Consider the following 72,089-nt stretch of genomic DNA (forward strand, 5'->3'; position numbering starts at 1 on the left):
CTGTTGAAGCAGATAGAGGAATTCCCAACTTGAAGATTGATGAAGGAAAAATCTGTGGAGAATGTCAGATTGGAAAACAGACAAGGATGTCACACCAGAAGCTCAGACATGACACCACTACCAAAGTTCTAGAACTCCTTCATATGGATTTGATGGGACCCATGCAAGTAGAAAGCCTTGGTGGGAAGAAGTGTGCATATGTAGTGGTGGATGACTTCTCCAGATACACCTGAATCAATTTTATCAAAGAAAAATCTGATGTTTTTGAAGTCTTCAAGGAGCTTTGTCTAAAACTTCAAAGAGAAAAGGAAAGTCTTGTTGTCAAAATTAGAAGTGAACATGGGAAGGAATTTGAGAATAGCAAATTTGCTGAATTTTGTTCTTCATAAGGAATTCATCATGAGTTCTCATCTCCCATTACTCCCCAGCAAAATGGTGTGGTGGAAAGAAAAAATAGAACCCTTCAAGAATCAGCCAGAGCTATGATTCATGCTAAGAAATTGCCCTACCATTTTTGGGCTGAAGCGATGAACACATCCTGCTATGTTCACAACAGAGTGACACTGAAGAAAGGAACTCATACAACCCTATATGAAGTCTGGAAAGGAAGAAGACCTACAGTCAAATACTTCCATGTATTTGGTAGTAAATGCTATATCTTGACTGATCGTGAACAAATAAGGAAGTTGGATCCCAAAAGTGATGAAGGAATATTTATGGGCTACTCAACAAACAGCAAAGCTTACAGATTCTTTAATTCCAAAACTAATGTGTTAATGGAATCTATTAATGTTGTGGTTGATGACGAACAGACTGATGTCACAGACGATGTCGAGACATCTCTGAATGATTCCCCAACTGACTTCTCTGAGAAAAATGAGGAAAGTGAACCTCCTCAAGTTGAACCTGAAGATGACAAAATCAACAAGGGACCCTCCATCAGAGTTCAGAAGGATCATCCCAAAGATCTCATTATAGGAGATCCAAATAAAGGGGTCACTACTAGAGCAAGAGAAGTGATCTCACATGGCTGCTATGTCTCAAAGATTGAACCTAGGAATGTCAAGGAAGCCTTGACTGATGAGTTCTGGATCAATGCCATGCAGGAGGAGTTAGGTCAATTCAAGAGGAATGAAGTACGGGAACGGGTTCCTAGACCTGAAGGAGTAAATGTCATAGGTACAAAGTGGGTATATAAGAATAAATCTGATGAACAAGGGGTTGTTACTAAAAACAAAGCAAGATTAGTAGCACAAGGATATACTCAAGTTGAAGGAGTGGACTTTGATGAAACATTTGCTCCTGTAGCTCGCCTTGAGTCCATTAGATTATTGCTTGGAGTGGCATGTATTCTGAAATTCAAACTGTTCCAAATGGATGTAAAAAGTGCCTTCTTGAATGGCTACTTAAATGAGGAAGTACATGTTGAACAGCCTAAAGGATTCACAGATCCAAATCTTCCAAAGCATGTGTACAGATTGAAGAAAGCCCTCTATGGGTTGAAGCAAGCTCCCAGGGCTTGGTATGAGAGACTCACAGTGTTCCTCACTAACAATGGATACAGGAAAGGAGGTATTAACAAAACTCTATTTGTGAATAATGAAGGAGGGAAGCTCATGGTGGCACAATTATATGTAGATGACATTGTGTTTGGTGGGATGTCGGATCAGATGGTTAAACCTTTTGTTAGACAAATGCAGTCTGAGTTTGAGATGAGCCTTGTTGGAGAACTGACCTACTTTATGGGGCTACAAGTCAAGCAGATGGAAGATTCGATCTTTCTATCTCAAAGCAAGTATGCCAAGAACATTGTTAAGAAGTTTGGCATGGAGAATGCAAGTCATAAAAGGACACCTGCTCCTACACATGTGAAAATCTCCAAAGATGAAAATGGTGTCAGTGTAGATCAAAGTCTATACAGAAGCATGATAGGTAGTCTGCTATATCTCACAGCAAGCAGACCTGACATTGCATTTGTTGTAAGTGTTTGTGCTAGATATCAAGCTGAACCAAAAGTCAGTCACATAAACCAAGTAAAGAGAATACTGAAATATGTCAATGGCACCAGTGACTATGGGATGTTATATACTCATGGATCTGGATCTATGCTGACTGGGCTGGAAGTGCTGATGATAGGAAAAGCACACCAGGAGGATGTTTCTTCTTGGGGAACAATCTGATATCATGGTTTAGCAAGAAACAAAATTGTGTATCTCTATCCACTACTGAAGCTGAATACATAGCAGCTGGGAGTAGTTGTTCTCAACTGGTTTGGATGAAACAAATGTTGATTGAATACAATGTCACACAAGAAGTCATGACATTGTACTGTGACAACCTGAGTGCTATAAATATTTCCAAAAATCCTATTCAGCACAGCAGGACAAGCACATTGATATTCGTCATCACTTCATTAGAGAACTTGTGGAAGAGAAGATCATAGCACTGGAGCATGTTTCTACTAAAAAGCAATTAGCTGACATATTCACAAAAGCTTTGGATGCTAATCAATTTAAATGTTTAAGAGGGAAATTGGGGATTTGTATTCATGAGAATATATAGCAATCAAAGGAGCTTGTGGTTAATATCCCAGAGGATATTTCTGACAGAAATAGCAAGGATTTTAGCAAGGTGTTTATAAGAAGAAGATGCTACTTCCTCAGACTAAGAAGAAGATGATGAAGAATTTGTTGATTTTTTTCTGTTGAAATGTTTGTTATTTGTGGCAGTCCTTACTGATGCCTTGATGTAATATTTGGGCTCTCAATGAGTTCCATGGATTTCTAATTATCTCAGCTATCACAGTTGTGTATAATTGTGGTTTGTATCTCCTAACATTTATGTTTTAACATTTTATATGTTATAACATCTGTTGTGACATTCCCTGCTAGGCTGATTGACATTTATTTTGTCTAAATGGTCACCTTTGGTCTATTTTGACTAAAAAGGGGGAGAAGTGATATGTGGAGCAGTTAAATATGTGGAGCTATGTGGAGATGTATGTGCTGGTGTAGCTGAACAGATGAACAACTATTATTGAAGGAGATGTGTTTAATGTAAGACAGAATGTTGTTCTGTTTACAGATGTTGGAGGAGATGTCTGATATGGTGCACAGGTGATGTTGAAGCAGATGTCAAAGGGTGACTCTGAGTGTTACAGATGTTGTTATTCAGGTGTTGTTATTGTTAAAGGAGATGTATGTGTTGTACAGACTTAGGGGGAGAAGAAGTACCATTGTGCATTTGTGTGTTTTACTAGTTGTTATTATAGCTAGTAATTTTGTTTGCTTCTGCTGCTGCTTAAACTGCTGTTATGTTGTTTAACTGCTGATGTGTTTTCTCTTGTGAACAAAATGGACAGATATAGGTTTTATCCAAAATTTGCCAAAGGGGGAGTTTGTTGGTTCTAAGTGTTGGCAGCAATTTTGGTAAAACAAAGAGTGTTCAGAAGATGTTGCATGTGATGTCTAACATAAGATATCTATGTAACTGCTGGATATTTAAAATGGAATTATGCATGATTGTTCCAGGATGTCAGACCATAGTCACCCAGGAGTCTTTCCAAAGGTTGAGGAGGTGGAAGTGGAGGAACTTCAGCCATTGGTTCCTTGACTCCTAAGTGATCAGAGGTACTTTTTTCTGTATAATCCACTCTTTGTTCTCTGCGTCTTCGGTGAAGGGTTCTCTCGATCTCTGCGTCAAAAAGAAATTCAGTTGAGGGTTCTCCTCGCATACACAAATTAGTATATTATAAATGACAGAAAAATAATTTTATTACAAAGCAACAAAATTTTAATTGAAATTAAAATTAAACTCTATATTTTGGCATTCCCGGGCAACGGCGCCAAAAACTTGATCGGGAAAATAGCAAGTATACTATTTTGCCTTTTATAGTAATAATGGGGAAACTCCCCGAATGTCGATCTCAAAGACTGCAAGTCAATATTGAGTTTAAGTTATCATTCAATTAAACAAAACATATTAATTTGGTTTTTAGGTGTAAAAATATGATAATAAAGGTAAAGGCAAAGAAGAATGAAAATAAGGGTTTAAAGAGAAAAATGAACAATGCTAGGGAAGGTGTATGATTTATCCCTGTAACAACTCTGAGTCACTGTTGCATTAATAAATATCAATTACTACCAGTTCTTAAGAGTATTTTCTCCCAAGTCCTTGGTGAGAAAACCTTTAATCAATCTACCCTAATTTATATGTCCATAGCCAATTAGGGTGAAGTTAAGCTTTATAATATCAAGAATGCTCTAGTTCATACAGGGTATCCCTAGTCCTAGGTGATATCTACTATAGAGTAACCTTATGAAAACCTTATCAATGGCGGTCCAGCCTAATTGATAACCACAAATCAATCTCGATTGGTCTGAAAGAGAAAGCAATAAACACATCAAAAGGTTACCGTAAAAACAATATTATAATTGCAAATGTAAACTCAAATTCGTTACAATTCAAAATCAGGGACACCCCCCTAGCATTGGGGGGTTTATCTACTCATATTGTTCAAAACAAATTCAAGATAAAAATTACACATTACAAGTAATTGGATGACTTTGATTTTCAATCGCTCTCGCTCATGAAAACCTTCAGCTCTCTGAATGCCTTGATCTCTGTAATACTTGATTGCTTCATAATACTGTGTTTTTCCATATTCCAAGATGATTTTTCCTTTGGCAGAAGGCCCTCTTTTATAGAGAAAATTCCAAGCAGCAGTTGGACATGTCCAAAAATATCTCTGAAAAAGCCCCACGAACAAAAACACGAGAAAACTGAATTTTTGGGCTTGGGCTGACACGGCCCGTGTCAGCTGAAACGGGTGGCCATGTCAGCCTACTGTCCTGGCTGACACGCCCCTGGCATGGGTGACACGGTTGCTTGAGGTGCCTGACACAGCCGGTGTCAGTTGACATGGGTGGCCGTGTCAGGCTACTGTTTTCTTCAACACGTCATCCCTTGTCTGAATCGGCCTGTGTCAACTGACACGGGTGGCCGTGTCAGGCCTCCTGTACTAGGGTTTTCTGCTTCTCTGCTTGTGGGGATCTCGCATTGTCTCGTTCTGAGTCCCCTAGTTCTTTTACCTGGACCTGTCGGACAAAAACACAGTTATCCCACGCATAAAATCACTAAAATATAAGTAAAAATATAACAATGATTAAAAATGCTTAAATATAATGACGGAAGTAAAACTAACTCGAAACGTATCATAAATGCTTGCATAATGTGTCAAAAGCCTCTGTTTAGTGTCAGATTAATAACGAAAACTTAATGCAAATGGTGATTGATCATTCGTTCTGGTAAGTTGTTGGGCTTTATTGTCAGTGAGAAGGGTAACGAAGTTGATCCTGCCAAGGTCAAAGCAATACAGGAAATGCATGCGCCCAAAACTGAGAAGCAAGTCAGAAGTTTTCTCAGTCATTTTAACTATACCTCAAGATTTATATCCCATATGACTGCCCCATGTGCGCCTATTTTCAAGCTTCTTCGGAAAGATCAATCTTGTGATTGGATCGAAGATTGCGAGAAAGCTTTTGATAGTATCAAAGAGTATCTGCTTGAGCTTCCGATTCTGTCTCCACCTGTTGAAGCAAGATCGTTGATCATGTATTTGACTGTGCTTGATGATAGTATGGGTTGTGTTCTTGGTCAGCCAGATGAATCGGGAAAGAAAGAGTATGCAATTTACTACCTCAGTAAGAAGTTTACCGACTGTGAGACTCGGTATTCTATGCTTGAGAAGACATGTTGTGCATTGGCTTGCGCTTCTAAGCGTCTACGCCAGAATATGTTGAATCACACTACTTGGTTGATATCCAAAATGGATCCAATCAAGTACATCTTTGAGAAACCTGCTTTAACTAGAAGAATTGCCTATTGGCAGATGTTATCTGAGTATGATGTTGGTTCTAAGTGTTGGCAGCAATTTTGGTAAAATAAAGAGTGTTCACAAGATGTTGCATGTGATGTCTTAACATAAGATATCTATGTACCTGCTGGATATTTAAAATGGAATTATGCAGGATTGTTCCAGGATGTCAGACCCAACGTCATGACATCCTGTACACAGAACATTCAGGGTGAATGTTATGTGTTATGTGATTGCGCATTTAATGGTAATCTATGTATGATTGAAGATCTGATTTGCAAACGCATTCAATCATTAATTACAACCTGATTTACTTATTTTCCAAAGAGATATAATCAACTGTCATGAGAAGATTTAATTGGAAAATAGTTTTAGGGTTTTCAAGATGTCCAAGCCCAGCTGAATGCTTCTATAAATAGGACATGGAAAAACCTGATTTGATACACAACCAATACAGAGCGAAATACTGAGAGAGAATAAGGGTTTGTGTCTTGTTTGGTCGTGTGACTTTTAAGCCATTCAATTCATCCATAGATGATTGAATTGGTCTGATTTGTGAGTTGTAATTTGTCACTCTAAGCTTTTAAGCATGAGTGTGTGTCTACTTGATTGAAGTTGTTAAGTAAGATCAAGTGTGTGTCTACTTGATTGAAGATCAAGTGTGTGTCTTTAAAGAGTGTCTTCTTTTCATTAGGAATTATTGTTTAAAATCACAGGTGTGATTGAGGGGGAGTGAGTGGGTTCTCATATCTAAGAGTGCTAAGGTAGAAATCACACGGGTAGAGATTAGGTGAAAAAGGCTGTAACTTGTTGAAGTGTACTGAGAGTCTTTGAACTGATTCTATTTAGTGGATTTCCTTCCTGGCTTGGTAGCCCCCAGACGTAGGTGAGTTGCACCGAACTGGGTTAACAATTGCTTGTGTCTTTTGCATTACTATTCTTTATCTTTATCCTGTTTGTATTATTCAGATATTAGTGTCATGACATTACCTCGACATCTTATATCTGATACCAGAATTTCATATGATATTGAATACCAATCTCAAAAAGCAATTAAAGGTAGTGTCTTGGCTGACCATTTGGCTCACCAACCGATTGAAGATTATCAGTCAGTACGGTATGATTTTCCTGATGAAGAGATTGTGTACTTAAAGATGTAAGATTGAGACGAACCATTGCTTGAAGAAGGGCCAAAACCTGGTTCCCGTTGGGGCATGGTACTTGATGGATCTGTTAATTCGTATGGTAATGGCATTGGGGCAGTGACCATTACTCCTCAAGGCACTCATTTTTCGTTTATAGCTAGATTAACCTTCAGGTGTACAAACAATATGGTTGAGTATGAAGCTTGCATTATTGGCTGACAATGCAATCTGACTGTTGCAAGTTTGTGAAAAAATGCCACAAGTGTCAAATTTATGCAGATAAGATTCATGTTCCTCCGACCCTGTTAAACGTCATTTCCTCACTATGACCCTTCTCCATGTGGGGAATTGATATGATCGGTATGATTGAGCCAGAAGCTTTGAACGGACATCGTTTCATTCTGGTGGCTATTGATTACTTCACAAAGTGGGTTGAAGCAGCATCTTATGCAAATGTGACCAAGCAAGTTGTTGTAAGGTTTATTAAGAATCAAATTATATGTCGTTATGGTATACCAAGCAAGATCATTACTGATAATGGATCTAACTTGAACAATAATATGGTGGAAGCTTTTTTCAAGGACTTCAAGATTGCACATCATAATTATTCTCCCTACAGACCAAAGATGAATGGGGTTGTTGAAGCTGCGAATAAGATCATCAAGAAGATCATTCAGAAGATGGTTGTAACATATAAAGATTGGCATGAGATGCTCTCGTTTGCTTTTCATGGGTATCGCACATCCACCCGCACTTCAACAGGGGCAACCCCTTTGAAATTCTGGCATAGTCAGAATTCAGATGTTCTACTCCAAGTCATGACATCTGATCCAACATTGTAACTAATACAGTAAGACAGTTATACAAATTAAAACCCTGTACTCAAGCACGCTTTCACAGTAGTCACAACTTCTGCTACTGTATTACCTTAGAATGAACGAACATTTAGTTTTGTCCTTCTTGTACAGAGACACAACAGAGATCAAACACCATACTTACTTCTGTTGTGTTTGGACAGTTATCAGCATGATATATCAATATTGAATTGCACATCACCTGTTACTGTATTTCAATTTGCTGGCTTAGTACTGATGTATCCTAACCTACAAGTTAAACCAGGTAACCTAATTTCCACACATTAGGGAGTTGACAAATGTGCTAGTTGTTAGTTTCATTAATTGTAGGTTAGTTGTTATTTTCCTGAATTTTAGCTCAGCTGTTGGATTCCTTAAATTAGCCTGAGAAAAATGCTGAACCAGAAAAACTAATTATCCTACAATTTAGTCCAAGCAGTCAGGTGTGAATGTTACAACATTCAGGTTGACATCCAGAACATATTCCTCATGCTGATTCTGTTATGTTCTTGAAACCAGACTGAGCTAACTTTGCTATACTGTAAAAGACTAACCAGTCTCTACTCCAGTATCAGCCTACATTAACAACTGTCAAGACATCATGTTTGACAGTTTCACCATGATCCTTTGGCCAGGTCTATCCTTTTGAGGATCAGACTTACTTAAATACTGAACTGAGATCACCATGCCTAAAGTTCAGTATATGCAGTCAGTGATGAATGTTAAAACATTCTGATTGACATTCACACAAAAGGATATGTAACAGGACTGTTATCATCTTGGTTAACAGACTGCAATACCACCTGAGTTATGGCAGACAGGATTATAGCATGCAGAAGGAAAACAAACACAGAAAATTCTTTACCCAGTTCGGTCCAACATGACCTACATCTGGGGGCTACCGAGCCAGGAAGAAGATCCACTATCAGCAGTATTAATTCAGAGTTAAACTCCCCCGTTTACAACTCTTCACTTAATCCCTACCCAATGCAATCTATACCTAGGAACTCCTAGATAGAAACCTTCAGTTTCCATTCCTATCACTACAAATACAATGTAATGTTCAAACACCTTGAACTTGCTTCACAGCTTCATTCAAGAACATAATCACTCTTGCCTACAGGCTTTGAGTTACAAATACTCTCAGCTTTTACCACTGAGAAACACATGGTAACCTTCCCACAGATTGGGAGGTTTACCTCACACACACCCCTAAATTTTCATTCTATGAGGCTTACAAAAACTAGGTTACAATAAGCTATTTATAACCTAATCACCCAATTGGATTTGGGCCTTCAGAAATCGCAGCAAACTTGTTCTTTGCTGTTATAAATACAGCAGAAAATTTCTGCTACAAACAAGGTCTTCAATCCTAAAATCTCTCCATATATATCTCCTTATTTTGAGCCTATATATGTTCTGATTGAGTCTTTAAGACCTCCACATGGGAGTTAGGATATTCACCAAATATCTTTACTAATCCCAGAATATATACTAAATTACTTTATTCAGTTTTCTACACATGTACGATGTCACAGGCATGATGTCGTGACATCGTACATGACATGTTGGTCCAGATGTTGAACTTCTTCAACCCAACATATTAAAACAACAGAGATGATTACATTATTTGTTTTACAAAATTAATACCAATCCTAAGGTATTAACAATCTCCCCCTTTGGCAAATTTTAGCTAAAACAAATAAACATTGCACTGGACAAAACATCCCAATATGGGTATGCTCTTCATCTCTGTCATTGACTCCACCACCACAAACACCAAAGTTGGTGTACATCAGGAAGTAGAGGTACAAGTATCAGTTGTACCAGAACCCTTCCCCTCAACAGGAGAGCTTCCTGAAGAATATGTAATGCTGAGTACATAGACAATGTAACTCAGATCACAAGGCACAGTTGTCTTCTTAACTCAGATCACAAGACACAAGTGGTATACCCAGTTGGTGGATTTTGTGCCTGACGCCAATTTCTGTTTGCTACCACAACCACAGTTGGCTTGCTTCTGGTAAATTCTTAACCTCAGGACTATATTTCTCTCCCCCTTTTTAGCTAAACATTTGTAAAGGAACCCCTCACAGAACCAGATCCAGGCGCAGTTTGCCCAAACCTTAACATACCCCATGATTCAGAGGGAATGGAGTGTTTCTCCTGTGAGAAGGAGGGGGCTATTACATCCTTTAAATAGTCCAGCTCGTGCTTAGGAATTAACGGTAGGAGTAAATGCTTGGTCAAGATTCATTAATATTTGCTGAGAAACAGTCAGAGAATCACCAACAAAATCTCAGACTATCTTTGAATCCCTTTTATAGCTCTTGACTGTTTCTTTTCGAAAACAGCAGTTCCAGTGCATGGAGACTATTCCATATATGCAGTCAGACACGTTGCACGCGATGTCTTAACATTCCACGCGGCTTTTCCCTGCATTCTGCCAGTATTCAACATTTCCTAAGACCACTTTCATACCTCCAGTAGTGACTTGACATCTGGCACTACTAAAGCCAAAAACACAAACACCAGTAGATGGTTACTCCCCCTGTACCACACAACTATGACCATCAGGCTTATTCTAATTTATCAGAATTAGACACACCACATCCATAATTCCTAATGACTTCAAGATTCAGAAGGAACTAACAGCAATGTCCAGGGCAATGTCATGACATCAGGTCAGACATTCTTCTGCTCACTCAGCCTTGACATACATCACAGCATCCTGATAACTAACAAGGTGCCATACCCAGTTATCTAAGAGCACATAGACCACAAGCTTGATGATTACTTGCAGCACAAGGACAAAACTCCCTTTGTCATGAACAACCAACTCTCCTCTTGAAACTTGGAGATCACACATGAACATATCCAACACCCCAAAGTTGGACTTTCACATACTTCCTGATTCAAAGAGAACCCAGACCACTTGATGAATGGAAAACATAAGACGCATCTTCATGTCTTCAAGAGAACACCCTCTGTTCAACCCTCTTGGCTGAACACATCCACACTCTGTGTCAATCTCTCTTCTGACCAGAACAGGAACCCACTTCACAAACTGTTCTAACATTCGTTAGGACATCCTTCACAACAAAACAAGGAACACCATCTGATAATCTTCAGATATCACTGAGTCACCAGCTTGATCCACAAGAACCCAGACATAAATTGGGACATATACAGGAGATCAACTTCTCATCCCATTACGAGAGATAATCTTCCATAGATAGCTCAGAGCTCCTACCACAAGCTCCAAGAGATGAATAGAAAACACCTCCTTTTGTCTTCAACTTACTACTTTTCTGCTCAAAAGTAATTGTCTCAGACTTTCCTCAAGAATAATCAGCTGCCATATGTGGATTATCTTGATTCTTCGAACTCACTTCTGAGATAGACCAAATGCCACTGGTTGATTACCTCCTTCATGAATCCTCATATGAAAAAGTCAAATGCCATTCTTTGACCTCTCCACGTCTATCAGACCTCTCCCAAAGATACTCTGACCTTCCAAGTGAGACTTGAACTTCAAGCTACATGTTGAACAAAACCTAGATTTTCTAAGACATGAACATGTAACATCCTTTCTATCCAGCAACTCCAAAGAACTGCAACGAGGACGACCTTTTTGAAGTATCCAATCTACAACCCTGTAGACCCTTCTATCTCAAGTTGATGTGCCACTTCACCAACTAAGAATCTGATGTTGAACCAAATGTCACAACATTGTGTTTTGACATCCGGCTGTTGAATTCAGCTCCTTCTTCTGCCACTTGAAGGAACTTCCTCCCTTCACAGAACAAGAGTTCAATGTTCTCATAGACTTGATTGTGGAACCAAGTTTGAGTAAACAACCTCCATCCTGCAGGTCTGCAGTTAAGTCATCCAAGCTCACACCTTGATGAATTCCTGCTTCTTTTCCAAAGACATCAGACACTCTGATGCATGAGTCTTCAGAAGGACCAGTTAGAAACTAACCCTTCAGCTATACCAAGGATTCCACTTCCTAAAGCAAGGTTGTTTCCATGATGTTAAGAGTGCTGCCACTTGTTCTTAACTTCACAGTGTGCATTAGCCAATGCACTTCCTTACTTAGATTAGAGATAAACTGATCCAAGTAACCACCATCAAGACTATGATGTCTTCTTCTTCTTGTACACACCACGGCTGAACATGTTTCTTGCCAGGAAACCTTTTCAGAGATCATATGCTTTTGCTGCCACCAAAGAGATAGATCATAAACCAATGTATTATCCTTCCTGTGATTCTGCACAGGGTCTTGAAGAAGAGATGTTCCAACATCTTTAAGAACATCAGTTATCTTGAGCTCCAAGGATAATCAATTAAATACTTGTACTTGGCACAAGTTGACATTGATCTTAAATCCTTTCCCAATATTCCTTTCAGATACTTCCACCATAAGACTACTTTGAAAATACTCTTCTAGTGTCACATCTTCTGCTTGCAAGCACTTCAACAGTTTTGAAAATCTTCTCAGATTAAATTCACCCTTAGGAATGAGAGAGATGAATTCTCCCTTGCAAATGTGTCACACAACAGCCAGAACCCATGTGACACAGGTCAACAGCCAACCAGACCCTAGGTTGACCAAACGTGAGGAGGTTAGCTAAACTCCCCCTCAAATTAACAATCATGGACACTCCACACCAATATCCATGCATTGTGCAGACATGTCTCAACATGACATACACCATCCCTACCAGTGGCACCTAACTCTATGAGTTATACCTATACATACTCCAATCACACCAATCAGACTTCAGCTGACCATACGTACTAGTGAACGAAAACAACACCAGTCAATAGTAGATATGGATTGCCAGAGCATACTACCTCAACCAACTTCTGAATCTTCATATCCTCACTCCTTGAAAGAACTACCACTTCTGATCGTGGTGTTTGAATAACAAGATTCATGGTCCCAACCCTCTTAAATGGAATAGCAGTCAGGTTACCCCATTATTGACTTCTATCATCCAGGGGACTTGTCTTCCAGTACACCATAGTACTTCAGGGAACAACTATCCAACCCTGATCAGTCTACAGGAATAAGGCACACAGCAGGGATTGCACAATATCACATCTCAACCAGCTCCACTTCTAGAGATCAGACTTCTAAAAGTGACCTTCTTGAGCATACACACAGTTGACCCTACCCTTGTCAACTTAGCTCACACAGATGTCTCCTCTTCCAGGTCAGGAGTAGGTTCCAAACAAAAGTATCCCTTTGTTTGACACCTAAACAACATCTGCTCTTCAACTAGTAGCTGCAGACTTGTTGAACAACATGTTCTAACATCCCATAGAACATTAGTTCCACCTCCTTGGAACAAACCCTCCTTGAAGGACTTCAAGGTCTTCATATACACTACCCAAGAGAGTAAAAGAATCAGTGATTAGGTGATTCTTATCATCCTGAAGTGAGAACGTCATGATGAGTGGACTTGAGGATACTCAAGTATCTTTGACATCTTCAGTAGATTATAATGACATCTTGAATGCAGCAGCCTTTCATCCATATGAGGGGAAACTACATCAGAGTTTGAGTTTTTCCAGGTATTATGCAGCGGAAATCATAATACAACTCAACCTATGAACACACACTTCACCAGATCAGCCTCCAAGACCATACAACTGTCCCACACAAAGGCCAATTGCCAACCTCCAGAGACAGGTACACACCATTCCAGTCATGAACAGTCCATCCACCTACATCAAGGGACCATTCAGGGGAATCACAGAACCTTCCAACGATTCCACCATCAATACTAACATAACTCCTTGCAAGATACCAGAAAGTATCACCCATGGATCTCATCCAGAAACAGAACAGGATGCCTGCTCTGATACCAATTGAAATTCTGGCATAGTCAGAATTCAGATGTTCTACTCCAAGTCATGACATCTGATCCAACATTGTAACTAATACAGCAAGACAGTTATACAAATTAAAACCCTGTACTCAAGCACGCTTTCACAGTAGTCACAACTTCTGCTACTGTATTACCTTAGAATGAACGAACATTTAGTTTTGTCCTTCTTGTACAGAGACACAACAGAGATCAAACACCATACTTACTTCTGTTGTGTTTGGACAGTTATCAGCATGATATATCAATATTGAATTACACATCACCTGTTACTGTATTTCAATTTGCTGGCTTAGTACTGGTGTATCCTAACCTACAAGTTAAACCAGGTAACCTAATTTCCACACATTAGGGAGCTGACAAATGTGCTAGTTGTTAGTTTCATTAATTATAGGTTAGTTGTTATTTTCCTGAATTTTAGCTCAGCTGTTGGATTCCTTAAATTAGCCTGAGAAAAATGCTGAACCAGAAAAACTAATTATCCTACAATTTAGTCCAAGCAGTCAGGTGTGAATGTTACAACATTCAGGTTGACATCCAGAACATATTCCTCATGCTGATTCTGTTATGTTCTTGAAACCAGACTGAGCTAACTTTGCTATACTATAAAAGACTAACCAGTCTCTACTCCAGTATCAGCCTACATGAACAACTGTCAAGACATCCAGTTTGACAGTTTCACTATGATCCTTTGGCCAGGTTTGTTATCCTTTTGAGGATCAGACTTACTTAAATACTGAACTGAGATCACCATGCCTAAAGTTCAGTATATGCAATCAGTGATGAATGTTAAAACATTCTGATTGACATTCACACAAAAGGATATGTAACAGGACTGTTATCATCTTGGTTAACAGACTGCAATACCACCTGAGTTATGGCAGACAGGATTATAGCATGCAGAAGGAAAACAAACACAGAAAATTTCTTACCCAGTTCGGTCCAACATGACCTACATCTGGGGGCTACCAAGCCAGGAAGAAGATCCACTATCAGCAGTATTAATTCAGAGTTAAACTCCCCCGTTTACAACTCTTCACTTAATCCCTACCCAATGCAATCTATACCTAGGAACTCCTAGATAGAAACCTCCAGTTTCCATTCATATCACTACAAATACAATGTAATGTTCAAACACCTTGAACTTGCTTCACAGCTTCATTCAAGAACATAATCACTCTTGCCTACAGGCTTTGAGTTACAAATACTCTCAGCTTTTACCACTTAGAAACACATGGTAACCTTCCCACAGATTGGGAGGTTTACCTCACACATACCCCTAAATTTTCATTCTATGAGGCTTACAAAAACTAGGTTACAATAAGCGATTTATAACCTAATCACCCAACTGGATTTGGGCCTTCAGAAATCGCAGCAAACTTGTTCTTTGTTGTTATAAATACAGCAGAAAATTTCTGCTACAAACAAGGTCTTCAATCCTAAAATCTCTCCATATATATCTCCTTATTTTGAGCCTATATATGTTCTGATTGAGTCTTTAAGACCTCCACATGGGAGTTAGGATATTCACCAAATATCTTTACTAATCCCATAATATATACTGAATTACTTTATTCAGTTTTCTACACATGTACGATGTCACAGGCATGATGTCGTGACATCGTACATGGCATGTTGGTCCAGATGTTGAACTTCTTCAACCCAACATATTAAAACAACAGAGATGATTACATTATTTGTTTTACAAAATTAATGTCAATCCTAAGGTATTAACACCCTTTCTCTCTTGTTTATGGTATGGAAGTTGTGCTTCCCGTGGAGGTTGAGATCCCGTCACTACATGTGCTAATGGAAGCCAAGTTAACAAAAGTTGAATGATGTCAGACCAGATATGATCAATTGAATTTGATTGAAGAGAAGAGATTGAATGTCATGTATCATGGTCAGTTATATCAGCAAAGGATGAAGAAAGCTTTTGATAAGAAGGTCAAGCCTCGTGTATTTCAAGAAAGTGACCTCGTGCTCAAGAAGATTCTATCTTTTAAACCTGATGTCAGGGGAAATAGACTCCTAATAATGAAGGCTCGTATGTTGTTAAGAGAGCCTTTTTAGGTGGTGTTTTGATTCTTACAACTATGGATGGTGAAGAGTTCACTCGTCCTGTGAATGTCGATGCAGTTAAGAAATACTTTGCCTAAAAAGAAAAGAACAACTCGCTAAGTTGAAAACCCGAAAGGGAGACTTAGGCAAAAATAAGCATCTCGGTGGATTGAAAACTCGGAAGGGAGATCCATGCAAAAGTTAGAGACATAAAATAGAAAATTCATCCTGGTAGATTGAATACTCCGCTTTGGGGCAATCTAGGCAAAAGTTAGGGATTATGGCAAGTAACTGCATCCGACCGGTTTTGAGCAAGTCATTTGGTTCTGGTTCATCATTCTCAACCAAAGACAAGTGCGCAACGAATTTTAAAGTTGGAAGGGAGAGTAGTGATCATTGTATTCATTGTAGCCCTTTTCCATGTAAATTACCATTTTCAAACTTTGTAAAGATCTATGGAGTCTCGTCATTTATAGACTACCATTCTATTAAATAAAGTTGAGCTTTTATCCAATTGTTTCTAATCTTATTTACTTCTGCTAAATAAAATTGAATTTTTATGATGATAATTTTGAAATAAATTAATGGATAATTATTTTTCCTAAAACAATAAAAACGTTCACTTTAAGAGTAATTGATTTTAGTAAGGAATGTCAACAGCAGTCTGAGAACAGGTAAGTCTTGAAGTGTAAAGCATTGTTGGTCTACCCCAAGAAGTTGGTTTGGTAACTATTTTCCTCCACAACAGTTTTCCATTTATCCCCAACTTGGTTGATGAGGTTCTCCCCAAATATTTCATCATCCCCAGTAGGGCCGGTGAGTCTCATATCCAGTAGAGTTGAGATGATGATCGGTCCCCGTTGCAAATACATATTCCCCAGCTGAGATCCGGTTATCTTTGCCTTGGAGTTGGGTTTATTTTGAAATTTCTAAGAAGATTCAATGAATATTGAGGAATGTGATGGTCTTGGTCATAGCATCCCCAGCATTTTGCTTAAATCCCCCGTGCAGAGTTTTACCTCTTGTATTCCCCGAGGGTGTTCATCTTCTGATATGAAGATTCCTCATTCCCGACAGTTTTGGATTCTGAGCAGTATTTGATTTTTGTCCCCTGCAAGGTTGCCTCCCATTCTGATATGTGTTGACCTAAAATTCCCCGTAGAGTTGGCAATTTGGATCCTCAGCAGATCCTTTTTCTATCTTCGGCATATTTGGTTGATCATTCTTCAGTAGTACTCTCCCCATAGAGTTTGCTGTGATTGATGGAATCATGTTCTCCATGACTTTCCCATCCATAACTGATTTATTCAAAGCTAGATGATTTATTTTCATCCCTAGCATGTTCTCCAGTTGGTGTTTTTATCTTGTTGAGATTAGTCGAGTGTTGCAGCAGTGATTCAAATCTTTATTATTTGTATCATTTGTGTTATTTTATCAGCATAATCATAATCATATACATACATATGCATGCATAAAACACGGCATCAGATATTTCATTATGCATTTTTATCGCATTTGATTTCTTTATTTTGATCCCCTGCTTCAGTAATATCATTTACCCGTGCAAATTTTATGTGTCTGTCCTCCTTCAATTATAGAAGTGTCATCCCCTTAAGCAGAAAGAGTGTAACCTTTCTCATTCCCCACTAAGTTATTTCCTCGTGGATGATTATTATTTCAGTTTCCTCCCCAGTTAATTATCTGGACGGAACCACTCCCCTTGAGTTATATCCTCATTGGGTGGAGTCCTTGTTTGACCGTTTCTTTCTAGTTATTACCTAGATAGATATTTTGGTCCCCTGAGAGTTTATTACACAATAACTCGTAATATCCTTCTCAATTTTGAGTACATTACTTTTGCTCAATGCCCGATAAAATGTAATCTACTTCCTTTGTCGGGTTCGTTTTCACGTTTCCCCGGGTAGTCTATCCTTGATATATTCATCCTAACCGGTGACGGATATTCTTCCTTTTGTGGTTTTCTACCCAGTAGAAAGGTAGTTGTAATCCCTATTGTATTCCCCAGAGGTTCTATCCTTGATATCTTCACTTTAATCGGTGACGGATTTTCTCTCCCTCTCGGGTATTCTATCCAGTAACTGATAGATATAATTCCTATTTTTCCCCTCAGAATTTTTCCTTGATATGTTCACTTTAACTAGTGACGAATTTTCTCTATTTGTGATCTTCTTCCCAGTAACCAGTAGTTGTAATTCCCGCTTTCTCCAGCTGAGTCTATCCTTGATATGTTCATCCTAACCGATGATGGATACTCTCTCTTTGGTATTCTACCCAGTAACTGATAAATATAATTCATATTTTTCCCCGGCAGTTTATCCTTGATATGTTTACCCTAACCGGTAACAGATATTCTTCCTCATTTCAGGCGGTATATCCTTGATATGTTCATCCTAACCGATGATGGATATTCTTCCTTTGAGTTTATCCTTGATATGTTCACTTTAACCAGTGGCGGATACTCTCCCTTTGGTCTTCTACCCAGTAACCGGTAGTTATAAATCCTATTTGATTTCTCTCCCCAGTAGGTTATTCTTGCCCAGTAACCGGTAATGAATACACCCCTTTTCCTTAGTGATTCATCATTGATATGTTTACCCTAACCGGTAACGGATGTCCCTCTGTCAGAGTATATTATCTTTCTACCCAGTAACCGATAATAGATAATAGATCTTTGGTGCTCCGATGTTGAAGTTCATTATTCCCCAGTTGAGTTTGGGTGTGTATTTCCTCAGTGGAATCGTCATCCCCTGTTTGGTTTGAATACTTTAGTTTTGTTATAATCTATTCTTATCCCCTGCAGATTTCCCTTATCCCCAAACCGAGTCCTTCCATTGATTTATTTTCATTGAAATTCCCCTCGTGTCTCCAGCAATTTTAAGTCGTAACCTGGCCTACGCATAGCTTCTTATCCCCTAGAGTCTCTGTCTCCCCAATAAGTTTTCCTTATGGAATACATTATACTTTTGTGGACTTTCAGTCTCTCTGGATTCTTCTCCCTTTGTGGCAATATATTCTCCACAAAGATTGTTTTAACATTCATATCATATGCATCATGAGGTCTCTTAGGGACAAAAATTTGTTTCTATTTGTTATTTAAGTTCATTCTACTGAGTTAATACGAAGACTTTAACCTTCACATCCTCAGTTAGAATATCCTTAAATAGGGGCAGATGTAAGACCCTAATTTTTTACCCTAAGATCCCCCATGCTATTTCATCATTTGCATTGGCTTTGGGATCACACCTTGGCATCCTCCTTACCCCTCATTCATTTGGTTTGCATTGGGAGAGAGCACGAAGCACATTTGATTGTATCATACTTTGTTTTTCATTATTTACTAACCAAAATACCAAAAATATGTCTATGTATAGCTTTGTTTCTTTTGTAGGTAGTGTGTGCATCCACCAATGCATTATCAAGCTCACATCTAGGGTTTGAGACCCCCAGTGCAAGGAGATCAATTAAGAGATGGTTCACATTATCTCTATACATCATATATGGGTCCCCATGATCTTTATTTATCATTTTTGATCAAGAAATCATCAAGAGTTTGAGCTTGTTTGCCTCGGAAGCCCTAATTCATCGGGGTATCTTGTGTGACTCCCTTAACAAGTTTCTTCAACATTTGATCAAACATTTCAAGGGATACTTAATTATACATCAACTTATGCATATATGATCCTCCATGAGTCCAAAAGATCAAGAGAACTTCAAGTTTGCAAGTTGGTTCATGGTGGTTGACTAGAGATAGTCAACTGGTCAAAAGTGGGATTCCCTAGACCCTATCTCCTACAATTTTTGTCATATGAAAATTATTCCAAGAGAAACTTTACTCCATATTACATTCCAAACAACTTTCATGTTGAGGTCAAGAGCTATTTTTTCTTGGAAAGTCATTTTTTATGGTAAAAGATTATAGGTCATTTTGTTTGTGCCCTAGTTAGGAGGTCAACTTCAAAAGACCATAACTTGCTCAATTTTTATGGGATGAAGGCCATCCAAGTTTCATGATCAATTTCAAGATGCCCTCTCCAACTTTAATTCTTTAAGAAACTTGAAATTCAACTTTCAAGGGCATGTGCCAAGAGGAAACATTATAGGTCATTTTGGACCATTACCATTGAACAAGCAATTTTCCTCAACTTCTAAAATGCATAACTCCTACATGTCAAACCCAAATGAGGTTAAATTTGTGACACAATTGAATAGATTTGAAATATCTACAACTTTGATGAAGGAGCTTTTTCCATTTTAAGCTCATAGAAAAAGTTATTCAAGGTGGAAAAAGTGAACATTTGACTAGGTACTTAGAAAAAATTCAATTATGTTTGATTTTTCAAACTTCCACCTCAAAATTCATCATGATCCAAACTTCAAATTGAAACGTGTTCAACATGAAAGTTGTTCCCCTTGATCTCAAATTTCCAAAAAGTCCAAAATCACTTCATTTGGCCAAGGTTTGAATGACTTGCGCATGGATTTTCTTCAAGGTTCCATTTGGATGAATCTCATGATCACTTCTAAATTCCAAATGCATGGCTTCATGTTACGCTTTCAGCATCACTCATGATCACCTTTGGACCTTTTGACATCACTTCATGGGCCTATCACACGCCCATGCAAGCATGCACATGGGAATTGCTATTTTTGGCATTTGAATGGAAATGTTTGAAAATCAATTACCAAGCCTATAAATACATTGCCTCATGCTCAGAATTATGGACACCTTGCCCAAGCTTTGCTCCAGCAACCTTCCCTTCACCATTAGAGGATAAACTTGAAGGTTTTCAATTGAAAATCGAGTTTCAATTTCACTTTTGTTTTGAAGTTGAAACTCCAAGAATCTAAGCCATCTGAGCTCTCAATTCATCTCCTGTAATCAAATGGGAGCAAGCTCAAATTGAGATCCAGATCGAGCCTTATCACTGCAAACAGGAGGTGAATTTTGCCAAACTTTCTCTCTTCAAATCTCTCTCAATTATTCACCATTCTCTTTGATTTTTGGTTGGTTGAGTCCTACCAATGTAGGAAACAAGATTGAGTTGTTTTGAGGTCAAATCGAACCAACTCAGATCATGAACCTCAAATTTTAAATCCATGTATCTTTCAATATACTTGGAATTGAAAGAAATTGAGGTCAGATTCGTGCTTCTGAGCATTTTTCCTTCAAAAACATGTACACACTTTTCATTTTCCATTTGGTTCATGGTGGACCAGTCCGGTGAGGTCCAATGGAAAAAATGACCGGAGCTAGGGCTCCGATGGTGTGATGGTTTTGTCCAGACCATCTGATCATGGTTCCACGTTTTAATTAGGACCCTTGCTTTTGCATACCACGTGTGTACACGCGTTGACTAAGGTGGTGTATGGAAGCGCGCGCTTGGCCATCAGATCTGCCACCTCAATTAATGAGGGAGATCTAATGGGCCTTGTTTTTTTTAATTTCTTTTTATTTTCTGATTTTTCATTTAATCCCTTTATTTTGTTTTATTCATATTAATTTCATTTTTAATCCAAAAAGTATGGGACTTTCACCAAAAATCTTTAAATATTTTTCTCTTCCATATTCAGAATTAAAATTATTTTTTGGATTAATTTTGATATTGTTCATGAATTAAATGTTTTTGTGCATATTTTTAATTGTTAAAAAATACTTCTGACTTTTCAAAAATAGTGAAATTTTTTGTCTAAGGTTCTTTGACCTTGTTTGACCTAGGATAAATCCCTTAGCCATTTATTTGATGTTTTGAAGGGATTTTAGGTTTTGACCAAATTAAAATGCATTTTAATTCATTTTTAAATTGATTTTTAATTGATTAAATGTTTACAAATATTATTGAATCATTTTTATGGTCTTGTGATGTTTGCCTTTTTGTTTAGGCCTTGGTCATGGTTGATTTGACTTTTGTTGGATCAAAACCATTGGATTTAGGGGATTGATGAAATATACATTTCATCTCCCAAAATAAATGGATAGTTTTTATTTGATGAAAGTCCTCCCATGATCAATTTATGTTTCTATCTTCCCCTCCCTCTTCATCTTCATCCTTATTCTTTCTCATTCCCTCATTTGACAAATGAAATCTCTAATGTCTAAAGGCTAATTGATTCATCAATGACCTTGTGTCAGATGAATCAATACAAGTATGACTGAGATAGGTCACTCCCTCTTCACTTTTCTTTTAATGTGTGGTATGTTTTAGGAGTTTGGTGCTTCATACCAAATCTCTAACATGCATTAACACCTATATTTTTATTGTTTGCCTTCAGATAGTTGTGACTTCTACATAAATCCAATTACGATTGCTTAACATAAGCTAAATTTGACCCTCAAGGCATAGCATTCTAGTAAGTGAGATCGTAAGTCTCCCATTCATACTTGTGAATGAATGGTTGAGTGTTCTCCAAAGAATGACTTAATCAATTAAAATCACCACTAACACTTGACTTTATTTTGACAAACATTTGACTAACTCTTGTTAATATTGCTTTACTTTCAAGTCATTTATTATTATGCAATTTAAATTTCAGTCATTTAGCATCCATTGCCATTTACATTCCATATAACTTGTTTATGGTTATGTCATTTTGACTTTGCTCATTTGAGTCGTATCTTGTGATTGTATAGATATTATTTGTGTGTTTTGGTTTTGTTTGTGGTCTTAGGACCTTAAAATACCTAATAACAAGAAAAATCCTAAAAAACATTTGGTGGACTGTTGAACTTGATCTGAACTTTTGGACTTAGGATTAGGCAACATTCCTTATGCAAAAAGGACTTGGACAATGCTAACATTTTCATAATGAGATATTGTGAATTGTGCCTTCATATGATGCAAGCCTTGAGAATTGCTTGGGTTCATCTGCCACTCTGTTTTTATGCTTAATTGTTATTTTGATCTTGTGTCTGATGTTTTGTTCTAAGTTGATCAAGGAATATTTCATCTGATACATGAAAAGACAATGAAGACTGCTAGCTATTGGAATGCTTGCTTGGATGTGGCTATCTTTATTTGATGTCTTGATCTTCATGATGTTTGGATATTATTCATTTCTTATTGATCATTGCTTGATTAAAGTCCAAAGGAAAATGGGTTTCTATATGACATTCTTGTCTGTTGGATTGCATTCCATTGGTCAGATCTTTTCAACTCTTAAATTTTAAATTTGTGCTTAGGATAGCCTCTTCATCTCCTCCCACTTCTTAAATTTCAAAATATCTCCCTCTTTTCAAAAATATTTCTTTGCTTGTAATTTCAAAACTTAGACTTTGTTTTAATAATTAGAAACTTTGACCTTATGCCATTGAAATTTCAAACTCTTTCTTAAATCAAACTTGTAAATAAACTTAACCATATTGACTTAAATTTCAAAAGACAAAAAGAACTAACAAGTTCATTCAAATTTTTGGCCTTTTGTGCCTTTTCTTGTTAAATTTTTGTTAAAAGCAATTCACCAACTTATTTGAAATTTTTACCACGGACTACGGGGTTTTGATCCCTCATTTTTATGTTGGTATGTAGGCATAAGACCGAAGATCTTGTCAAACACAAAAAATATAATCAATGAATTCTTTTCTCACCCCCACACTCTATTTTTCTCAAACATCTTTTATACCAAACACATATGCACACATAAAAAAGGGCTCCCTAGGAGTACCTAGGACACTTTGGGTGCCAACACGTTCCCTCTGTGTAATCAATCCTCTTACTTGTAATCTTTGGCATTTTATTAGTTTTGATTTGAAAACTTTTTATCTTGGGGTTTTGTTTGTACTTTACCTTTTCCTTTGGAAACAATAAAACTGTGGTGGCGACTCTGGTTTTATTGACGTCAAGTTTATCCATAGCTTGATGGTTATGAATTTACCGCTACACTCAGGGAAAACCATCCACCAGTCAACATAATACCAGGAGGTCAAGAGGTTGAGAACCGACAATGGCCTTGAATTTTGCAATGAGGCATTCAACAGTTTTGTGCAGCCTCTGGTATTGCAAGGCATAGAACTACTACAGGTACTCCCTAACAAAATGGTTTGGCTGAAAGGTTTAATCGAACCATTTTAGAAAGAGTTAGATGCATGTTGACTAATGTTGGGTTAAAGAAGGTGTTTTGGGTAGAGGTTGTTTCGACAGCAACAAATCTGATAAACAGATGTCCTTTGACTGCGTTAGATATAAAGACACCTGGAGAAATTTGGTCGGGACATCCACTAGATCTCGACAAACTTAGAGTATTTGGTTGCATAGCCTATGCTCACATTAGGCGGGACAAGGTCAAACCTAGAGCTCTGAGATGCATATTCTTACAGGCTATGGTGACTAGAGCCAGGTCACAGGAGGTGTATCATAAATCGATATGTAGTTTTCAATGAAGTTGAGATGGCTTTCAAGAAAACAGATGACGTTAGTCGAAGTGCATAGATATCTGAAAAAGAGATTCTTGTTGAGGTGGAGCATGTCGATGATGAATTGCGTATCCCAGATCAAGTTAAAGAAGAAGCACAAGATGCTGAAGATACTGAGGAAGATGAGGAAACTGTCGATGACTACCTGTTGACAAGAGATAGGTCGAGAAGAGTCATCAAGTCACCTCAAAGACTTGGGTATGCAAATCTCATAGCTTATGCCTTAATCTCTGTAAGTGAGGTTCTGGATGAAGAACCTAGATACTATAAGGAAGTTATGAGGAGTCAAAATAAGACTGAATGGTTGAAGGCCATGGATGATGAAATGAAGTCTCTTCATGATAACTACACGTGGGAACTGATCAAGAAATCTGCTAGAGCTAGGTTAGTCAGTTGTAAGTGGATTTTCAAAGTTAAGGAATGAATCGAAGGAGTGACGTCGAAGAGATACAAGGCAAGATTGGTCGCAAGGGGTTTCACTCAGAAAGAAGGTGTCGACTTAATGATGTGTTATCTCCTGTTGTGAAGCACATGTCCATTCGAATGTTAGTTGCCATAGTGGCACAGTTCGACCTAGAACTGGAACAAATGGATGTGAAGACTTCTTTCTTGTATGGATATCTAGATGAAAAAATCTTGATGAGACAACCTGAAGGGTATGTAGAAAAGGGTAAGGAAGATTATGTGTGAAAGCTGAATAGATCTTTATATGGACTGAAACAATCTCCTCGACAGTGGAATATGAGATTCGATAAGTTCATGGTACGGATAGATTTCATTATAAGTCGGTTCGACCACTGTGTTTACTTCAGATTTCGACCTGGAAATTCGTTTGTTATTTGGTTGCTTTATGTGGATGATATTCTCATAGAAAGCAACAATGTCGAGGATGTAATGAAGGCGAAGGCTGAACTCAATAAGGAGTTCGATATGAAGGATCTGGGAGCAGTATCCAGGATTCTTGGGATTGACATCCAAAGAGATAGAAAGCAGACGAAATTATGCTTATCTCAAGATACATACCTACGGAATATTCTCGACAAGTTTGGTATGTCAAATTCAAAGCTTGTTGTGACTTCCACAAACCCTCAATTCAAGCTGAGTACAGATCAGTGTCCCAATACTGAGGTCGAAAGAGCTTATATGAATAACATCTCATATGCTAACATAGTAGATTCTTTGATGTATGTTATGATCTGTATTAGACCCGACATAGCATATGCAGTAAGTCTTGTAAGCAGGTACATGGCGAATCCTGAAAAGACTCACTGACAAGCATTGAAATGGATTCTAAGGTACATAAATGGGTCTCTCAACACAATCCTGATTTATGGTGGAACATGTGGTGAAAATAGTAAAGCAAAAATAGAAGGGTATGTCACCTCTGATTATACAGGTTGTATAGATTCCAAAAAATCTATTTCTGGATATGTGTTCACTATGTTTGGCACAACAGTCAGTTGGAAAGTAACACTTCATAAGGTTGTTGTCTTATCAATCATTGAAGCGGAATATATCACCCTCACTGAAGCTGTGAAAGAAGCATTGTGGCTTGAAGGTTTTGCTAAGGAATTAAAACTTCAAGGTCGGGTTATCACTGTTAAATGTGATAGTCAAGGCGTTATATATCTGTCGAAGAATTCAGTCAATCATGAGCAAACTAAGCACATCAATGTAAGGCTACATTTCTTCAGAAGGGTAATCGAGTGTGCAGAAGTCCAAGTGATGAAGGTTTCGACGTATAACAATATTGATGATATGATTACAAAACATTATCAAGTTGCAAGTTTTTATGCCGTTGATAAAGTTGCATGAAGAAGACTAGTTTGTTCCCTTTGTGTTATAGAGTTTGTTCCAAGGTGGAGATTTGTGAGATATTTGATCGAACTCTAGTATGGTCGAATGGTAGCTTCCTGGTTCGATAATTCGACAAGACTTTAGCATGTCGTCGAAGTCTATTCACATGTTGTGATCGAAATATGCTAGTATTGTTAGCATGTCGAATTTGACATGTTTGTTATGCTCAATTGTTTAAGTTAGCTTGTTCTCTAAATTAGCTTGTGTAATTGGTATGTGTGTAAAATCCCATTAGGTTAGTGTGTTAATTTTCTTATAAATAGCATAGTAGTCTCTCATCATTGCATAAGACAAATCCTAATTAAGATGAGAGAGGTTATTTTACTATTCTATAACACTTGTAATCTTCTTTCAAAGAGAAAGTAAAGAATAGTCATTTATAATCAATTTCATTGTGTTCTTATTATTTTCTTCTTTTCTACATTTGTGAATTTCTTACCAATCAAGAAACCAATTATACTTTATAATTCTAACATCTTTATATGGTTTTATATCATCAATCATTTGTGAATTTCACAGGATAAATTCAAAAGGTGATTCATACAACTGTAATGCATTAGAAGTCCTTTATTTTCTTCATTAGCTCGCACATGCATACCCCCAAAAAAATCCAAAGCTCACCGTTGGATGAATCAAAATTATAGCTAGAAGAAAAGCTTCCCCAAACGATCCAAAGTATATTCAAGTAACTGAACCAATGAAGCTTTTGTGTAAACCACTCAATACAATCAATATAATATTTTCTCAATGTAGATTACAATTTGCGCACTGTATTCCACCACCAGCACTCTCCAAACTCCAACAAACATTGGCAGGGAAAAAGAAAAGGAAAGGAAAAAAATATATATAAATAGAAGGGGGGGAAAAGGTGAGGGAGTAAAAAATTGAAATCCACTTCTAAAGTTCTCGCACGCAAATATACATAATGCACAGCAATGAAGAAGACAACATCCAAAAGGCATAAATATTATTCACAAGGAACCTGCTAATCATGAACGGCGTCAATTGTTTTTCCAGTCCTGGCTTGTGAGATTCGATTCGCATAAATGGTGACCAGCTTCAACTGTGTGCTGTTGAGGCCTTGCAAATATGGCAAGAATGCTTTTCCAAGCATGATATAAATATCCACCAAACAGAAAACAACGGTCTGCAACCATCCACCATTTACATAAAATAAGCATCAAATAGACCAGATATAAAGGGGACAAAGGACACGTGTACGAATAAACAAAAAAGCAATTACTAACGATAAAATATTACCCTTAATCCTAATTCAAAGAATAGAACCGGTCAGATTTACCATTTTCTTCTAATACTAATGTTCAGTTACAATTTATTACTTTGTCAAGAGTAAACAAATATTAAGCAATAATATCAAGGCACGGATGCAATGCAAGTTCAGGTGCTTAGATCAACTAAAATCACTATTACCAAAATACGAGATGCTCAACACATGGAAAGCATTAGTAGTTCCCAGAAATGATTTTGTTCAAATGAGTCCCAAAAATTAAGAATGGAAAGGAATGATCATCCCATTCTATTAATGCATTTGGTATGGCAAATTATCCTGTAGATTTTTTTCATGGGGTATATTCTCAATGGAATTGTATCACCAGTGCCTCATTTATGTCCATTCAGTTTTAGGTGGTGTATAATTATAAAAGGGAGATATTGAACCCAGGGAGTTTTGGCGGAAAGTTATTGAATGGTTATTGGGAGAGACCCAACTCTCGTATATTTGGGAAGAGAGAGATTCAAAACTTTCGAATTCTTGGAATGAATCAAATTGGTCCTGTCACTCTGTTTGTTATTTCTCTATATTGAAATTTTGTAATTTTATTGTGTAAAGAACCAGTTTCTATCAACTGGTATAAGAGCAGTTTTCTTCCAGGACTATTTTATGGTATCTACGCGAGGGGGAAATGGAGGCCAGATTGAAAATTCTCGAACGTGGATTTGAAGCGTTGTTAGCAATGAAAAGAAACAGTGGAGAAACAACGCGATGAAGACCATGTGGAGCGAATGGAGGTTAGACAACAAATGACGGAACTAGTCAAAACTGTTCGTCGCATGAGGCACCAAAGTCCAGCAGGATCACGCACAGCGAGGACCAAACTGATGAAGAGTATGTGTCAGTGAATCACCGACATCCACGGTCCCGCAAAGAAAGATGGTGAAAATTGAAAATTCCAATTTTTGAAGGTACTGATGCATACTGATGGTTGAACTGTGTCGAGCGTTATTTTGACCTGAAGCGAGTGGATGAAACAGAGAGATTGCAGGCAGTGATGGCAACCATGGAGGGCAAAGCACTTGCATGGTATCAATAGTGGGCGGTATCTTCACTAAACTCGACTTGGGGGGAATTCAGAACAGTCATCCTTAAACGTTTTCAACCCTCAATGATTCAAAGTCCCTTTGAATTGTTACTGAGTCTCAAACAAACAGGAACAGTGGAAGATTATAGAGAGCAAATTGAGCTATATGCAGGTCTCCTGAAAAGTGCTGAGTCGTCTTACTTAAAAGGAATTCTTTTGAATGGACTCAAAGATGTGATAAGGGCTGAACTAAAGCTTCATCTAGTTGAAAGATTATATGAATTAATGGATTATGCACAAAGGGTTGATGAGAAAAATAACTTGTTGAATAAAGGGAATGGTGGTACAAACTCTGCTGGTGAACTGACCTTCAAAAACTACGACAATAGCAGGAATGTAACATGTGATCCGGGAAATAAAAGTTATGCACAGACTGTTTTCACTACTGCAAGTTCCACAAGTGAGGCAAACCGGTCTCACCTAAACTCTTTTTACAAAGGGAGATACTTTAGAAGGTTGACAGATGCAGAACTGCAAGATAAATCACGTAAAGGACTATGTTTCCGATGTGATGAGAAGTTTAGCCCTGGACATGTATGTATATGCAAATAAACAATTTCAAGTCTTGCTATTGGAGGAAAATATGGAAGATGAAAACTATGGTGAGAAACCCAAAGAGGTGGCTGAATACAAGTTTTGGGACTTTGGTGGGGACAAGGTGAATCTTTAGGAGGGAGTATTGTTAGACCTCTTATTTAAGTGTGTATAAGATGACAGGACTAAACTGATTATCAGTTTTAGGAAAGTTACTCCTAGTTATGAGTCAATTACTTTAGAGGATAGTGACTGCATAATGGGGGTGTTATTGCTGTGAGCAGTAATTAATTATGCAAGTATTTATGTCCATTTAGTTTTAGGTAGTTTGTAATTATAAAAGGGAGACACTGAACAGAGGGAGCTTTAGCGGAAAGTTATTGAGTGGTTATTGAGAGACACCTAACTATCGAACATTTAGGAAAGGAGAGATCCAAGACTCTCGAATTCTTGGAAGGTACCAAACTGGTCCTATCATTCTGTTTGTGTTATTTTTCTATATATTGAAATTCTGTAATTTTATTGTGTAAAGAACCAGCATTTAATATCATGCAAAGCAGGTTCTGCTCAATCATCCAAAATGTTTCAGCCGTTATCTTCTTGCCCAAAATACATTTCTTAGGGGATAAACTATTTTATGGTACCAATACGTTTTAAGCAGGTGCCAAATAGGTCTAAAGCACCATATTTTCTGTTGACAAATAAAGTGGTTATAACTACATATACACCACATCGTGATGTTTTGACTGACAAGAAATTATCACTTCAAAATTCAAAAAATGTAAGGAATGATGGGACATAAATTACTGCAGATAAAAGACTCAAAGTACCTTGCGAACATCTGCACTTTGGTTTCCAAAAGCTTCGAAAAGAGAAGGTAGAAACGAGGGTAACTGGGCCATCAGCTCCTCCTGAGTGAGCCTTCCCACAAGCTGAAGAAAGGAATAATATGATGTTATTTGTTACACAATAAATGTTTATAAAGCATAACTATTAATTGGTGCATTAAAAAGGATCCCTTCCAAAGAAGAATGGCATGTACATGTATGGTACAGATATGGAAATATAGTGAATTCTCTAAAATTGGATATGATACGGAGGAGGCTAGAACAGTTCACTGGTTAGATTGAAGCTTCATGTCCAATTTAAGGATCATTCACTGGTTTATCCTATTTTTTAGCTTCATGTCCAATTTAAGGATCACTTGCTGGTTTATGCTATTCATATAATGTAGTAGCCAATTAACATAGGATAGAAATAAATAAGAAATGAAGAACACTTAAGGGATATGTTTTACAAGTATCACCAGGACACAGGTATAGCATATGGGCACAATACCCCCAATATTGAAATATGTCATTGGGTTCAATGGCTTATTTCCAAAATAGTAAAAAGGTTGTTCAAGGGACAATTACCTTTGTTAAGCAATTAATGCAAGTGACAAGCGTTTTATCATCCTCGGTAACCAGTAGAGGGGCAATAACCTGAAACAGTTTAAACATTGAGCATTAACATTAAAGTTAACAAGGTGAAGTCCCATTTTCTTTTACCAAACATTTTACAGGGAATAAGGTGGCTACAGAGTACAAAAAACAAGCAAATACATACACTTAAACATCTGAATGGATCATACTGAGATAAAACAATGGTCAGACAGTGCTCTGCTTCATTTGAAACCTGAATAATGAATGAAAGAAACTGAGACTATATGAAAAGAAAGGATAAGTAGAAAACACTAAATAGAATAGGATAACTTCGGCTACCTTAGGAACAATATCTTTTGTAACATGAAGCAGCTTCTCAATTACAATCTCAACTGAATTCTCCAATGCATCTTTCTGCTAAAAATAAAAGTAATAAAATAAATCATTTACACAACTATAAATTATTTTTTTGATATTATTCAAGTCCAAAAAATGCCTTATACTTCCAAGGGGAGAAAATGCACGGCATGGTTGTCGAGATCTCGATCTAGATCTTAAAATCTTAACATTTTATGATTTCACTCAACCCCAACGATCCCGATCTCAAGTAGATTTGCGTGTTGTAGCCAAATTGTGAAAAAAATCGTAAGATAATTGATTTTGTGCGATCTTTGCCAGTTTCGGCCATGGTTGGCCGTTTTCCGGCCACGTGAGAAGGATGACAAGATACGGAGGCACAAAAATTACGGTGGGGATGAATGCGTATCTTTTGAAATAATGAAGTTTTAGATTTAGAGTTTAGACAATAAATAGAGTTTGTTTTAACTAATTGACTTATGATAATCCTAGTAGTTGACCAAATATGTCCCTAATGTCTAACTAATGTTCCATGTGATAGTAATAAAGTATAAAAATTCAATCATGCATGCCTAAAGAATATGAAAAAGAGTTTACACTTGCCTACTAACATATATCATGTAAAAATACTTTAAATATATACTATTATTTTTTCATTTTAGTAGGATCTTACGATTTTTGTTGCGATCTTATGTTTTACGATCTTGTTATCCACTTTCGATATCTTACAAAAATAATTGGGTAGGATCTTTCGATCATAACTACGATTTTATATTTTACGAACTTGCTATTCTCTCCCAATTTTATGTAAGATCTCGATCTTGACAAACTTGATGTACCGTGCCAAGTACGAACCTGGTTTTTGAGCATTTCTACTATCAATGAAAGAGCAAGCTCTCTGACTGAGGAATCCGAATCATCCAGTACCTCAAGCACAACTGTCAAAATCTGATTGAAGTACTGCAAGTACACCATAACATGACCATTATTTAGTGATAAAAAATCCAAATATATTGAGCATTGTTGTTAGACATATTGCTCGTATACAAACAGAACTTATCTATTTATACATCAATTGATTGATTGTGCGCAAACAAATAGTCAAAACTCAAGCATTGATACATGTGCTATATATAAAGGTGTGAACCTAATCCCATATTGCTTATGGAGATATTTAGTGCTTTTAACATGAAGGTGTGAACCTAATCCCATATTGCTTGTGGAGATATTTAGTGCTTTTAACGCTTAAGAAACCCTCACTTTATAAACCAGATTTGTGGTTTGGGTTAGACCCCAAGCCCAGATTCTAAGGATGCTACGAATACAACAGAATATAAATTGGACGCATGTCAAAATTTTCCATATGAAAAAAAGTGCTGCACAAACCCAACTTGGTAGATCTAAAGAAATTAGCAGTGTGTGTTTTTAGAGGAGACTAGGAAAAAAATATTTTAGGTTAGAAAACATGACAAATATATCATAATAATTAGTTGTATCTCAACATAATGTAAAATATCTTAGATTTGTTGGAAAATGCATGAAAGCATCTTAAAATCTCTTGATATGTATGATCGTTTATCCCAGGATTGGTTTCTTATGTTAGTACTATCTTATTCAATCAAGTGTCAGGGGTTAAGTCACACATTGATTATAAATGGATAAAATGCTTGATTTATAAGAGAGGTGGCTCATATACCAAATGCCTTAAGATTTTTCGTGGAGATGTAGCATCTCCCTCTCCTGTGGTGCTAGAGCATTGGTCCGTTCCTTTTCCCAGCGCTCCCCGACTCCTCAACAAATAGTATCAAAGCCCTAGTTCACCTTAGTAGAGGAAGTGGGAGATGGATCATACATTGGACCATATTATAGGATGTGGAAGACTCATAGTTGTCAGGGAGATTGTTGAGTTCAAGTCGTTAAGTCTTGCTTATCAAAAAAAAATATATCACAATGGGTAAAATATTAGATTTATAAGAGAGATGACTCATTAGTGTAGTCAAGATCGAGTGCTGGGTCTTAAGATCTAAAGATCTTACGTGTTGAAGTTGCTTTTTAGTACTACGGTCTTAGAAAAAACTTTTTTGTGCATTTTGTGGTCAAGATAGAGGGTTGGATCTTAAGATCTTACGTGCTGAAATTGCCTTTATATGACTATCATGATATGAGAATATAAATATCTTAGATGATTAGACTTGTTTGTTAGATTTATGTTTTTTGAGATACTTATTTTAAACAAAATCTTTTGAGCTTGTTAAATTATGGAATGATGGTTATAAATTATTAATTAAATTGATTGAAGTTTGTGATTCATGGGTTATTTTGTTCGTGTATTATAAATTTCATGTTTTTGTGTGTATGTATATATGTCAAATTACCATTTTGCCCTTTGGTAAGATCTTAAGTGCCGTGTTACGATCCTAGTTTTAGGATCTTTTACCGGCCGTCCGATCCTACTTAAGATCCCGTGCTTGACTACCTTGGCATATACCTGATGCTTCAAAGTTTTGGATGAAGATCCGGTTTTCTCTTTCTCGTAGTTCTAGAGTCTCTTTCTAGTAGTTCTAGAGCCATGGTAATTAGAATCGCGATCCTACTCGTAGAATTGAATCGCAGATTCTACGATTCTGATGAGCTTGTCAATCTGCTAAGGGGAAAACTCGGATTTGGGTAGGACTAGTGGGATCGCGTAGAAACACTTAGATTGCGCATTTTTGTTCGTTCTTGTTTTTGCCGTACTCTGCTCCCATTTAATTCTCTCCTTTAATTCCAATTAACTCTCCCTTAACTCCAAATTAAATTCTAAAAATGTTCCAAATATAACTACTTAATCCAATTGTATTGTTAAAACTTGCTAATACAGCCACCAAATCACTTATTTCCTCAGCCACTCAGTTCATTGCCTACCTGTTGTGTTATGTATCTTATTATCTTTGACTTAAGTATTTTGGAGGTGATTTGAATGTTGAAGTTGTTATAAATAACTTGTGTTTTTTTATATGCGTATTTATTCATAAATATGCAATACATATAAGTTTGTTAAATTGGTAGGATCTTTACAATTTATATCTTCAACAAGATATAATCTTGTGTACGTTGAGTGTTTCTAGCTATATAGCACCGACACCTTTGAAAAAATGCATGTCTTTGTCCATGCTGGTGTTTGACACCTGTACCGACACTTATGATTATGTTTAATTTTTATTTTATTTTCAAATTATTACCGGTGTCACCGTGTCAGGGTCGGAGTCGTTTTCAGGATGTCCGTGCTTCAAAGGTTTCTAGAATTATTCGCAGGTAATATATCGTGAAAACATTACATTCTCCTGTTTGTTACAATTTTTAAAAAACACAATTCTGCAAAAAAAACACCTAGAATAAAGATTCCCACAATTATTTCAATTTTTATTCCCGTGAGGGGTGGGTATCTTCTCTCTTGTGATATAGGAATTGAAATTATATCCATGTTTTAAATAGTAACTTCCATTCCCACCTTTTTCTGCTGCATATTAAATTATATAAAACTATCCCATCAATGTTAAATGCTTCAAAACATGTTTTTGAACTTACCTAGAATTCTTATAAATGATTTTCCTAGGAGTATCATTTTCAAGAATGTTATTTTATATCTTGAAAAACAAACACTACTTTTGGATAGGATTCCATATTTCTCTAAAATTTCATCAAAATTAGGAGTCCAATACTAGTATAAAAAGTATATTAAGGATTACTCTTCTGTATTGAACCATAATCACAATCTAAAGTATTTATAATTTTTCATATTCATTACTCATCTTAAAACCCTACATATTCAACATGTATGGTTTCAGTGTGATAACATCCTGTCTGTGTCGTTTCCACCATATTTTTCCACCAAGTTTACTTAATTCTACGATCATCTACATGTTTATTTTCTTCTGGCTGGTCATATACATTTTTTATTGCTTCCGAAACTTTTCACAACCTTGGATCAATTCATCTCAATTTCAGGCTAAATTAAGCTTAACCCTGACCATCCTAAATGTTCTCTGGCCGCAACTCTCCCAAATTCAATTTTGGCCTATGCCATCCGATATGCAATTTGGTCTTCCTATTCTAATTCAGTGATTAATTAACTGTAACTTATACCAGTCTCCCCATTATAAGTTATGCCTATGATAATTTCCACTATCCCACCAACAAGTCATGCCAGGGTGAATTATTTATGGATGTGTTACACATTTGGCTCAATTTCAAATTCAAGGTTTTTTCTTCTGGGTATTAATTTTCTTGTGGTTTTAAAATTTCCAAATATTCCTGGTTATAGAACATTCCAAAGAATCCAAACAGCTCCCCAGATTGGTGACTGATCCAGCCATTTTGTTGAGTTGTCTTTCAAGCAATGTATTGTTGTCTCTCCATATTGTGTGATTTATTTAGGCCTGAGATGCACATCAAGCTCAAGTTCAATTTTATTTATGTTTTGTTAAAATCCTGAATTTCTTGCCAAAGAGCTTTTCAGATTAATGATCAGTCCAGCCACCTTGTTGAGTTGTCCAGGAATGAGTCCGGTACCAGAATAAAGGAAGGTTAGCCTTAGTTCTATTATGATGAAACATAATCAGAATTCAAAGTATTTATTTTCTCTCTTTCCTCTGTGTATAAAACCCTATAACACCAGTATCAAAGATAGGAATACAAGAAGACTTACTTGATATCAATATTAGCTATTCAATAAATAATCAACATTAGTATTATTCGGTAACACAACAAAAGGAAACATTTGAATAATGAAGTTTGATGGACATTATTAACTTTCTCATTCCAAAAGAGTGCATTTGGTAAATAGCAATAACAACCAAACTTAGGGACAAGAAGAAAGAGAGACACTCAACATCAAATCAAGCATACCTTGGTCCAAAGAGAATGATCATTTGTTGTAGAAGCTTCTAATAACTGTTGAAGTGCAGTATGTTTACTTGAAACAGGGCTTCCATCATTAGGATTGCATATCTACGCAGAATAACTATATCTTGAGTTTTTATGTGAAACAGTCTAAGATACAACTATCAAAATAAACCTAAAAAAATTATCAACGGGATAAAAATGTATCCACTAGCAGACACTTGTTTTTACATTGTAACTTGACTTGGCTGCTTCTAGAGTCACAAGGATGATTCTAGAGATTTTGGTTTGCCCCACTATTGTAGACAGTTTCCCAACGGCTCATTATCAAGGTTTTGGGAAGGGTGAGGATACAAAAGAAGATACAAGGAAAGGTTTAATTTTTTTATTATGTTCACTCTTACTAGCTGCAGCATAATGCTAGAGATTTAAAAATGACAGCAGCCATTATTTCTTTTTGATTGACTTGTGTTCTTGGCCTCCTTGTGGGTTTTATAGTGAACTACCGTTGGGGGTTTCTGTTTTTGTCTAGGACAGCTGAAAAGGAAAACTTCATCAGGGATGATTAGAGCAGTTGGTTGTCTAGTTAGAGGGGTTTAGTTAAGGTACTGATTCATTTATATCTTTTTGCATCGAGTAAATAGAGCCCTGAGGAATTGAGGATAAACCATTCTCCTTTTATCAGTATTTAACAAATTGTTAGTTCCTTTGATTGTTTTGAACAATTTTCCATTTACTTGAGCTTGTGATTCTTTTTCTTCCTACTTTTTTTTGCTACATTATGCTGTTCATGGAGAATGGTTTATTTCCTTCAAATTCCTCTCATACTCTTTATCTCTCCTACAGAATCTTTTATTTTCAACTAATAGATTTAAAAACAAACTGGTCCTCCACCAGTAGCATAACTCACCGTATGAAGAATTTGAGGAATGCTGGGCCCAGTGTCTGTCATAGAGTTAATCTTTACAGCTTCGGTTGAGTGATAATTAGGTTCCAGTGCAGAAGAAAATTCTTCGTCATGTGCATAGCCTTCACCAACATCTAAACGCTCTAATGACATCAGACCGTTAACATCTAGACGAGGAGTTGAAAGACCCTCGAAATTCATTCTACTGTCCACTTGTCCATGTTGGCTAGATTGAGGGCCAAAATTTTGACCCATTGGATTGACTGAATATGCAAAATCTTTGGGTTTTGAGCTAAGACTGTCAAAATTAGAATCAGTCTCAAGGTTATGGTTATGACTATGATCCTCACTTTCAACAGAAGCTGCTGGACCAAGACTGGATTTCAAAAGAGTTGAATCCTGGGAACTCCACTTCCGACCACCATCACTATCTAGGGAACCAACCGAATATCTTCCAAGGTATTGAGTTTTTCTAGAGAAACCAACATACCCATCTTCAGATGATGTTCCTACAACATCAGATGGATCATAGGAAGACTTGGAACGTTGTCGCTCTTTCTTGCTCTGCATATAGTTTATTAGCTCTACTTCAATGCGAGGGGTGTACTGTTTAAGGGCACGTCTCAAAGAATTTTGTTCTTCCACTGACAAACTCAGAATGAAATTAAGAACTGCAGTTGAATCGAAGTGAGTATACACTGATATAATGCAAGTAATAGCTGATTCTTTAAGCTTGGTATTCTTGTCATGAACCAAAGGGGTTAACTTAGCAAGCCACAATTTTAGTATGCCAATATTAGCAGCACCTTCTGCATTCATTGTATGCTTGTTAAAGGAATTGATTGCAAATTCAATCACGGCCAATTTAGCCTTTGGAGACCTTTGTTCGTCTAGTGAACGTAACAGTGCAGGTAAGAGAGAATCGATACTGTAAGTTTTGCTAACAATTTCCAATGTTGTAGAACATGGCTGCCTAACAACCTCTTTAGGATCAATTAACCGGGAAAAGACATGTGGTAATATTCTTTCCATGTAACCCTCAAAAGGCTTTCGACACGCCGGAACAATATCTGCTAGTGTTGAAAGAGCAGCCTGTGCAACTTTATGGTGAGGGTCATCTAAGTGCTGGAAAAACAACTTCATTACCTTCTCAAAATTCTGAACAACTTCAAGAGTTCCCTTTGGACCTTGCTGCAACAGTGAGTGAAGATAGTTAAAGGCAGCAACCCTAGAAGACCAGTCAGAACCTGACCTGAGTCCTTCTCTCAAAGCTTCATGAAGAGATGCGGGTCCTTCTGTATAACCTGACATCTCTCCAGGAGATAGCTGGTTGTCATCAAAACTCCTCCTCCTGCCAGCAGACATACGTCCGGTTACATTCTTTCTCACTAGTGGCCTCTGAAAATTAGGCACATAACTATTATGTGATTCTCTAAAGTTTCCATCTCTATAAGGGGCATCCAAATACTGCTTGTCAGTGTTGTGGTTCGTAAATCGCCTAGCCTCCCTAATGTCACTAATGTCATCAACAGAACTTCTTTCATGTAATCTTTCAGAAGGCCTTCTAGTTGAATATGAGGATAATGATGGTAATGGCTCAGTTTCAACATTACTATGATATGATGACTTGGCAGAATCTTTGGAAGCTTGAATTTGAGTGATTATGTCTGACAAACCCAGACCACCATTTCGGTTACTACCTTTATAGACACCATAAGCAGTAGGTTCTGTTGTTGAAGAGCTTGTCAAATGATTGGATGCAGAGACAGCAGCTGGGAAAGGCGGATCACGAGACGATGGAGGGTCAACTTCTGCACTAGGGGCAATAAGAGAAAAATTTAGCCGTTCATCAAGAGTTTACAAAAGAAACACACCACTACCACCAACCATCAAATAGTTTAAAGTCCTGAAAATTGAAAATAAAAATATTTAACAGCCAAGCTTATTTGGTACCTAGATCCAAACTTGATGATCGAAGAGACGATAAATTATGCTTATCAGATATATTCAAGCCTCTAAGCATGCTTTCAATAGCAGTGACCTTCTGTTTGCTTGCGTGCAACACACTTTCCAAACTACGTTCTGTACCCTTACCAAGTGACTTTGCCTGTGAAAGAAGTACACCAGAGGAGACAGATGTCCCTGATGATAAACTTGAACTTCTATCCATTGCAACAATTGCAGATGTTCCATAACCAGGTGGATTAGACGAGGCAGAGGCTTGACTGGGTAAAGACATTGGTGTACCTCTATCACGAACGGAAGGTGAAGCATGCCGCCTGTGTATTCCTCCATCCTCTTCATTTATTAACTGCAGTTAACATTCACTTTAAAAGATGACTCCTCGAACAACAAAATAAAGGAAGAAAAACACCCTCAAGATCATAAATGTATACCCGTTGAATAACAGGGTCAAAGGATGTAAATAGGCGACGACAACGCTCTGGCCAAGTTTTTGCGAACATTCTGTAGCACATCCTTGCAGTAGACCGTACCTATAAATTTTTACACAGTAATTATTTGCACGCACATATACTATAGCAACAGTAATGTGGTTGATATAAACAATGTCATGTCAATGAATAACTAAAAAGTATCAAATAACCTGAAACTATAATTCTACCTCACTCATTGCATCTGAAACGCAACACTTTATCATATCTTCATATAACTCAGCTGAACGAAGTATTTCTGGTGCATCCGGCCAATGTTCTAGGACTAAAAGAGCATATTCACAACACCTACAATACAAAGAGTTATAAAAACCAAAAAATTCATGTATCATTTCAATAGTTGACAATTCATACCTTGCACGAAGTACTGCATTGCGGTCATTTTTAGCACAATCGGCTATACGGGGAAGCACACGGGGAACTTTGCAGTTGCGCAGCATCTGAAAAGATAGATGAAAAGGTGAAAATGGAACACATAAAAGACATAAAAAGATGCAGACAATTACATCAGTAAGATTACATTACCGTTTTTATGCAGTTATCTGCAGACTCTGCAATTACAAGCACAGTAATCACAACCAGCTTGAAAAGGACCTGATTATCAGATCAAGAATTAATAGTTTTGAAAGTATCACAATCATGACAACCAAAGATAGCTGGTTGAACTTACTGGTATAAACATTTCAGCATATGCTTCAAAATCGCCCAAGAGTTCCTTTGACAAAAAGCACAATAAATGGCAAGCCTATAATACAGTAAATAACAAACTAAAATTAGATTGGTATTAGTATTAAACATAACAAGAACGTCACCTATGACAAGGTCAATGAATAAATGAACTTTTCACTTTAAGATACACAAAGCAGGATTGCTTCAAGCCTTCAACAGAGATAATTCTATAACCTCAGTTTTAAAATATTGAAGGATGAACAAGAAATAAAACTTTCACCTTGACACGGTACAATTATTTTTCACTAACAAACAAAACACTAGCGTTAAATAATGACAAAGAATAAAAATGTTAGTGCACCTGCTTTACAATGCTAGATCTTCTGTCTGACAATTGTGTACTTAAAGGTCCACCAAGTTGCTTCAGGAGTCCACGAAAACAAGGATAATCAGTAGCGCCTGACAAGGAGAGTATATGAAAATTCAGCAATCATTACACCAAAAAAAGAAAAGACAACTCTCCGATCAATTAAAGTTACAATAAATGTAGAGCTACTTTCCTTAAATATAGAGAAAAAATTGATTAAATAAAAAAACATATTATCGTAGGATAGAAAATAGGAGGATACAAGAGGCATATGGAGAAAGTGTGTGTTCAGGCTGCATCACAGAAATTTTATTATATAGGCAACTATACACTCAAGAGCATTAAGTACGTAAGAATATGCTAAGAACATTCTACAATATATTTAGAGATTATTCTTACATCATTTAAATAATATTTAAATATCAAACATATATAAGAAGATAACTCAATACACAATAGACGCATTGAAATGTCGGCTTTGAACTCTGATCAATTTATAAGCATATGAAAATCAGTACACAATCTTGAAAAGGAACTTTGAAACACCAACCTCCTAGAACAAGACCTTCAATTCTCTGCATAGCAGCAATACGAATGGACCAGTCTTTTTCAGGCACAAGGATAGATGCAATCTTCTCAACTTCCCTGATTAACTCCTTATCTGAGTATACCTTGATAGGGTCTATGGGTTTCTCCGTCACATCACCTTCTGCTGCTCATGGTTTAACAAATAAAAGGCACATTTAAATACTTCATTAACTAAAGTAATCACCATCCCACCTAAGAAGGTAAGGATAAGTATTGAAACCATACTTTTTGACTATGCAAAAAATTTAACTACATGCAATGTGGATCTCTTTTTTGCAAACATACAACTAGGAATGTTCATTAATTAAAGTGTCACCATCCCAGCTAAGAAGGTAAGGATAAGTATTGAAACCATACAATGTGGAATTCTTTTTTGCAAACTTACAACTAGGAATGTTACTTATCTCTTTCGAAGTTTGAACCATATCATTACCCCTTCATTAATTAACTACATGCAATGTGGGATTCTTTATGCAAACTTACCACTAGGAATGTTACTTATCTCTTTCGAAGTTTGAACCATATCATTCCCCCCTTCAATCATTATTTTCCAAGTTTCACCACTAAAATAATCTCAGTTTTTACACATTCTGCACTTACATCTCGTGTCAATCTTTTCACATGTGCAGAAGAAAAAGTCCACCATTTGACAACTAAAAGTAGGCGGACCCCAGGCAAAGGGTAATTAAGCCTAAAGGTTGAATCCCAATTATCATGTCCGCATAACTTGTGGAGTTACCTAAGGATGCATGTAAGCTACAGTATCCCGAAGTTCCAAAAAGAGATTGACGGAAAGAAAAAAAAGGAAATCAACACAGCTGCCAATTGAAATAACATCCCTTGTCATCAAAAGTAAAAGCTCTAACATTACAATATGAAAGCTTCAATGATAAGATAGAGAAGGGAATAAACTAGTATAAACTCAAACCAAAAAACGGGATCTACTAAACAACCCCCCCCCCCCCCTCTCTCTCTCTCTCTCCACATTCACAGCATCATAAAAATTTGAAAGTATGCCCTGGTAATGTCACTATCATGCAGCTATCTCAAATGAAAAAAATTTCAATAAAGATAAGGAAAATATACAATTATTGAACCTGTAAAAGAGGGAAATTATGCATAAGATAAATCCGTGATGCATGTCTAAAATTGTATTGATACTAAATTAATATAGAAATGTTTGTGATCCAAAAATTGCAGATATTCTAACCTCCAAAAAGAGAGGCTTCCCTTGAAGAACTTTTCGCCTTTGGACTACTTTTCTTGGGATTCAAAGGCTTAACTTCTCCACTAACATAACCACTCGGAATACCATTTGAAGAGCGAATATTTGGTTGAATCCCCTCGAGCCTGGCATTAATATCTTTCACCTGAAACCCATCATGATGCAAAGGTATGGAAGTATAATTAATAAACTCACACAATAGCTGACATTGAAATGTAAATCAACCTTCAAAGGTCCAAATCCATGAGTTTAAATGTGTTTATGTGGGTAGATATTTATAAAAAAAACAGTCAGGAAATGAATTCTTGTTCGACATATACCAAAGATGAAGGAAGACTGTAGCGGTGAAGCTCATCACGAAATTGAGGTCCAGCTTGTTTATACATTTCCTGTAAAAGAGAATGAGAATGTCAAAGAAATGCACTAACAATAACATTCACTGTGGTTTAAATAACCACAACTGCTAGCCTCAGGAGTTGGGTGTAGGAGTCTGAACATATCAATAAATGGACCTATGTTTATTGCATCGTAATATAAATTACCGAAGTGTCAAATAAAATAAGATAAATGTAATCCAGTTATTTATGATATGCACGACAAGCAAATTTCCATCAATGGATAAGTTCAAACTTTCAAAAGAACAAATCAGCACCAGATCAATTCTCAAAATTAAAGTCATGAAATTCACAGGCAACAGGCCTTGAAAAATAACAAATTTTAGTAAACAAATAACCAAAAACCACAACTTAGCATAGTTCAAAGATCCAACCACATCCTACATTATACCCATTTCCATTTTTTTGTTCATCAATATCTAGGGCATTGGTCTAATTTTTTCATCTAAAAGCAAAATGAAATAGCAGCAATTATTTTTTACTTTTAGCTAAGATTAAGATTTTTAAAAAATTTAAATTAACTATTGATTTGATATGGCATAACCCTTTTTAGTAACTAACATAAACTCAATATGCCATTGGAACCTAATCCTTAAGTTAAAATATACAATACAAAATAAGCCATACATACCTCAATGCACAAAATAGCCGCTTCCCTGACAGCAAGATTTGGGTCACTCAGCAACTGCAAAACCTGACAATTGATCATGTAATGAATTAGTATCAGATCCTACAACTATTTAATTGTACGACAAAAGACACTGCTTATTTGTAAAAGTCAATACAGGAGGTAGGATAGCCCGTTGAAGTGGAAGTTCGGTAGATGAAAATAGATTAATTGCAGATGTTACAGTACGAGTAAATTCCTCTCTGACTCTCCAGCTTTTGTGCGCCCAAGCTGAGGATCCTGCTCTTTCAACAATTATTGTAGGAGAAGAAACCTGCAAATAACAAAAATATTTCAAAATGAATGCCAAAATAAAGGTACGAAAAAATCATTTTCAGAATGCAAGCAGAACAGAACATAAACTCAAGAATACACACGAAATGTTATGCATTTTACTGTTAGGGAGAGATGCAGAATGGCAGCATAAAAGAAACACTCAACCTTCAAAAAGGTCATAAATCTAACTTTGACAGACTAGCCATGTGAAACTCCATCATTTGGTGATAAATTACAAGCTTATGAAAATATCTGCAATATGCAATTACTTTGCAATTAACCAAGTGGATCTATAAGACATAGCAATTCTACCTTCCAGCTTTACCTGTTAGCCATAGGCCATTTTAGAAACAATTATTTACCCAGAACAGTCACTTTGTACAAACAACAACAATTAAGCATTATCCCACTAAATGGGATCGGCTACATGGATCAACTTTCGTCATAATATTCTATAAAGGACCATGCTTCTATGGAAAACATTAATCTCAAGATCTTTCTTAATAATTTCTCTGATAGTCTTTCTAGGTCTTTCCTTCCTCTAATTATTTGTCTTTTCTCCATCTAGACGACCCTCCTTACTACAGAATATACCGGTCTTTCTCTCTACATGCCCAGACCACCATAATCTATTTTCCACTATCTTCTCCATAATAGGCGCTATCCCGGCAATCTCTCTAATATTTTCATTTCTAATTTTATCTTGTCGAGTCTTAGCACACATTCACCGCAACATCCTCATTTCTGCTAAAGTTACTTTATTGTCGTGTTGATTCTTAACCACCCAACATTTTGTCCTGTACAAAATCGCAAGTCTTACCGCATCCCGATAAAAAATTCCTTTCAACATGAGCGATACCTTTGCATCACATAAAACACTTGATGCCCTTCTCCATTTCAACTGTCCAGCTTGAATTTGATGGTTTACATCGCCTTCTATTTCTCCATCATTTTGTATTACAGGCCTAAGATATTTAAACTATGTGACTTGAGGGATAATATGGTCTCCAACTTTCACATCTAGTTTAGAAACGTTTTTTCTTTTGTTAAACTTACATTCCATATACTCCGTCTTACTTCTGCTTAGACAAAAACCAAGTGCTTCTAAAGTTCATCTCGAAGTTTCAAAGCTCTCATTTAAATCCTCCTTCGACTCTCTAAGAAGGACTATATCATCTGCAAAAGACATGCATCCCGGTATTAGTTCTTGGATGTGTTCCGTGAGTACATCCAAAATTAAGGTAAAAAGGTAGGTGCTTAGGGTTGAACCTTGATGCAAACCAATTGTAATGAGAAAATCATTTGCCTCTCCACACTGTGTTTGCACACTAGTCAATACTCCTTCATAAATATCTTGGATAGCTCGAATATATGCAATCCTAACCCTTTTCTTCTCTAAGACTTTCCACAAACTCTCTCTAGACACTCTATCATATGCCTTCACCAAGTCAATAAAAAGCATAGCCATAGAACAGTCACTTTGTAGCTACATATTTTTTTGTAAACTTAATAGAAAGCATAGCCATCAATATCACTAGGTAATAATATGTATAAGATAAATTTTATTTTTACATATATAAAGTTAGGACTATCAGAAAATGAAACCCTACATGCGTTTTCTTCTACAAAAACTACTTGCAGACATCTCCTTATGTGTTTCTTAATGTGTGTTTCGTATTGCTCATCTGGAGTTAAACATAGTAAGGAAAAAAAATTATAAAATAATTCAACAGTCTAATATTAATTATTTATTATAGTTAGAGACACGACAATTTAAAACACGATTCTAGAGTTTATTTTCTGTGAAAAGATGTTGATATAGTGGAATTTCGATAGAACCTTTAATTATAGAAGAGAACAACTCAAAATGATCCTAAAGACGCCCTCGACTACAATTGAAGACCTAACTGTGCTAATTAAATCAAGGAAACATAGTACTCATCATCCCACTATCCATTTAGCGGGATGGCCATATGAATCAATTTTCCACATAATGTTCAATCCTGAACCATGAGTCTGGACAAACTCAAAACAAGCAAGTAAAAACTTTCATGCAAAATTTCGAACAATTAAAACCCCGTGGAGTCCGCTCGATATACTCAAACTTATCCATAATAATTCTCCACCGTTAATCACCACTCAAATTTGAATTGAAATTCAACTAAAGTTAAAATCGAGTAAGGTTAACGCTATGGCATCCATGACTAAGAGTAAAAGTGAAACCTCCATGAGTGTGAGAAGCAATCGCCGCGCGGCGTCACGGACAGGCTGTTTAGCATCACCGAGGCGGTCAACAACGGCAGGAAGAAGAGCGTTAAAGTGAAGCTTGAAATGTTCGCCGGAGAGAACGACAGCGGAGGCGAGAGACTGAAGAGCGCCCTGAGAGACACGGAAGTTGTTATCCTTCAAAAGATCGATGCAGGAATCAACGAGCGAAGTAACTTCAGAAGAGGTGAGACTCTTTCTAGAAGCTTCTAGAAGTTGGTAGAGACGCTCCACACCGGCCATCCTTTCTTTGGTGTCTTTGGCGCGTGTGAGTTCCAACACTTCCTCCATTTTGGATCTGTTTCAGATCTGTTGTTAGTTCGTAAAGTTAAGCGGTTGTGGTTGCGGTTAAAGGGAGAAACTGAATTTGGAAGCACGTTAGAGAAACGGGAAAGGATGGAGAATTGGAAACCGGTGTTAGATTGGTTATTTACCGCTTAATTTAGCGGAGCCGTCAAATTCAAGAGAAAGAGAGATACTGGCACGACAGAGACAGTAGAGAGAGAGAGAGAGAGCTGATGAATGAAATTGAAAGGAAAATGAACACTATGCTTTGTGGTGTGTTATGTTGTTGCGGGTGTGGTTGTAGAAAATTTTACCATTCTTCTACTTTAAATTTACCCTTTGTACCACTGTGGCTCACGTTACTGATTGCTTTACGCTGTTTATTTATTGTATTGGTAACAAAATTGTTATTAAAATAAAATTCTGAAGACTTTTTTGAAAATACCCGCTACATCTAAACTGTATGCTTAATATTCTTTTTAAATAAAAAATAAAAATTACAACCTTTTATAAATAATAAATAAAAAAGTAATAGAAGAAATTTCAAAATTAAATTTGTCTCGGATTAGCATTATACAAGTTAGACTCTTTTTATGATGACGTAAGTTTTTGGTACGGTGGATCAGAGGGTATGGTGAAATTTTAAGATTAGCAGTTCAACGTCAAAGTTAGTGATATGAGATCTCACGCATGCAAGAGTATTGGTCCCTAGATTGAGTGGGGGTTGTTGGACTTCGTTTATAGTGCTGATATGTCTTTTCTTATTGGATCTTCGACTGTCCTAGAACAGTTGCCCCTAAGGCTTGTCGTGAAGCGTAGAACGAGAAAGTCTTTCAAGACATGTGTCGGAATGATATCGTTAAGCCAACTACGGGGGAGATCGGGTGCGTTTGACGGATGGAGAGAAATGAAGACAAGCGCATTAAATATTTTCCCATCAATAAGGCGTTTTTCGCTATTTTTTGCACACACACCTAAGTTAACAAGTTAGTGTATGGTGATTCCCCCTAAGGTGCTTGAGTATACTCGAGTGTCGCGGTATTCCCAAGGTGAGATTTGGTTGTTGCTCTTTGTCTCCTTAATTCCCTTTCATATGGGTCGTGGTTTGCTTGATTTGTTTTCCTATGTAAGGACATACCATTTTGTAAGTGGGTTTTCTCACTCACCGCTACTTGACCCACCCTCAGTCTTTTGAGAAATGGTTTGCTCTTCTTGCCTTTTTTGGCAACTTTTAATTACAATGCATTTTCCTTCCTTAGTAAAGAATTTCGGTGCTTCTTCTATCCTTACTGAAGTAGTGTGTTTCCTAAGTGACTATCAACTCTCTTTACTTGCTTTTCTTCCTCGACCTATCTCATGTACCACTTTCAATCTCTTACCTTTATTATATGATTTCCACTCCTTTTTCTTTGTTATGGATGACATAAATGATCCTTCTGCTAACTCGAGAAGTGACCCTTTTGATTATGATATTTTGTCATCGATAGGTATGTAAACCCCTAATGACTTGAATACTAACTCTCAAGCGCATTCTCGTCGCGGTTCTAACTTGGTGATTATTTATGATATTTTTGAGCCTGGTGGTTCCTCTAATATTTCCTTTTTCGAATAGGGTTTTCTCGACAAATCTTTTAGCTCTTTTGATGATGGGGCGTCGGAAAGTCTATTAATGAGTCTCAATTGGGTAACGTTACTTTCGTTCTTCAGAGGGTCGCTTGTGACCCCATCCCGTTTGTTGGCCTTCCACCTTTTGTCGGGGTTACAGCCCTAGACGAACACATACTTCAACATTTTATTAACGCGTATAGGATTACACAAGGTCGTGATCATAGCGAGGCTGAGGTTAGGCGTCAAATGGGATTTCTCAAGGTATCTAGTGTGTCTAGGGACCACTGGATGGATCGCGAGTTGATTAGGATTGCGTGTGTTTTTATAGCACGACCAAAGTGGTAAATGCTCTCATATAGGTGGGTTTGCTTCTTGACGAGGGTTTGCAACAATTATGGTGGTGTTCCATTCCTTTTATGAGTGGGAATTTTGAAGCATTTGAAGATCGCGTCTTCCCATCTACATCTGAATGCATGGGCTTTTCTGAAGGTATTCCAGTTTGTGAAGGCAATAGGCACTAAGTATTAAGTTTTGATGAAGATAATGGGATATCAAGGTCAAGTGTCAAAAAGAAGGAAATGGTTTCTCAACATCAATATCAAAAGATGTCTCAAAAGGATCAAATATGCATTAAGTTATTGGATGATAATGATGGAAATAGACTTTGATCATGATACAATAAGGATCATAATGTAATTCATTTTGTAACATTGTTAGATGCTTAAAAAAAACATATTTCTCTTCATCCCTAAAAATCTCCAAAGCATCCATACATTAATATTTAGCAAACCAAGTTATTTCCAAACTCATTTTTCAATTTACATATCAATGTAATCGGTTACAAGTTCAACTTTTTTTGGTTTTTTTGAAAAATGTTAAAGGTGTAACCGGTTACAGGGTCTTTAACTTTAAAAAAATTAAACATTCAAAATTGCATAATGGATTCTTTCATCGACCATTACTATTCTAAACCAATGCAAACCTTCATGAAATATCTACCAACATGGACAAATGATTTAAGATGTTTCATATGGTGTATATAAGAAAATGATCATTCAAAATTGGTTTTCACCTTTTTCATTCAAATATGTTTTAAATTTTATATCCTTTAAACTTTTTTTGCATAATTATCATACCATTTGCAAAAAACTATTAAGCATTTAATATTGTTATATTTGAATTGTTCATTGAGAGAGAAAATCAATTTTTTTGTAGGAATTGATTCAAGTGCACTAATATATTTCATATCCATATTAAAATTATGTTTTTAATGATCAAGTGTCGGTGACTATTATCTATAACAAAAAGTGGTATGCTTTCTAAAGAATTGTAAAAAAAAATTGTGTATATTCTTGTTTATGTTAGAAGAGTGACCTTGGTGTGAGGTTTATAAGGGGAACTAGTATACATCTTTGTATCATTTATTTTTCTGCACCTTATTCATCGATATTTTTGGTAAACAATCATTTAGTTTTAAATTTATTGCTTGAAGGACCATACTAGTAAATCCTGGGACAAGTTTGTGTTAATTTATGTGTAAAGAAAGTATGCATTTAATACTATCGGATCATTTATATTTAATACTGATTATTTTATAAAGGTGATTAAGTTTTGAAAGTTAGTACAAGAACTGATTTCGATTGGGTCGAAATTAGTCACTTGAATGGTAAATAAAAGCAAGTAAATTAGACTAAATGGAAAATAAGTTTATTTGCATAAATGAAAAAGTGGTAGGCAAGTACGTTTATTCAAAAAACTTATTTCTCACTTGCGTGTGGGTAATTTGAGTGTATATTGAAGTTTACAATGATTCTTTCCACCCCTGAACCCTAACACTATAACTCATATTTATAATGTTACGAAACTAATGATATTCCAACTTCAAATGCCTTTCCATCTGACACGTCATCTTTGCATGCCTGACTAGCCTTCGATCGATCTCCATGTGTCCTTGGCATTTTGGATAAGACCAAAAGACAATTACTTCATTTTGAAATTTGAATTTGATTTTAGTTGAACTCCTTCGACTTGTCGAATTTGACGAGTGACCAAACCTCTTGAAAATCTCACTAAGTACTAGACCAGACTCTTCAACATTGAATGATGTTTCTTCCTCTTCCAAAGTCTTCGGTCAAAAGGCAATTTCACCTTGCCTTATGTCTGCAGAAATTCCTGCTGGTTCCTCTGTCGAATTTCCTATTTTGGAATTTCTTTTCTAACAAATTACCCCCCAAAAATGCCATTTTTATTCCTCTTTTGAGATATAGATGATGCTTTTGAAGTTCCACCACTATTTGAAGTTGTGCGTTGACGTCACTTTCATCATGGCTACACCTTATAACGGCTCTTCAAGACGTGTAGGTTCAGAAGAGCTATCATGGCTCCGAGCTCCTAGGAAAGATGTGTGCCATGCATAAAATCTAAATTCCCATTTTATCACTTTTAGTGGAAAACTTGTCACAAAGTTTGATTTTATTTTTCTTTTAAAGAAAAATAAAGAAATTGAACAGTTTTTCCCCTAAAAACTATAAATAGTTTTCTTCTTCTATTCTTCCATCTTCTTTCAACTTTCTTCATCTTTCATAATGCTTTTAAGTTTTTCTCTACAAAACTCAAAACTCTACCCACTCAAATGACATCTAAATTAACTTCAACCCATGGATTCATGTGGATGCATACACCACTACGTCTACTCTCACTGGGAATCAGTTGCACGTACCAGAGCCTCCCCTTCAAGAGGAAAAAATGTTTATTTAGAAATCACAAGTGTCAATCCCTTTCACCATTTCTGGTATTACGTGTGATTTCTCTGGCCCTTTCCTAATCTGAATACAAATGTATCTATGATTAGTGAATTTTTCCCTGCTACCATCGAACCAAACCCTTAGCAAATATAGATCAACCTTTTGGACCTTACTTATATGTATACTTGCGTTTTTTCGTTTTGCCCCTATTCCAACCAATTGAACTATCTTAGTTGGTTAAATAAGGTAGAGTCCAAGAAAGGACAAATTTGGAAGGATCGGGGTCTTTTTGACATGATCCAGATATCTAGGGTGGGCACTACATATAACTAGAACATGTTGCTAGTTGCACTCCACTTTTTTTTGGGGGGGGGGGGGGGGGGGGGGGGGGTTCAATGAACACTTTCCAACTGTGTCGTGGCATGCTCACGCCAATATTGTTCAATGTAGCCACCATCATTGGTCTACGACCAACAAGCGAACTGTTCGACCATTTTCTCGAAACTGACGACATTATTGGGTTTAACTCGAAATGAGCCAGCTTCACCAACTTTATTGTCAACCATTTCGACGAGGCCACCACAGAAGACTCCGACGAAGAGCATGTGGCCTTTTTATCTCTATGTTGTCACACTTCATTTTATATTCAAGTTCTCTGTAAGTGTATAAATCATATGTCGCTCTTTCAAACCAACTTCATGCTAGAAGGAACGTCTACCTCAGCCAATTGATTTTGGCTTCACTATATGAAGCTTCAAGTTTGGATTCTAGTGCCATGAAAACGTTTAGCCTGACCAACAATCCCAAATGCACACTTCTACTATCTAGTCCCTTCTGGCTCCTCCAACTCTAGCTTAATGCCATTTTGAGCCATCTTTAGTGGCTAATAAACCCAATCACCCTGCTAGAGAATCTAAAGATATGCCTATTAAAGGAAGTCCATTGGTCTTGCTTACGCTTACTGACATAGGAATTTCGACACCAGAGAACTTCACTGAATACTACATGATGTTTGTAAAATGGTACAACTTTAATACCCACATGGACCCTTTTGTGGACAAACATCATGGTCCTGGATGATTCAAAAGAGAATTCCCTACACGCGACACTGCACATTAAGCTGAACCTAATTAAATTTGGAAAGCTTTTTTGATGATTTTTCGGCAAGTGTATTGATATTTTCATAGTAATAAAAAAGTAATGAATCCATAGGGATTTCTATTTGACAAAGTTATAGTTGTGGAAGTATAAAAAGTAACAATCGGGGGGTTCAACTTTGTAGTTGAAGATAAAAGAAGTGTTCTGACAATTTAGAGAAAGTGGTAAGGTTTTGCCTAAAATCCCCTATTTCTCCCTTGTTGATGTCTAATGCATTACATAAATCAAGTGTCGTTATATTTCCATGGTGAGTTAACAATACCATTTACATAATCCCTTGGTGTATAACTCATTGATTCCTATTAGAGGTCTCTTATCCATATTCAATCGGTGTAAGTGAAATCAGACGATAATATTGTATGTTAACTCATACCCACTACTCGAGGTCTTTAATCCCTATTCAACCAGCACAAGTACAATAATTTCTCTAGATCAGACACATAGGCTAAGGGTCATTATTCCATTTACGTCCATAGTCACATTAATAGAGTATCTCAAATAATGCGCTTTAAGTAAAAGAAGTAATTAAATATAAGTATAACTAAGATAATTCATGCAACATCAAATTAAACATATGTCTGAACAGGTTCATTAGAAAAAACCTAACCTAAAAGTGTTTAGTTACTCATACTAATAAAATTACAATACCAATTGATAAGAATAAGATTGCATAAGAATTCCTTGTATATCTGGCCTCTAATGGCTTCCAATGCGCTCCAAAACTCATTTATAGTGTTATAAATTGTACTCTCTAGTCTCCAGTCGTAGAACCCCTAAAAAAATCCAAAGTCTGCCTTTTCATAGCCATTAAATCGTACCAGAATGCATCAGAATAGACTGCATCGCACGCATAACAGATTGCATCGCATGCGCGATACTGCATTGGCTGCTCTTCCACGCGTGCGGTGGCACATGATACTATGTTGGTTGCTCTTCCACGAGCGTGGTGGAGTGTGGTACCGTTTTTCTTATTTGTTATCACGTGTGTGATAGCGCGCGATGCAGCGTAGTGCCTAACTCGCTTTTGCTTTTTTTTAGCCAAAATTCTCTAAGTCCCTAATTATTTACACACAGTCATTTTTTATCCATTATTTGGCTATTATTCATCAAATTTGATCATCCTTGACTTATTTTCTTTGTTTCTTCGACAGAAAACATGCAATTCCTGAGTGTTATCACAACCCCAAACTTGAATTATTGCTTGTCCTTAAGTAACATGCTTGCACTGCAAATTCTAAACAGAAAAATAAGTTGCAACAATAACAAGTGAACATCACCATATGAAATTTGTTTTACCTGACCACCATTCTAGATTCCAACTGTAATTCGGCAAATTCATAAAACATCATCAATCTTTGACAAGTACTCAACATGTTACTCACCTCACCATAACTCACTCAATTGATAGGGTAGTATTTCAATCGACATGCAAAACAGTTTATACTGAGTTTGATCATGTTATAATAGAATTCGTCAAAGAAATAAAAAACACACACACTTGAGGGATTTTTTTGATTGTTACGTGGCTTATGTTTAGGTAGGACTTTTTTTTTTGGAAAAGTAGGATTAAACCTTTGGAGTTAGGTGTCTAGTTCTCTTATTATTATCATACTAACTCTTTTCCTGATTAACGGTAATAGAGATATTGCTATTATGGTCCTCAATATTCATTTTGCATTCTTTTTCTCTCCTTTTTGAAGAAGTTTTTTTAAATCCTTATTCTCCCCAAAAAAATGAATTTTTGACCGTTTTTTCTCTAGTACCCCAACCCCAAACTTAAACCTTGCTCACTTCTAAGAGCAACCCCAAACTTATTCTTTTTCATACAACTTTAGAACTAAAAATTTATACCTAACTCCAAAGAGAGGGTGGAAAGATATAATCTTTCAAGTCATATGGCTACTAAATAAGGTTAAGTCACCGAAAGAATGGCTAAGCTCAAAGTGGTTAGCAAAGGACTTTACATATTACTATATGGTGGTTTTTAAAAAGTTTAGAGTTCATAGATAACAACTGCCTCTATGTGCATAAATCAAACCAGACAAATTGAATCAGAAATAGTTCAAACCTGATAAAGCAATAATGCATGGATACACTTAATGAAAGAAATAGTGAATAATGGAAATAATATGGCTCAAACCTTTCTAGTTAAGTGATCTGAAGGTTGAATACAAGTATGTTGATTCCTTTTTCATCCTTTGCTTTCAATTTTTAAGTCACTTTCCTGATGATCAAGTTTCATATGATGGCTCTTTTGGTTCATTTGTTTAATGTTTAAGTTGCAATTTTTGTAAATCTGAAAGAAACAACAGTAGCAGACTCATTCATTAAAGAAAAATATGATTAAAATCATACAATGAGAAAGATTACTTATAAGTGTTATTACTCTCCATTGGGCATATATTAGGGCGGAAAATTCTAGGAATTCAAAACTTTTTACATGTCTTTTTCACATGTTATCATTGCGGAAAAGAGCATGCATGTCATTCATGGTGTTGTTGAAATCATTATTTTGTCGAGTTCATTCCGCTCTAATGTGCTCTCTTATTTTTTCTTGCTCTTGATCTTGATTTCTAAAATAATTCTTCATTTCTTTGGCGCTTGAAAAGCATGCTCTTAAACTTTGGGCAGGCATGTGGTCTCCTTGTTGGTTGTAAAAGTCTCTGAATACTGGTGCAAATCTTGGGGGTTCAGCATACAAGGTGGGTGAAACTTTTGTTATCCACCTTGTTACTACCACTGCATGAGCTTCCATCCTTCTCTGAAATTCTGATGCTTATTGATTTTCTTGAACTTGCGTCGCCTGCTGCACCACCTGAGGTTGGTAAAGTTCTTCTTTGTTTCTTGCTTGGTTATCCTTTTGATCTTGTTGAGCTGCTTCTGTTTGGTGATTATGTTGAAGCCTCCTAATTACTGAAGAGTTGATAGGTGCTTTTGGACCTATCATCTGGGTAGGTAGATACTCCGTCTCTCTCGCACAATTCATTAATAACACACAAATGCCCACAAGTTCGTTATTCAGCGTTAGCCATATTTTTAATATTTTACAGAAATTAAGTACCCTACATTAATAGGCTCGCCCCTTAAAATAGCCAAAAGTACTATGCATCACTTCCCAATAAATCGTGACTGATTAGAAGCGCCTTCTAGAGTTTGCACAAAGAATGAGGCCTATGCCATATGGATTTAGTGAAATTCAACGGTTCTAAGTCGCAACACTAAGCCACGCTCAACCACCCATTCAACCTCAGATCTACATAAAGCAGCAAGCATTTCTTGGGACATGGTTTCGTTTATAACAAGATGCTCATTTCTATAAGTCATAAGAGCACAGACCGGAGGAGGTTAAAAAGTCAAAATAGAATTAATAGCACTAACAGAGTAGTCGATGTACTTATCTCGCACATATGAAGTATAAGAGTCCACATCACTAAAAGCAACATTTGTATAAAACTTAAGGTCAGTGGTTTTGTTGATTTTCAGAATTAAATCATTTAAACTTACCCATTATCGTTATTGCAACATTTCCACCACTTCTTCGAAACCTCTCAGATCATCGCATGCAAAAGCACATTCTCTCACGATATGGAAGTCCATCAACTTTAAATACTTTTCAACATTTGCTTCAGAAAGAAACTTCAAATTTGGAAAAGTTGGGGTATTTGGTGCGATAGTAGCGTGTGATGATGAACCTCTTTCAAATCGGCCTCTTTTTGGACCCATTATGCCTGCAACAACACACAAAATAACAATTGCACAAAGAAAATATTAAGTAGAAGATGGTGATTACCGTACCCCAAATTTTAACCACCATTCTTTTCATTTTTCGCTAACTTAGGATTTAGATCACTAACATATTCAGAGCACATACAAGACATCGGGTCAACCCTAATGACCTAAAAAGTTAAAGAGGGATCATTTTGATTTTTTATGAGTATTTGATCTCATCATAGTTAATTGCTATTTTAAGACATTCTAGAGTATAGTTTAACATTTTAAAGATAACATAATTGAAAACTAATTTTTAGGACTATTTTTTAGAATAGGTCTTTACTATTAATGTGTATTATTTCTTTAGTGACTATTACCTTTGATTAAAGATTATTATTAGTCATTAAAAGCTTAATTATCTTATTAGTGACAAATAGTGTTCATTTATCATTAGTTTAGATAGAAATTTGTTAATTTTATTTAGTTAAATAATCAGGATATTATAGTTAAATTGTATTATAGATTGATATTATTAATTGAATTAATTAGGTATTGACTAATTCATATTATTATTAGTTATGATTAGATTAATATTAATAACCATTATTATTACTTAGAATTTATTCTTAAACTATTAAATTAGTGGTATTAGTAATTTCATTAGCCGTGTTATGACAAATATTTTTTTTTCAGGTTTATTATATGATTATTATTAAAATGGTTATTGTTTGAGTCTGGTCAAAATATTGACCAGATTAAGTCAAACCATGTACATCCCTAATTCAAGCCCAAATCCAGATAAACCCTAAGTTGCGCATATTCAAAAACCAATTGGATCAAATAAGTGGAAAAATGTTAAATTGAAACTTTCCATTAACTGAATTTTGATATATTCAAAATTGAATTTACAAGCAATGAAACCCTCATTAATTGAATAAAATCTAATAAAATTAAAATACAATATCAATAAGATTCCGAAATTTCCTATTATGAACAATCAGATTAATTACAAAACTTAATTCTAACTCTATAAATACCTAAATCTAAAATAGAATTAAGGACATAAAAAATAATAGAAATATTTCTAATAATGTTATTGATTATGTAACTCCTAACCTCCACTTAAAGCTCAAATTGAATAGTGATTTGGGTTTCATATTGAAACCCTAATTCCTTTGAGCTCAGCCTCCATCACCATCACCAGAAGTACCTCGCATAAAAAGCAGAAGAGGAAGAAATTAGAAGAAGAAGAAAAGAATAATTCATAAAGCATCAACAAGGATAATAGGAAGGAGAGTAGTATAAGAAGAGTTAGAAAGTCATTACCTTTTTGGACCTGAGAACTTCTCCTTTCCGTAAGTCATTTGCATGCGCCCTTTTTCTTGCTTAATTATGATTACATGCTTTGTGTTTATGTTTGGATCTTGTTGGTGAATTATGTTTGAGGTTGACTTATAGATCTAGGATTTTTTGTGTGTTTAATTTGGGTTTAGGATAGGTTAATTATGTTTCAGGAAGGGTTAATTTAAAGTTTAGGGTTTTATCTAGGTATGATTAAAGGTTTATGGAAAAATCTAGGGTTAGGGTTCCTCGTTTAGGGGTAGGATTTTTGGGTTTTATGGGTTGGGATTGCTAGGGTTTATTTAAAGTTGTTAGGGTTCATCTGGGAACCCTAAGGTTCATTTGGGTAGGTGTAAGATTATTAGGGTTCTAACGGTTTCATGTGTTCTTGGTAGGTTTATGAAGAACATGTGAAATTTTCGGTTTAATTTCAACCAGAAACTAGAGTGAAATGGTGGTGGCTGGTGTTTGAGGGTGGCGGGAGGTAAGGAGTTGAGAGAGAGGATTAGAGAGAGCGAGATGAAAAGAGAGAAAATGAGAGAAGAAATGAAATGATCTGAAGGACGATTCCTTATATATTCCCCTTGAGCGTATCCATGTTACGTTTGCATGGCGTGCTCATATCCAATCATTTTGATGACTCAAGTCATTCAGTGTGTATCTACATGTACCGTAGGTCTCTTTGACTTCTTATCTCAACCTCCCTTTGTGCATACGTTGACCGATTAACCCAATCAAGGGTTGAGATTGCATGCTCTACTATCCCTCTAATTTTTAATCATGTGGATTAGAGATAGTCAATAATTAACTCTCTCTCCCATGGACCCCCTTAGCGCATGTTCTTCCAAAGAACAATTGGGCCTTCTCCCCCTACTATTCACACTCATGCCTCAGCCCATTTACTAGTAAAAACTAGTTATACACCCCCTCAGTTTTTATCTAGTTTCTTTTATTTTCTCATTTATTCTACATGTTTTTCTTAATAATTATTATCATTAGGTCAATCTTGATTTAGTAGTATTATTAGGATTAATATTAACATACTTAGTTTAATAAAAATGATTTAGGAATTAATCATATATAAAGAAAAATATAGATAATTAAGTAATTGGTTAATTAAGGTTGTGATTAGAATAGTTTTTAGGATAATTTTAGATTAGTTTTATGGAAATATTAGGACCAATATTAGGACTGTGATTAGGGTTTTAATTAGGCTAGTTAATTGATTAGAGTAATAATTGAATAAAGATATGAAAAATAAAAATGTTATAATTCTTTTTACATGTTTTCACTAATCAACTGTGTATATATGTATTATATGACCTAATTTCTAAATCAAACTCATCATAATCCTTTTACAATTGAAATCAACTAAAATCAACTTTCACACATTCAAATCTTAAGTCCTCTGTCGTTGTGCATTGAGGCATTTTGAAGTCAAACGTTTCTCCTCCCCCGATGCGTTGAGTTCTTTCAAAATCTAAAAATAACAAACAAATAATCTTTTTCTAGATGAACTACGGTTCTTTAATCCTTCAATAAACTTGAAGATATGTGGGCATAAAGTTGTAACCCCTAGCGAGTATAATGACCAAAAACATTTTCTTTGTCTTCCTTTTTTTATTAAATAACTCCTCTTAATAATAAAATATTCCTTGTAAGTAAGTAGATTAAGCAAGAATAAATAACATAAGCAAACATCCTTAGAAAAATCTACTAACCCTAGAACTATAGAAGACTCCTATTGAGTACAATAAAAGTGAGAGGTACCTAACACCTTCCTTTTGCTTAATCGAATATTGAATCCTAGGTCTCACCCTTAACCTTTAGGTTTTATCATTATTTACGTGTTCCTTAGGAACGAATAAATGATGATGGTAACTCTGTAATTTTCTATCCGCGAGAATTGACGACTCTGCTAGGGAGAAGCTTGTTTAACTTTCCTTAAAGATAGTACATCTTAATCTCTAGTTTTAGGTTTTTTTTGTGTTTCTTTATTTGTTTGATTTTATTTATTCTTGTTTTTTTTCATTATTATTTTTATTCTTCTTGTTTTATTTTTATTTTATATATATGTCTGCATACCATTGGTTGGGATTTTCATATCTGTGAAGATAAAACCCAAGCTTGAGAAAAAATATAAGTTAAGAAGTAGAACTAGTGCTAACCGATGAGGTGTCACATCTCAAAGAGACAGGACTCTAGGGCTATTATCCTAATCTCTAGATCCTACAAGAGAGGGGATTAAGTAGTCTAGACCTAAAGCTAGCCTATCAAAAGGAGACTCCCTTAACTAGGTCATGCTTGCATATTACCCTTACCTATCCTTAAACCTCAAAACATTCATATCATCATTATCATTAAAATATTTTTTTGCATTCAATTATTACAGGAATCTTAATCATCTATTGGTAAGCATTCTGAGTAAGATGGAATACGGTTAAAGGAAAACCTTCCAGATTAAAGTAAGGGAATCCAAAATAGAAAACTTGAAGACCTGCGTCATGGGGTTAAGCAAAAACAGAAGGAACTCTCTAAACTACAAATATGGAAGAATCTTGGACCTCTTAAGTATCCCTGTACAAAAATAATCCTTGACTGCTCTAGCACAATTTTATGACCCCATATTAAGGTGCTTTCAATTTAAATATTTCCAATTGGCTCCAACTCTTTAAGAGTTTAATAAGATCATGGACTTCTAAACCCACAAAATGTCCCTTCAAGATGATAGGGTATCATCCTTAGGTAGAAGAAATAACTTATGACTTAACATCCATGACACTGATTTGTAAGCCAACTTAAGGGTCTGTGGGGGCTTCAAAGGCTTCCCAAGGAATTATCTAGAGAAGAAGGCTGCTAACTTTGCAACTTCCCTAAAGATAATATCACAATCCTTCTTATCTTTTGATTAGTACTCTTTCCTATTGAAGAAAACTTTGTGGACCATGCATCCATAAATCTATTTTTGGCTATAAAATATGGGGATGAATATCCTATACCTGCTCTTCTTGCGGATGTCTACCATACTCTTCATCAAAGGCATATAAAGAAGGGAGGTGTGATGCTACTATGTGCTCCCTTACTCTATAAATGGATTGTCTCTCACCTAGCTAGGGGTATAACTGATGTTAAAAGAACGAGTGGACACAAGTGGGCCCAATACCTGGTCTCACTCACCGATAAAGAAATTCTATGGTTCCATCAAATCCTTAACCGTGAGAACATGATCATAAGTTTTGGGGATAAATTATTGGAGGGTTTCGTTTTACAAGAGGCAACTATGAATAATCCTACTGTCCTGAAAGTCATTCATGCTTGGGGGCAACTCAATAAGGGAAGAGGAAGCCTAAAAAGACATAGGGAGGAATACATCATACCCTATGCTCAATGGATAAGGGAAATTGTGCGTATAATAAAGTTAGCATTTTCCCTAGATAGCCCCGCCGAACCAAGAGCTCTTGTGCCAGCCATGATCTCTATCAAGGAGGGGAGCACTTTTAACACCATTATCCTTCAACTAAGGAGAGAAAAGAAGGAGTTGGAAGAGAAGTTTTACCGAAACACATGTGAGAAAAATCAGTTGACTAAAGACCTTAATAAAGCACTAGAGTAACTCAAGAGGGGCAAGGAAATGACTATAGTGGAAGAGGATAAAAAGGAGCAAGCTTATACATATATTAAGGTTGTTAGCTCGAGCCTCATAGCACATAAAGATGAATTAGACAGATCCTGGCGCCAAAGGGATGAAATGAAGGATATCTGCCTAAATTTAACCAAGGCCCAAAAAGAAGTGAAAAAAGAATATGAAGCATGTATCCAAGCTTTGGAAGCTGAAGTCCAAAGTCTAGTCAATGCTCTCTGTAAAACCAAAGGCCAAGCTATGGATTCACTACTGTGAAGAAGAGTTGTTGAAGGACTACTTTCCAGATGCCATTATGAATGGAATAGAGCCTATGCGGAGGTGGTAGATCTTAAAAAATAGATGAACCTTATTGAAGAAGCTTATGATGATATAATAAAATGGGGCACTTACGTAGAGGAGCATAATCAAGCAATGACTTACACAATCGAGGAAGATAAGCCTATTATGCTTAATCTTCAAAGGAAGGTTGAACATCAAAGGGAGAAATACCTGAAGCTGGTCATACTATCTAATGACATGATTGATGAGATACCTTGAAGTTTGAGGGAAACTGAATATATGATGGACATATTCAAGCCTTAGAAAGATATTTGTGACTTCACCAAATTGTGTTGACACATGGTGTACGAGTTTAGGGCTAGGATTAAGGAACATTGTTAGAAGTTTTCTATTGTAATGGATTTAATTTGTGGGTTTCCCTTTCTGCAATTATGAACAAGTTTTGGGTTTTCTTTGTTACATTCTTCAAAAGTTATAGAATAAATAAGGCATTTAGATTTCTAAATCTTCTTAGATTTCTTGTAATCAATAAATGATTAAGATTCCTCTAAATAAATATTTTTGCATACATACTCATGCATTCATTCATCCATATACATGAAGAGGGAACAAAAATCATTCCTCTCATATTTTCTCAGAATCATTGCTCAAGACAACCCGACTCTCCGATTGCCTTATCAAACTCGAGCTCGCCAAAAGAAGACCATGGAACAAATCGAGCAAAATTAGACCGCTCTCATAAAGGATATAGACTCGGTAAAAGGGAATGTAGAAGGAATAAAAGATAAGATATACCAGCTCACACGCACCATTTCTAACATGATGGCAAGAGAACTGAGACTGACAAAAGAAAGGTTGCTTCCACATTTGTCCCTCCACCTGTGGACGGTAACCCCTTGCAAGGATTCTTATCTAATATCCAAGGGACTGAAGCTAATATCACTCAACCAAAAGTGAACGCCATTCATCCTGAAGGGTCCATCCTAATTTTGGTTCATAATGGGGCATCTCGACCTATACAAATACCAGTTCCACAAGACAACTATATGGACCTAAGTCAATAATATGAAGATGAAGACTCGACGAGTATCGTTCCAGAGAATAAACCAGAAGTTCACCTAGTTACTACTGTTGAAGAACCAATGGTTGACAATAAGTACAAGATGCTGGAAGAAAGGCTCGGGGTCGTTGAAAGGTTCAATATCTTCGGAGTTGATGATATGGAGATGTGTCCGGTACCTGATGTGGTCATACCTCCAAAACTTAAAACACCAGAATTCGAGAAGTACAAAGGTGTTAGTTTCCTTAAGAACCATCTTCGAATGTTTGTTAGAAAAATGGTTGCCTATGCAACAAATGAGAAATTGATTATGCATAGTTTTCAAGACAATCTAAGTGGGGCATCCTTAGATTAGTATATGCAGTTGGATAGAACTCATGTCAAGACCTTGCTAATGCCTTCCTAAGACAATCCGAGTACAATTTGGATATGTCTCCTAACCGCATGCGACTGCAAAATCTATCTCAGAAGGGCAATGAATCCTTCAAAGAATATGCTCAAAGATGGAGAGAACTAGCTTCTAATGTACAACCTTCACTGCTATAAAGTGAATTAGTTGATATGTTCATGGGCACCTTAAAAGTCCCATATTACTAGAAAATGATAGGATCAATATCAAGAGGTTTTGTGGACCTGGTGATAATTGGGGAAAGAATTGAGAATGGGTTAAAGAGTGTAAGACCGGAAAATCATCTTCTAGTCAACATAATAACTTGAAGAAAGGAGAGACCAATGTTGTTATTACTGATGAGTATTCTCAAATGCCTTACAATCTTTATGTGTCTACAGTAAATCCTAATCAGTACCCACAACAGGAATACTCTAGGCCTCAAGCCCAACATCCTAGGGCACTCTCTAGAATCAACAACAACAGAATGGATACCCTCGAAAGGATCAACTGAAGCCTAGGAAGGACTTCAACCCTATACCAATTACGTACACTTAGATTTTGCCTTACTTATTGCAAAGAGAGTTGGTGGAGACTATACCTCTTACGCCTCCACCAACACCTCCTCCTTGTGGCTATGATGCTAACGCCAAATATGACTTTCATGTTAGTTCACCGGGGCATACTATCGAGAACTATTTAGGTCTAAAACTTAAGGTACATGACTTGCTTAATTGTAAGATTAATTCTTTCACTGCCGAAGGTCCAAATGTGAAGAGTAATCCAATGTTAGGATATAATGGCACAACTATCAATGCCATTAAAGAATCATAAGACAACATCCTAATCTAGAGGGTAGACCAAATGAAAACCCCTAAACACCAATTCAGATACCAGTTCCAATACCATTTCAAAGGAGGAAATCTTCGGCATTATTCCAAATACTTGTTCCTTATGACTTCCTAGACGCCAATTCATATACTAGTTCCAATACCATTTCAATTCCAGTTCAGATACATGCAAAGTCATAAGACCTTATTGTCTTCCATGTTTCTGCTTCATTTCCTTATGAAATTAATAAGTTCGTACCTTGGAATTAGAACGCCACAACATATGTGGGAGAGAAGCCTTTAGTACTAGAACTAGAAGTTACTTTCCAGTATTGGAGGTATGACTCGTAGAGGAAGAGTGTTCGCCCCCAAATAACCACCAAATGAGAATACTCTCGAAAGTTCAAAAGGAAAAGAAGTTGTAAGCTCGGGGAGTTCTTGAAACTTATCAGAAAGAGTGACTATAAGGTGGTGGATCAGATAAACCAAACACCTTCTAATATCTCTATACTATCTCTTTTGCTAAGTTTTGAGGCTCATATAGGAGATATATTGAAGATATTGAATGAGGCACATTTCACCCATGATATAACAGTAAACCAGTTTGACAAAGTAGTGGCTAACATCATTGTCAGCAGTTGTTTAGGGTTTAGTAATGACGAATTACCGCCAGAAGGATATGACTATAACAAGGCCTTACATATATCATTCAAATGTCAAGGTAGCCTTCTCTTAAGGGTATTAGTGGATATAGGCTCATCTATGAATTTCCTTCCTAAAAATACTCCCGGGAAGCTGAATATTGTGAGAACTTCCATGAAAGCTATCATGTTGGTAGTCAAAGATTTTGGTGGCTCAAAGAGAACGGTAATTGGAGAAGTCGACATACTTTGGCGTGTCAATGCTTATTGGATACCACTCTCAACAATTGGAAGGCCATAGAGATTCCTGAGATGATTTATATTTCAAAGTAATTTATTGTTTTCTAAATAATAATAAGTCATTTGCTCTGCCCAAGGCAAATGGACAAGCTTTGTAGGGCCCCTTTTTGTTTCAATGACTTATTTTATAAATAAAATTGCATTTTGTTTTCAATTAAGCTCTAGTTCCTTTCATTTCAAATATTTTTCAAAAATAAAATAAAAATGGCAACAGCCTTTCATACACTCTCATTCCTAGCACTTCATTCTAAAAGATAATAACAAATAAAAATCTTCCTCAATGCAAATTAATAAATGAACCTATTGAAAATGACAATGTTATAATCTCTTACAACTTTTAATTCCTAATTAACCAAGCAGAAGAGGGTGATGAGGATGATTTGGAGCTTCCTTAAGAGCTAGCCAGACTGTTGAAACAATAGGACAAAGAAATCCAACCTCATCAGGTACCAACGGATATGATCAATCTGGGAACTGAAGAAGATAAGAAAGAGGTCAAGGTCGGCGCTGCCTTAAATGATGAAATCAAGAAAAGATTGGCTGAGCTCCTATGTGAATACATAAATGTGTTTGATTGGTCATACCAAGATATGTCGGGACTAGACACAAACATTGTCGTACACAAGTTACTACTCAAACCAGAGTGTCCGCCAGTCAAGCAGAAATTGAGGAGGACTAGATCAGACATGTCACTAAAAATCAGAGAGGAAGTCAGAAAGCAGCTCGACGCAAGATTCTTAACTGTTGCAAAATATCCGCAGTGGGTTTCTAACATTGTGCTAGTCTTAAAGAAAGATAGAAAAGTCAGAATATGCATGGACTACCGAGATTTGAATAGAGCCAGTCGTGAAGACGACTTCCCACTACCACACATTGAAATGTTTGTAGGCAACACCGCTCAATACTCAATATTCACATTCATGGAAGGATTCTTCGGCTATAACCAAATTAATATGGCTCCCGCAGACATGGAAAAAAACATGTTTATCTCCCCTTGGAGCACCTTATGTAACAAGGTAATGCATTTCCGATAAAAAACACAGGGGAAACATACCAAAGGGAAATGGCGACTCTCTTCCATGATATGATCCACAAGGAGATAAAGGTTTATGTTGACGATATGATTGCCAAAACACAAATTAAAGAAGACCATATAGTCAACCTAAAAAAGTTGTTTAATCGTCTGAGGAAGTTCAAGTTACGTATAAATCCCACAAAATGCACTTTTGGAGTCAGATCCAAGAAGTTATTGGGGTTCATAGTCCGCCAGAGAGGGATCAAAGTTGATCCTGACGAGCTCAAGGCCATTCAGGATATGCTAGTTTCGAGGGTAGAAAAAGAGGTATATGGATCCTGTGGAGATTAAACTACATTATTAGTTCTATCTTGCATCTTACGACCACTTGTCAACCAATCTTTAAGTTGCTCAGGAAACATCAAGTCATCGAGTGGAATGAAGGTTGTCAAAAGACCTTCGACAAAATCAAAGAATATTTGCAAGAGCCGCCTATACTAGTACTATCATCTCTAAGAAGACCACTCATAATGTATCTAAAAGTACTTGAGGGTTCAATGGGTTATGTACTATGGCAACAAGATGAGATCGGAAGAAAAGAGCATGCAATCTACTACCTGAGCAAGAAATTCAGCGATTGTGAATCCGAATATTCACTCTTGGAGAAAACTTGTTGCACTATAGTTTGGGTCGCTCGGCGTATGAGACAATACATGGTGTGTCATATTACTCTTCTGATGTCCAGCATGGATCACATCAAATACATTTTCAAAAACCCAATTGTAATTAGAAGAATAACATGATGGAAGATGTTATGGACCGAGTACGGTATCCAATATGTCACACAAAATGCTATCGAAGGAAGTGTGTTAGCAGATCATCTCGTTCATCAGCCAATGGAAGGTTATCAACCTATAAAGTTTGACTTCCCTTACGAAGATATTATGGTGATAAAGGATTGTGAGACCCTGGGTCCCAATGAAGGACCCGAACCAGGATCACAATGGATGCTTGTGTTTGATGGTGCCTTAAACGCAGTAGGACGTGAAATCATAGCTCTCATAACCTTTCCTACAAGTTTCCATATTCCCTTCACAATTATGTTATGCTTCACATGCACTAGTAATATGGCCAAATACAAAGCGTGTATCCTGGGAATTAATGAAGTCATCGACCTAAGAGTCAAAATCTTAGAAGTATATGAAGACTATGTCCGAAAATTGATCACATACTTCGATGAGATCACTTTCCACTATATTCCTCGGGAAGAGAATCAACTAGCAGACGCCTTGACCACTTTAGCATCCATGTTCAAAGTTAAGTGGCACAATGAAGCACCATCTTTAACAATTCAGCTCATGGACGGGCCATCATATTGTGTAGCAGTTGAAACGATAACACATAATGAACCTTGGTTTTATGACATTAAACAATTCCTTCATAAACAAGAGTACCCTATAAATGCTTCTAGTGGAGATAAAAAATTACTCTGAAGATTGGCATCCCAATTCTTCCTCATTAGTGATGTACTTCACAAAATAAATCGCGACATAGTCTTGCTCAGATGTCTAGATGGATATGGAACAAAAATGCTTATCAAAGATATTCATGAAGTATCCTTTGGAACTCACGCCATTGGGCATACAATGACTAAGAAGATTCTTAGAGCATGGTATTAATGGTTGACTATGGAGACCGCTTGCTTCAAATATGTCAAAAAATGTCACAAGTGTCAGATCTATGAGGATAAAATACATGTGTCACCTACTCCCTTGACGTCCTGAGTATTCCATGGCCTTTCTCCATGTGAGGAATAAACATAATTGGAATGATCGAGCCAAAAGCTACAAACAGACACCGGTTCATCCTGGTTTCCATCAATTACTTCACCAAGTGGGTAGAAGTCGCTTCCTATGTAAACATGACGAAACAAGTTATCAAAATGGGCTGAATCTGAACAACAAAGTGATGGACGAGTTATGCGAAAGTGTTAAAATTGAAGACCATAACTCGTCTCCTTACCGATAAAAAATGAACGGCGCAGTAGAAGTAGCTAACAAAAATATCAAATATATTATCCAGAAGATGGTGAAAACCTATAAAGATTGGGACGAGATGCTCCATTTTGTACTGCATGGCTATAGAACCTCAGTTCGTAAGTTGATATGAGCAACCCTTTTCTCCCTTGTATATGCCACCGAGGCAATACAACTTATTGAAGTCGAGATCCCCTCATTAAGAGTCTTGATGGAAACTAAATTGAATAAGGCGGAATGGGTATAAACAAGATTCAATCAATTTAACCTCATAGAAGATAAGCGCATGGTTGCAGTATGTCACAAGCAATTATATCAGCAAAGGCTAAAGAAAGCATTCAACAAGAAAGTTTGTCCCGCCTGTGGAAAGAGGGCGACTTAGTGCTAAGAAAGATATTACTCATCCACAAAGATCCCTGCGACAAATGGACCTCGAACTACGAAGGGCCATACATCATGCAGAAGGTATTCTCTGGCGGAGCCTTAATCCTCACAACCATGGATGAAGCGAAGTTACCACGACTAGTGAACTTTGACACAATTAAAAAATACTATGCCTAGAAAAAGAGGATAGAAAGCCCACTGAGTTGAAAATCCGAAAGGGCGACTTTGGAAAAAATTAGGGCGTCCTGGTGGATTTAAAACTTGAAAGAGCAATCCAGGCAAAAATTAGGGACTTGTATAAAAAAATAATACTCGATAAGTCGAAAACCTAAAAGGGTGGCTTAGGCACAAAAGGGTATATCATCTCGGTGGACTAAGACTCGAAAAGAGCGGTCCAGGAAAAAAATTTAGGGATTCCAAAAGGCATATGATTGCAACGCTTGAGCCATACTACAACAGAAACTCAGATGGAAGCAACCAATTCAAGCATCGTCGTCAGAAGCAAAGTATTGTGACCTCAAAGAACTAGGGATAGTAACATGTGTTGGGTTCAATAGGAACATGAATAAATATGTTTTCATTGCCATTTTATATTTCATGTATCAGTTTTCAGTAATCTCCTCTTACGTGAATTATTTCCTTATGTAATATCGCCCATTTACAGGTTAAATTCAATAAATAAAGCTTTTGTTTCTTCAAACCTTATTCTTTGTTTTTCTGTTTGATTATAAAATGTTGATTATTTTTTAATAAAACATTGAAATACCGGGCATAATAAAAATCTTTCAAAAACATATTTTACTTTTATCTTGAAATATTGAAGGGACCGTAGTCTTCCAGTACTACATCCCAAGTAATACACAGTGTCACAATTCAATAATCACAACTTAACTAACACAAAAGTCTCTTCCCTTCAAATCATATGGCGTAGCCCCAGATATCAAGAGTATCAAGGCCTGTTCCATGGACATAGCCAAAGCCTCAAAGGGTCGGAGAGTCGGAATGCTACAGGAACCCCGATTCACATATTTTTATCATACATATTATAAAAGAGGCCTTAGTCCAGATAATGCATCATACACAAGCATATACATCACTTCAAAACATGCATCCATATGAACATACATACATAATATAACATAGGATCTGTGATCGCTTTTAGAAGTCCAATCCCCAGCTATATCAGTACAAATCCCGAATGAGAATGCTTATTGTCCTCCCCTAATAAGTAACACTTCCACAAGAGCCTTTTGACAAAGGATTCCCCCAGCAAACTCATTCACCGCGAGTCTTCCAAAAGAACACATTCAGTAAATTGGTCATCCTAAATTATCGTCATCAACCAATGAGAAGGTGTTCATCTCTCACATCCCTAACTTGGCAATCTATCCCACACACGGGATAAGTTCCATCAGGTACACGAGGTTTCACAAGGGTCTCATCAAATAACGACCGAAGGATCATTAGAGTCCTACCAAAATTCCAAAATGATCAGATGATCATAGGAATTAGAACGACCAGAGGAATGTTAGAGTTCTACCTAAATTCCAAAATGATCGGATGATCATAGGAGTTGCAACGACCGGAGGATCATCAGAGTCCTACCAGAATTCAAAAATGATCGGATGATCATAGGAATTGCAATGACCAGAGGATCGTTAGAGTCCTACCAAAATTCCAAATTGATCGGATGATCATAGGAATTGCAACGACTAGAGGATCGTTAGAGTCCTACCAAGATTCCAAAATGATTGGATGATCATGAGAATTGCAACAATCAAAGGATCGTTAAAATCCTACTCGATTTTGGTAAAATGATCAGATGATCATAAGAATCATATGCAAGTTTCACCCGGATGAGCTGAAATTAATCAACAGGGTATCATCAGGGTTCCATAGAAGGTTGATTTGGATATCCTCGGAGTTTACTAACTCCGTAATCAAAATTAGGGTCCCTATTTGTATTTAATCATCTCCTCCCCGAGAAGATGAAGCTCACCGTCATCATCCTCTCAGTTTAAAGCTGATTAAATAGGGACAACTATTATACTCCGAATTTTGACCATCCTTCTTTTCATTTTTCGCAAACTTAGGACTTAGATCACTAACATATTCATATCACATACAAGACATCGGGTCAACCCCAATGAACTAAAAAGTTAAAGGGGGATCATTTTGACTTTTTAGGAATCTTTGATCCCATCAAAGTTAACTGTTATTTTAGGACATTCTAGGGTATAATTTAACATTTTTAGGATAACATAATTGAAAATTAATTTTTAGGACTATTTTTTAGAATATGTCATTACTATTAATTTGTATTATTTCTTTAGTGATTATTACCTTTGGTTAAAAATTATTATTAATCATTAAAAGTTTAATTATCTTATTAGTAAGAAATAGTGTTCATTTATCATTAGTTTAGATAGAAATTTGTTAATTTTATTTAGTTAAATACTCAGGATATTATAGTTAAATTGTATTATAGATTAATATTATTAATTGAATTAATCAGGTATTGATTAATTTATATTATTATGATTAGATTAATATTAATAACCATTATTATTAGTCATAATTTATTTGTAAACTATTAAATTAGTGGTATTAATAATTTCATTGTTAGTAATTTCATTAGCCGTGTTAGTATAAATATTATTTTTCAGGTTTGTTATATGAATATTATTAAAAAGGTTATGGTTTTAGTCTGGTTAAAATGTTGACTAGATTTAGTCAAACCCAGGTCCATCCCCAATTCAAGCCCAAATCCAGAGAAACCCTAAGTTGTGCATATCATAAAGCAATTGGATCAAATAGGGGGAAAATGTTTAGTTAAAACCTTCCATTAACTAAATTCTTATACATTCAAAATTAAATTTAAAAGTAATGAAACCCTAATATCTAATTGAATCAAATATAATCAAATCAAAATACAATATCAATCAGATTCCAAAACCTCATATTATGAAAAATCATATTAATTATAAAATCTAATTCTAAATCTATAAATACCTAAATCTAAAACCAAATTAAGGACAAAAAAAGAAGAGGAAAAACCCTAAGAATACCATTGCTTATGTAACTCCCAACCTCCACTTAAAGCTCCAATTGAATAGTGATTAGGGTTTCACATTGAAACCCTAATTCCTTCGAGCTCAGTTTCCACCACCATCACCAGAAGTACCTCGCACAGAAAGTAGAAGAGGAAGAAATTAGAAGAAGAAAAGAAGAATTCAGAAAGCATCAAGAAGGCAAAGAGGAAGAAGAGTAGTAAAAGAAAAGTTCGAAAGTTATTACCTTTTTTGTTTGGAGAATTTTGTCTTTCCGTAGGTTGGTTGTAGGCGCCCTTTTTCTTGCTTGATTATGATTACTTGCTTCATATTTGTGTTTGGATCTTGTTGGTGAATTATATTTGAGGTTGACTCATAGACCTAGGGCTTGTTTGTGTTTGATTTGGGTTTAAGATCGGTTAATTTGGTTTCAGGTAGGGTTAATTTATAGTTTAAGGTTTGATTTAGGTAAGATTGAAGGTTTTAAGAAAAATCTAGGGTTAAGGTTCCTTGGTTTTATGGGTTAGAATTGCTAGGGTTCCTTTGAAGTTGTTAGGGTTCATCTAGGGAACCCTAGGGTTCATTTGGGTAGGTGTAAGATTGTTAGGGTTCTAAGGGTTTCATGTGTTTTGGGTAGGTTTGGGAAGAACATTTAAAGTTTATGGTAGAACTTCAACTGGAAACTGAGGGAAATGGTGGTTCTCAGGGTGGTTACTGGTGTTTGAGGGTGGCCGAAGGTAGGGAGTTGAGAGAGAGGTTTAGAGAGAGAAAAGGAGAGAAGAAATGAAATGATCGGAAGGATCATTTCTAATATACTCCCTTTTAGCATATCCACGTCACGCTTGCATATTATGCTTATATCCAGTCATTCTGCTAACTCAAGTCAGCCATTGTGTATCCACATGTGCGACATGTCTCCTTTGACTTCATATCTTAACCTCCCTTTGTGCATATATGTATTATATGACCTAATCTATAAGTCAAACTAATCATAATCCTTTTGCAATTGAAATCAACTAAAATCAACTTTCACACATTCAAATATTAAGTCATTTATCCTTGTGCATTGAGGCATTTTCAAGTCAAACGTTTCTCCGCCCCCGATGCGCTGAGAAATTTCAAAATCTAAAAACAACAAACGAACAAACCTTTTCTAGACGAACTACGGTGCTCTTATCTTTTAATAAACGTGAGGGTACATAGGCATAAAGTGTTAACACTCTAGCGAGTATAATGACCAAAAACATTTTCTTTGTCCTCCCTTCTTTTATTAAATATCCCCTCTTAATAATAAAATATTCCCTGTGAGTAAGTAGATTAAGTGAGAATAAATAATATAACAAACATCCTTAGAAAAATCTAGTAACCCTAGAACTAGAGAAGGCTCTCATTGAGTACAATGGAAATGAGGTGTGCCTAACACCTTCCTCTTACTTAATCTACTCTCGAATCCTAGGTCTCACCCTTAACCTTTAGGTTGTATCATTATTTACATGTTCCTTAGAAATGAATAAAGGATGATGGTGACTATATAATTTTCTAGCCGCGATAGTTATTATAAGAGATTTGGGGTTAAGAGAGATTACAAAAAAGGGTTATAAGGAAAAGATATTTGAAAATCTCTATTTATAGGCAAATTTTTATTCTCATCGTGCGTGTCATGCATCTATCACACGCGTGATAATAACGGATCCTATATTCTCCAGTATCTCTATTGCGCATGTTATGAAGCCATCACATGTGATATAGCTTTGTCACGTATGCGATAGGTGATGTGATTTTTCCAGAGGCTTCCTTTTTTTCCTTTCTTCTTCTCCTTTCACTTGTCTCTTCTCTATTTTATTTTCACATGCGTCATTGTCTTGCCAGATAACATACAAAGATCAACATGTTTTAATAAAATAAAATAAAATCAAAATTTTAAATACACATTTACTGATGGGGTTCCTCCTTCCCATCGCTTCTTTACCATCATTAGCTTGACGATCCATGCCTAAAGCACGTCAGGCGCAAGGGATACCTTCACACCAGATGATTTTCCTTTATTCCTTACTTTTCCGTCCTTGATACCTTTGTCTTCAATCTGGTAGCATGTTTCCAAATCATCTGTATA

General features: G+C 36.4%; 2 protein-coding genes across 4 annotated transcripts; one reads left to right on the forward strand and one right to left on the reverse strand.

Moving 5' to 3' along the window:
* Positions 1-26,821: 26,821 nt before the first annotated feature.
* On the reverse strand, positions 26,822-46,084 carry LOC127125931 (CLIP-associated protein). 3 transcript variants are annotated; one of them, XM_051054788.1, is made up of 21 exons: positions 45,462-46,084; positions 43,081-43,236; positions 42,927-42,989; positions 42,221-42,289; positions 41,886-42,045; positions 40,638-40,796; positions 40,082-40,179; positions 39,722-39,796; positions 39,577-39,645; positions 39,406-39,491; positions 39,222-39,339; positions 38,995-39,093; positions 38,552-38,909; positions 36,602-38,409; positions 35,698-35,799; positions 31,666-31,770; positions 30,793-30,870; positions 30,638-30,706; positions 30,445-30,513; positions 29,860-29,961; positions 26,822-27,264 (listed from the first exon to the last, which is right to left on the reverse strand). In XM_051054788.1, exons 1-21 carry the CDS (start codon positions 45,792-45,794, stop codon positions 27,103-27,105), a joined length of 4,338 nt encoding a protein of 1,445 aa, XP_050910745.1. In that variant the 5' UTR covers positions 45,795-46,084; the 3' UTR covers positions 26,822-27,102. The 3 variants fall into 3 exon arrangements, with proteins under 3 accessions (XP_050910745.1, XP_050910743.1, XP_050910744.1); XM_051054786.1 differs by having other exon boundaries at positions 40,638-40,799; XM_051054787.1 differs by having other exon boundaries at positions 30,793-30,867; positions 40,638-40,799; positions 45,462-46,083.
* A 19,318-nt stretch (positions 46,085-65,402) lies between these two features.
* On the forward strand, positions 65,403-65,999 carry LOC127130160 (uncharacterized). Its single transcript, XM_051059228.1, has one exon. It carries the CDS (start codon positions 65,403-65,405, stop codon positions 65,997-65,999), a length of 597 nt encoding a protein of 198 aa, XP_050915185.1.
* The last annotated feature ends 6,090 nt before the right edge of the window (positions 66,000-72,089 follow it).

The sequence above is a fragment of the Lathyrus oleraceus genome, chromosome 3 (assembly GCF_024323335.1).
Source record: "Lathyrus oleraceus cultivar Zhongwan6 chromosome 3, CAAS_Psat_ZW6_1.0, whole genome shotgun sequence".
NCBI lineage: Eukaryota > Viridiplantae > Streptophyta > Magnoliopsida > Fabales > Fabaceae > Lathyrus > Lathyrus oleraceus.

Excerpts from the sequence above, each read along its gene's own strand:
- LOC127125931 (XM_051054786.1), bottom strand. The coding sequence starts at position 45,794 with ATGGAGGAAGTGTTGGAACTCACACGCGCCAAAGACACCAAAGAAAGG. Across the intron at positions 38,410-38,551 it reads ATCATCAAGTTTGGATCTAG|AAGTTGACCCTCCATCGTCT; the intron begins GTACCAAATAAG and ends CCCCTAGTGCAG. Across the intron at positions 35,800-36,601 it reads TTCCTCAAATTCTTCATACG|ATATGCAATCCTAATGATGG; the intron begins GTGAGTTATGCT and ends TATTCTGCGTAG.
- LOC127130160 (XM_051059228.1), top strand. The coding sequence starts at position 65,403 with ATGGAAGGTTATCAACCTATAAAGTTTGACTTCCCTTACGAAGATATT.